The sequence below is a fragment of the Schistocerca gregaria genome, chromosome 1, assembly GCF_023897955.1.
Source record: "Schistocerca gregaria isolate iqSchGreg1 chromosome 1, iqSchGreg1.2, whole genome shotgun sequence".
Lineage (NCBI taxonomy): Eukaryota > Metazoa > Arthropoda > Insecta > Orthoptera > Acrididae > Schistocerca > Schistocerca gregaria.
In genome coordinates, this window is record NC_064920.1 from 422,262,315 (window position 1) to 422,334,403 (window position 72,089).

The 72,089-nt window shown below is 40.8% G+C and overlaps 1 protein-coding gene across 1 annotated transcript; it reads right to left on the reverse strand.

Moving 5' to 3' along the window:
- Nucleotides 1-9,667: 9,667 nt before the first annotated feature.
- Nucleotides 9,668-35,746, reverse strand: LOC126349798 (uncharacterized). Its single transcript, XM_050002463.1, has 2 exons — nt 35,346-35,746; nt 9,668-9,904 (listed from the first exon to the last, which is right to left on the reverse strand). Exons 1-2 carry the CDS (start codon nt 35,698-35,700, stop codon nt 9,780-9,782), a joined length of 480 nt encoding a protein of 159 aa, XP_049858420.1. The 5' UTR covers nt 35,701-35,746; the 3' UTR covers nt 9,668-9,779.
- Between the last annotated feature and the right edge of the window lie 36,343 nt (nt 35,747-72,089).

The following is a 72,089-nucleotide window of genomic DNA, read 5'->3' on the forward strand; positions in this document are numbered from 1 at the left end:
ATCATGTCTGACGGTATATCTACTTGATACATTAGAATCATATCTAGGTCTTTACTTCTTTGAATATATGCAGCACTAATCGAAGTACTAGCTTTTGGCCAAATGCAGCATTTCACTATTTTGGCTTGTTGCTGCTTGTTTTAATGCAGATTTTCAACGCTTTCACATGGTAGCATTTTGTAGACGGTATCATCCCGCAGTTAGTATCACAAAATCTCGATCTCAGAGATTTTCCGTTTCTTACTTACGATAAATTTTGTTTTATGAAAAATGCTGGTATCTCAGTACTGTTTTGGACTCTCTCTCTCTTCTGTCGTAGCCATCTCAGTGAATGTATGGAATAAAAGGTTATGTCTTATGACGCTGAGGTAGATAAGGTGTATTGAAATGATAAAAACATTTATTTGTATTATTTAATTTACTCCTTGTCCTAATTTAATAATTTTTAATGCTTTCCAGCAAATATTCGTTGTTGGTCGTTTTAATACGATGATGCTATAGATCGGCTGCCATTGCCGCAGTCTTAAGTGCTCACAGCACATTCAAGAAGAGGAACCTACCTTCATTTAAATACATGAGAATGAAGTCCGATGCCGATTTATAAGCGTCAGTTTACTTCAAAGTTAACTCTGACGCACAAAACTGGTTACTCATCTTTCCACGGTTACATATCATCGTGTTGAAGACAGGCCTACAACAGAGGCTTCGTCGATTTTCGTCATTCATCATTATAATCGCCCTTTTGTCTCTTCTGACTTTTATATACGCAGCAACAAACGTTAACAGCTAACTAAACGGAAGAGCGATCATAATTGACGTGACCGCGACAGGGCTTATAAGTTATCTGAAGTTGTTAGTTTTTCTATTTTGTGTGTACCATATCTCAATGGATAACCGGCATTAAAAAGAAAAACAGAGATAAAAATAGAGGGAAAAAAAGAGAATTCCATTCACCAAATCCAGGAAACATTTTGAGAACGTCGATGCATCACTATTTTGGATAAAAGCAATCTGCAGTTTTAGCCTCTCATGTTGCGTAAAACATGTAGTATTGAAATTGTCTTCCATGTCACTCATTAACAACATTTTCCTTGTTGAATTTTGGCGTTGTGAATGTAAATTACAAGATAGCTAACTCTATAGCGTTTTATCAGTAACGGCGTGTGCCACATTGCATTGTTGTATGAGCGTATCTCAGTAGGAGATTGTTATCTAATTGGTTTTTTTTTCAGATCTCATTCATTCAAAACTGTTGCAAGAAAAACATTTAATTTGTATGAATGCTATGGAAAAAATAGACAAGATTTTCAAAATGACTATGAGGGAAGATAATAACGTAGAGCCTAAAGTTGAACGGAATGAGTTTGCCTAACATGCAGGTTGAAAATGCACAAGCTTCAGAACCCGATATTGAATGCGCTCTGAAACTGAAGCACATATTATGCCCGATAACGTATTGTGCCAAAATGATGCTAAATTATCAATCTGATATCAATGTTTCACACGAAATAAATGTTCCTATGGGAGATATTCCGAGTGAAATGAACATACAAATAGCCGGTCAACCAAATGACCTCATGGTCCTATTGTTACAATATCTTAAGGCAATTATGGACGACACGATCATGCAATTTGAGAACCAATCCAAAAATTACGGAGCCTATCCAAAGGCTTAAAAAATAATCTAGTAACATAGAGAAATGGACTGCTAACTTTTACACACTGTCATGACAATATGATACTCTAGAAAGTGATTTTTCACAATCAAAGGATAGCAATACTAGCATGCAGTTCACTCGTGGTAGCAGTCAAGTCATTTCCTTTGTGCTACGGTCCCGCACACCGTTAGGCCGTCTTCCGCTCACGCCCCAACATCGTGCAGCCCGCCTCCAGTGGTGTCGCGACAGGCGTGAATGGAGGGACGATGAGAGTCGCTTCTGCCTTGGTGACAATGATGGTCGTATGCGTGTTTGGCGCCGTGCAGGTGAGCGCCACAATCAGGACTGCATACGACCGAGGCACACAGGGCCAACACCCGGCATCATGGTGTGGGGAGCGATCTCCTACACTGGCCGTACACCTCTGGTGATCGTCGAGGGGACACTGAATAGTGCACGGTACATCCAAACCGTCATCGAACCCATCGTTCTACCATTCCTAGACCGGCAAGGGAACTTGCTGTTCCAACAGGGCAATGCACGTCCGCATGTATCCCGTGCCACCCAACGTGCTCTAGAAGGTGTAAGTCAACTACCCTGGCCAGCAAGATCTCCGGATCTGTCCCCCATTGAGCATGTTTGGGACTGGATGAAGCGTCGTCTCACGCGGTCTGCACGTCCAGCACGAACGCTGGTCCAACTGAGGCGCCAGGTGGAAATGGCATGGCAAGCCGTTCCACAGGACTACATCCAGCATCTCTACGATCGTCTTCATGGGAGAATAGCAGCCTGCAGTGCTGCGAAAGGTGGATATACACTGTACTAGTGCCGACATTGTGCATGCTCTGTTGCCTGTGTCTATGTGCCTGTGGTTCTGTCAGTGTGATCATGTGATGTATCTGACCCCAGGAATGTGTCAATAAAGTTACCCCTTCCTGGGATAATGAATTCACGGTGTTCTTATTTCAATTTCCAGCAGTGTAGTTTAAGGCTACCAATCGCTGTTAATGAAGTATCCGATTATTACGCCAGTCTTACTGCAGCAAATCATACAGCATACCGGGACGACACAAATTCTAGTAACCTATCGCCAGCTCGTATACCATATAAAGTAGCATCACTATCTCCGGTTTTGCCCGAGAAAAGTCTCCTCAAGCGTAGAAAACTCCAAGTTTTTGTACCAGAGAAAAATACCCCACATCCAGTAGTGTTTATACGAGCATTCAGAGGGGTATTTGCATAGTCTTGGACTGAGCAGCAAAAGATCCGTTTCATCACAGGGCAAACAGAAAGTGATGGAGCCGTTTGGGCTACAGACGCACTGAACTCTGTCAAACTTATGAGCAGATTGAAAGAGCATTTCTATCAGGGTATTGAGAGAGACTGCGAAAACATGTTTTCAACCCAGAGCGTTTCCACACTGAACAAGGCAGTCTCAGAGGTACTTGGAGGAATACGGTTCGAATCCTGCCTCTGGCTTGGATGTGTGTGATGTCCTTAGGTTAGTTAAGTTTAAGCAGTTTTAAGTTCTAGGAGACTGATGACCTCAGATGTTAAGTCCCGTAGTGCTCAGGTTCATTTGAACCAATTCGGATAATAGTAATCGAAAAGGTTTAATAATAACTGATGTCACCTTGGGTATCAGGGAACGGGGGCGGACAAAGTTTCGGAGGTAATAATAACGGTTAGTGGAATTCAAATAATGAAACCCAGAATGCACAGACAATACTTATCCACAAAATAGCTGAATAGACCATGGTGCGCCTGCCAGTACTTGGCAAATTCAAGGTCATTCAGTAAGCATTGTGAAAGTCACTAAGGAAACTTCATGAAACTAATTTCGACCTGATTAGGCCCTCCGGTGGCTGTCGTAAAACGGGGTGGGGGCAGTCAAGGCAATCATGTCAGTCTTTCAAGATATAATGACGGAACTGATATCAGAGATCAGTCGACTATGGATCAGCCTTTGCACACTAAACATAACGGGTTTTAGTGCAGGTCTCTGTACATGCCATAGTGGGAGAAATTCATATGAAAATAGCATTGGAGGGAGGTGCCTCTATTAATGTTTTATCGCAGAATATGTTTAAAAGGATTAAAGAAGTAAACAAAATACCTACCTATCCGGTACAGAATTATCGTATTATTGGAGCCTTAGATACTAAGTTACAACCCGTCAAGTGACAGAAACAAGTAAACATTATCATTGGAAATGGAGTGGCATTTGAGCTGAAGGATCACGATGCATTTAGCAGCGAGAACGCCGAGTGGCTGAAGACAGTCTCCATCGACTAATTATATTATTTTACACACAAATTACCTGTGCCATCTAGCGAGTGCACCGTAGACTGCTACAGATCTAAACCAAAAGCATTTTAGATTTGTTTTTCAAAATTAACTAAAATGATTCCACGAAATTTAATTACAAGATTGAGTTTTACTATTCAATTTGATTTCAGAGATTTATGTACTTCATTTCAAACAGATTAACTTCCATTTCAGAGGTTACCTTCTTCAAAAGCTATTAAAAGAACCTTCAGCTTAATTTCTCCTTGTAACGATTTAGTGTTACTAAACGACTGCGTATGAAGAAAGACCCTTTGTTTATCATAAATTTACAAAAGTCTATTGTTCTTCTGAAAGCATTCTTCAATGGATTATAATTGATTTTTTATGAATTTTCTTCTCGCAGTTCCTCATATTTTGGCTCTTTACATTCTTTGGAGTTTCGTTGTCTTTATTTGGCTGTAATATGCCACTTTTTCCACGCCGTCAAATGCAACCTCCATTGAAGCAATGCTCCTCATTGTAGTTTCGCATGCCCATGTATTTCGGTAGCCAGCGATTTTGAAGGGCTTAATCTACAAATACGCCTTTTGGAAGAGAAGGATTCTTGAGGAGGGGTGGGGGGGCGTGGGGGACCTACAGAATACGGCTAAACGTGTTTGCACCTAAATGAACGTTTTTTTATCCTTTTTATTAGTTCCTTAAGCGTTTGCTGTACTTCTACGTTTATCGCTTCCCACTTATGGCTATGGCTGAGTATAATTACTCGGTGCATATTTTGCACATGAAGGGGAAGCATCACGAACACAGATAACAGGTAGCAACAAAGGCATGTGAAGACTGACTGACGTTTGACACAATACTCTCGAACGGAGGTGTGCGCAATTTGCACAGCGTACGTCACCAGTGGCGATAACATATCTCCTTGAAATATTTTCTTTACTGTAACGGCGAATGCCAGTCACTGCAGAGTGGCTTGTATATTTGCTATAGCAAACCTGAGGCAAGTACTAACAGAAACACATCACATCTACATATACTGCTGATAATGAATATTCTGTTGTTCAAATGATGCTAGTACTTCGACCTGTGCGTCCCTAACCTACTCCTGGCATGTCAAACACGTGTCTTTCCTTACAAATACGCAAATAGCTTCAACGGTCTCCAAAAGAGCTCCTTCATAGTGTTTAAATCAAATTTAACGTCATTTCACATGTACCTTAGCACCGTATACTTTCGTAGCATTCAATAAACATGCTGGGAGGAAGATTCGGCAGCTGAGTCTGTTCCTGTCAGCCAAAACTGTATACATTCGCTGGATTCGTACTTATTCCATGACTATTTTATGTCAATATATTGATTTATTATGTATCTGTGTTTCCTGTACCTTCGCCACACTTAATTATAGCGTATTTATGCTCTGACGCTATGCTTCCTACCCAATCCTACAATTTTAAAATGACAGAGTGAGTGAATGCGATGTATATTGAATTTTTATTGTGTCTGGCGGCGGGTAAACTCTTTGTGTGCTACTGTGCCAGTTTAGCCAACTTTGGTTAAGGTTAGAGAATGCCCAATAGGTCTCCTTTCCTTATGGGCGACTAGCTATTGTGCTTAAGTTATCAGGATGGTGTAAGGATGTTCTCTGACCACTTACGTGTGTGGACTCCGATTTGTTCAGGATGGTGGTCGCTCGCACCTGGAAATTTGGTGATTGAGATTGCTGTTAGGATTTGGTCTATAGTAGCTGCGTGTAGTAGTTGAAATTGTGTGAGTTTCAATCTAGCTGAAGTCTTAACTGATTTCTCTCCCAGCTACAGGCAATTAATAGTAGTTCAGAGCATTGTATCCGCAATAGTGAACAATAGTTTTTGTAATAGTTGAGTTTCATGAACAGTGATTGTTCACTCAGCAGTGTGGGTGCGTGGTGTGAGAACTATGTCTGATTACAGTTAGGACTCGTGTATATCCACTTGAATGTGCGTGCCTTTGCCTTCCTTATGTTGGTTTGTTCTTCCCTTTGTTAATTTGCATCTGTGTTCAGCATTTTCATCAGTTTAGTGTTCTTCTTTAGGTTCCATGCGTTCAATATCAGCTTTAGCTTGCAAGGATTTAATGATAATTTACTTGAGAGTGAAGTTCCTTTCGTGCATAACCGACTTCCGGGAATTTTGTGGCTCGGACCACATCGTTCCGTTGCTGATCAGTGTTAGCTTCATAAGTATTCCTGTAAGTAACTGAATCTCTATTGTCGACCCGAATTACATTTTGGATCTTAGGTTCTATTTAATTAATTTTCCGAGTTGCGATAGGGTGGTGGAAAGAACCTCTGCGGTCTCTCTGTTTGTCATATTCTTAAAGATTGTTTTCTTCCCTCTGTGTCGTGTTTAGTGTGTATTTGGAGACTGCGGGTGTTTCCTTTAATGCGATGATCCCGTCCCTTGTCATATTCAGTGATTTAGAAGCCCACCACGTAAGAAATTTAAGTAATTTTTCTGCTTTCTTAAGCGTTCATGCCAGGCACCAGCAATCTTTATCTTTCACGTAAATGTGTTAGGTTTCCTTTAAATTTCAGTACGTGAATTAAATTTCACTGTTAAGCGTTTATCCCAAGCATCCCAATCTTTGCTTCATTGGATACATCGTACAGCGTCTGCAATTCGTGCAAGCCTATTTATTTAATCTCCTGTTAAGTAAAGTTTCAATTTTAGAAAGTACAGTGTCCATCAACAGACAGATTGTCTGATTGAGAACCGATTGCAAACTCTTGTTTTCCAAAAGAGGTTTTTCCTCCTTGTGCTAAATTAAAATCATTTATTTTTGAATCATTTATCTTATTATTCTTGCAAAAGTTTGATCAGTCTATTGTGCGATTAATGTTATGCACGACAACGATCAGTTTTTAATGGCGACCCAACAGCTTGCTCAGAGAGACAAAATTTAATCTTAATTTTAACAGATACCATTCACAGAATTTTGGTAGATACCGTTTACACTGGGGGGTAAAGGCTAGTTTAAAAGCAGATTGCAGTATTCTGTAATCCGACCGGGATTCTATCTCTCAATATTTCGGTTTTCAGGCACGCGCCTTATCACTAGAATCACTAGATCACTAGGCCTGCCAAATAACAATTCCAGCTACCAGATAGACGGCGTACTGTAAGCTTACTCGGTGAATGTTAATAGAGGCATTGGACAGCAGGAAGACATATAGGAATCACGTTACCTTAGAGTAATTACAGATCTGTTTGAGACGAGTGAGAGACGCTGTCAAATTGACATGCCTGCAGTAATTGTCGCAAGTGTTCAAGCCAGAGGAGGGAAAGCTGTGGGCCCGCATCTCGTGGTCGTGCGGTAGCGTTCTCGCTTCCCACGCCCGGGTTCCCGAGTTCGATTCCCGGCGGGATTAGGGATTTTCCCTGCCTCCTGATGGCTGGGTGTTGTGTGATGTCCTTAGGTTAGTTAGGTTTAAGTAGTTCTAACTCCTAGGGGACTGATGACAATATATGTTAAGTCCCATAGTGCTCAGAGCCTTTTTTTTTTTTTTTTTTTTTTGAGAGCTTTGGTATGAGGAATGTTTTCGTGGCTTTTCCTGGGCATCTGTCGCTCTGTAAGGCTCAATAGATCAAGTATGCATCTATCCTTGGGGACCATCTCCAACTCTACTTGCAGTTTGTTTTTCCCTTGGCATCCACCAACAGGACAATACAACGTGTCACACAGATTGCTGTGTAAGTGCGTGGTTCGAAGAGCACCAGTGTGAGTTTACCGTAATCCCCTGCGTACCGAACTCCCCGGATTTAAACACTGTCAAGAATCTATGGGACCAACTCTATTAGACTGTTTGCGCCATGGATCGTCAACCGGGAACAGTGCAGTTGGTCAAGCTGTTGGGCTGGCAAGGATCCACATTCCTCCAGATCCCTTCCAGAACCTCAGTGACTTTTTCTCCATGTCCCGCAACGGCACGCGCTGCAAAATGTGGCTGTTCAGGTTTTTGACGCGTTGTCACATTAAGGTGACTGGACTGTGTAGAATCGCGTTTCAGTGATGACATTCAGTTACTAGAAGAATACTGGATAGAACTCATTGGCATAAAAGGTAAATACATTCTGACAAAAAGTCTGTTATTACTACACCGAGAACTTTTCTTCCCTTTTTCTTTTCACTCACATGTCAGCAGGCTGGTTGCGATACATTGTTGCTCCTCTTCAGCCGACAGCGGTAACAATATTGTTGAACATGCGGTTGTGCGTTGAAGATTTCAAGTAGAATATTGATACTTTCATTATAAACTGAAGCGCCAATGAAACTTGTATAGACATGCATATTCAAATACAGAGGCAGAATACGGCGCTGCGGTCGGCAACACCAAGATGAGACTACAAGTGCCCAGTGCAGTTGTTAGATCGGTTATCGCTGCTACAGTGGCAGATTATCAAGATGTAAGTGAGGTTGAACGTAGTGTTGTAGTCGGCACTCGAGCGATGGGACACAGCATATCCGAGGTAGCTATGATATGGGAATTTTCCCTTTCGACCATTTCTGCGTGTACCGTGAATGTCAGGAATCCGGTAAAACGTCGGCAAAATCTCCGACATCGCTGAGGCAGGAAAACGATCCTGCAAGAACTGGACCAGAGACGACTGAAGAGAACTTTTCAACGTTATAGAAGTGCAACCCTCCCGCTAATTGCTGCAGATTTCAATATTGGGCCATCAACAAGTGTCAGCGTGCGAACCATTCAGCGGAACATGATCGATATGGCCTTTTTGAGCCGAAGGCCCACTCGTGTAGCCTTGATATCCGCACGACACAAAGCCTTACGTCTCGGCTGGGCCCTTCAACAACGACGTTGGATTGTTGGTGACTGGAAGCATGTTGTCCTGTCGGACGAGTCTCGTTTCAAATTGTATCGAGCGAATGGACGTGTACGGGTATGAAGACAACCTCATGAATCCAAAGACCCTGCAAGTCAGCAGGGGACTGGTCAAGCTAGTGGGGCGTGCGCAGTTGGTGTGATATGGGACCCCTGATACATCTAGATACGACTCTGACAGATGACACGTACGTAAGCATCCTGTCTGGTCACCTGCATCCACTCATGTCCATTCTGCATTCCGACAGACTTGGGCAATTCCAGCAGGACCATGCGACACCCCACACGTCCAGAATTGCAACATAGTGGCTCCAGGAACACTCTCATAAGTTGAAACACTTCCGCTTGCCACCGGACATGAAAATTACTGAGCATATCTGGGATGCCTTCCAACGTGCTGTTCAGAAGAGATCTCCATCCCCTCGTACTTTTAGGGACTCAGGATTCATGGTGTCAATTCCGTCCAGCACTTCCTCAGATGTTAGTCGAGTCCATGCCACGTCGTGTTGCGGCACCTCTGCGTGCGCGCGGGGGCCCTACTCGATATTAGGCAGGTGTACCAGTTTCTTTGGTTCTTCAGTGGAAATAAAGAGGATTTCACTTTATTCAGGATACAGGAACCCTAGGCGAAGATGGCTGTTGGAGGAAGAATGTTCTTAATCGATATAAGAAGGAAGAGCTGGAGACAAGGTGAGGAAGGGGGAGGGGGAGGAAATGATGGAGGAGGAATGCGAAAAGGAGGTCACCTGACATGGAAAGGTGTATAATTTATCTGCCAAATATGAGAGTTTTGTTTGCCTAGTCGTGATAAAGAATGCCCTCAAGAAATTTGGATTACTGAAAGAAGTAAGCAATCCTTTATTCAAAAATCGTAAGCAAAAGTATGAATTTGGTTACAATGAGCCATCTTCCAGTCCATTTCGCTCGAGAAGTTGTTCCCAATGGAGTGCAGTGGCTCATCCTCTGCGCCCCCTGGCGCGCTTGACGGACTTCCTGCCTTTGGCTGCTCCGCCGTGGGCCGCTGTCGGAGAGCTGCCCCTGTGTCTGGAGTCAGCAAGTCGAGTTTCGCCTGCTCGGGAGCCTGGAACAAGTTGATGGACAAGTTGTTGTTGTTGTCGTCTTCAGTCCTGAGACTGGTTTGATGCAGCTCTCCATGCTACTCTATCCTGTGCAAACTGCTTCATCTCCCAGTACCTACTGCAACCTACATCCTTCTGAATCTGCTTAGTGTATTCATCTCTTGGTCTCACTCTACGATTTTTACCCTCCATGCTTCCCTCCAATACTAAATTGGTGATCCCTTGATGCCTCAGAACATGTCCTACCAACCGATCCCTTCTTCTGGTCAAGTTGTGCCACAAACTTCTCTTCTCGCCAATCCTATTCAATACTTCCTCATTAATTATGTGATCTACCCATCTAATCTTCAGCATTCTTCTGTAGCGCCACATTTCGAAAGATTCTATTCTCTTCTTGTCTAAACTATTTATCGTCCATGTTTCACTTCCATACATGACTACACTCCACACAAATACTTTCATAAATGACTTCCTGACACTTAAATCTATACTCGATGTTAACAAATTTCTCTTCTTCAGAAACGCTTTCCTTGCCATTGCCAGTCTACATTTTATATCCTCTCTACTTCGACCATCATCAGTTATTTTGCTCCCTAAATAGCAAAACTCATTTACTACTTTAAGTGTCTCATTTCCTAATCTAGTTCCCTCAGCATCACCCGACTTAATTCGACTACATTCCATTATCCTCATTTTGCTTTTGCTGGTGTTCATCTTATATCCTTATTTCAAGACACTGTCCATTCTATTCAACTGCTCTTCCAAGTCCTTTGCTGTCTCTGACAGAATTACAATGTCATCGGCGAACCTCAAAGTTTTTATTTTTTCTCCATGGATTTTAGTTCCTACTCCGAATTTTTCTTTCGTTTCCTTTACTGCTTGCTCAATATACAGATTGAATAACATCGGGGAGAGGCTACAACCCTGTCTTACTCCCTTCCCAACCACTGCTTCCCTTTCATGTCCCTCGACTCTTATAACTGCCATCTGGTTTCTGTACAAATTGTAAATAGCCTTTCGCTCCCTGTATTTTACCCCTGCCACCTTTAGAATTTGAAAGAGAGTATTCCAGTCAGCATTGTCAAAAGCTTCCTCTAAGTCTACAAATGCTAGAATCGTAGGTTTGCCTTTCCTTAATCTTTCTTCTAAGATAAGTCGTAAGGTCAGTACTGCCTCACGTGTTCCAGTATTTGTACGGAATCCAAACTGATCTTCCCCGAGGTCGGCTTCTATTAGTTTTTCCATTCGTCTGTAAAGAATTCGTGTTAGTATTTTGCAGCTGTGGCTTATTAATCTGATTGTTTGGTAATTTTCACATCTGTCAACACTTGCTTTCTTTGGGATTGGAATTATTATACTCTTCTTGAAGTATGAGGGTATTTCGCCTGTCTCATACAAATTGCTCACCAGATGGTAGAGTTTTGTCAGGACTGGCTCTCCCAAGGCCGTCAGTAGTTCTAATGGAATGTTGTCTACTCCCGGAGCCTTGTTTCGACTCAGGTCTTTCAGTGCTCTGTCGAACTCTTCACGCAGTATCGTATCTACCATTACGGACAAGTAAATTTACTATAGGACCAGCACATTTCCCTCTGCAGTAACTTCCTTATCACCAAGATTATATCAAGAATTGTAAGTAAGTCCCTTAGTGCAGATATATGACATACGAGACATATGAAGTATTCACTCTCAAGCTTACTGTGCGACATTTTGAACCTTTATGAGATATTAAAACGGTATTCTAGATCGGGAATTGAACCTGGGGCATTTGCCATTCGTGGGCGAGTGCTGTAATAAGTGAGCTATCCCGAACATGCCATAGTGGGAGAGCCAACCTCGCAGCTTTACATCCGCACTATCTGTCTCCTACATTCCAAATTTCACAAAAGATCCCCTGCATAGCTTGCGGCACCAGCACTCCTGGTAGAAAGGATACTGTGGAGAAATGTCTTCGCCATAGACTAGCTGACTGTTTCCAGAATGAATCTTTCACACTGGTACTGAGTGGGCACTGTTTTGAACGCCTTTACAACCTTCATAGTTTTCATCAGTCCGGTAGACTGTGGGTAGGTCGTTTCTAAGCAACATCCCTTCTTCCAGGAGTGCTAGCCCCACAAGGCATAGAGGACCACTTCTGTGTTCTCTGATATGTAAGAGACACGTGCTACTGAAGTAAGGCTGCGAGCACGGACCCCTACAGAGTCGCGCCTGGTGCGGTCAGAGGGAAAGAATATTACCCCTGAAAGGTAAAGTTACCGATTTGAGTCCCGATAAGGGACCCAGTTTAATTCTATCTGAAAGATTCGTTCTCATATAAATCTGAATTCGGTATGATGAGAGTTAACATTTCCAGTCATACATCCCGATTAAGGTTCCATATCACTTGCAGTTATGCTGAAATTATTTGTTCAGTAAGGCCTCGTTCAATCGTTCCAGTCAGCTAACGTTGCTTCTTTAACGGCCTCCATTTGGAGGAGAAAATAACATCCAACCTATAACCCTGTAGTTTTCTCACTATAGCGGAAGATTGAGGGGTCTATTCGATAAGGTCGCTGAAGATTCCTCCCTCCCCCCCCCCCCCCACTCCCATCGCGCTTCCAAACGATGATGATTACACGCCAGAAATGTCTTGCTGCAAACGCGTCTCATCCGTCCCTCGGCGTACCTAAAGAAGCCAAGCGCCGTCTGCTGGTCCTTTCGAACCATTCAGTGCCGACCGACTGCCATGTCATCCTCTGCCATGTCATTTCCAGTCTTCTGTGTATTATCCTTCTCAGCAGCTTGGATGCATGAGCTGTTAAGCTGATTGTGCGATAGTTCTGAACTGACCTACAATTCCTGTCTTCGGAATTGTGTGGTACGTCACCAGTTCCATAGATTCTACACCACAACTTGAATAGTCGTTTGGTTGTCACTTCCCTCAGTGATTTTAGACATTTCATCGGAATGTTATCTATCCTTCTGCCTTATTTAAAAGTAGGTCTTCGAAAGCTCCTCTAAATTCTGATTCCTTGCCATCATGTAGGTTTTATATGTACGTTTTCCACATATCTGCTCTCTTAACAGTTCTGCCTCGTGATGACTGGGTGTTGTGTGATGTTCTTATGTTAGTTAGGTTTAAGTAGTTCTAAGTTATAGGGGACTGATGACCGTAGATGTTAAGTCCCGTAGTGCTCAGAGACATTTGAACCATTTAACAGTTGAAATCTTATTTCTCTTTAAACGGTACCGTTCTTAATTTTAAGCACACACAAAGTTGTTTGGCTTTTCTGTATGCTGAGTCAGTCCTTCCGACAATCATTTCTTTTGCTGTACTCATCTTTTCTGCAGCCATTTCACCTTCGCCTCCCTGTGCTTCCTATTTATTTCATTCCTTAATGACTTATACTGCTGTATTTTCTTTCCCCGAACATATTTGTACTTCCATCTTTCTTCCATTGATTGAAATATTTCTTCTGTTGCCGAACGTTCTTCTCAGTCACCTACCTAATACCTATATTTGTTTTGCCAATTCCCGTGATTGGTCTGATTAGGGATGTTCACTTCTCTTGAACAGAACAGCCGAGCGTGGTACTCCTTACCACAGTATCTACATCTTTAGCGAGCTTCAGTCACGTCTCATCCTTGCCCAGTACTTCAGTATCCAAGCCAGCCTGTGTGGCCGAGCGGTTCTAGGCGCTTCAGCCTGGATACGCGCGACCGTTACGGTCGCACGTTCGAATCCTGCCTCGGGCATGGCTGAGAGTGATGTGCTTAGCTTAGTTAGGTTTCAGTAGTTCTAACTTACCCGTGGTCTTGGGGTAGCGTCTTTGAGTCATAGTCAAAACGTTTTCGGACCCGGGTTCGATCCCTGCCACTGCCTAAATTTTGATAAATAATCAGCATTTGCGGCCGAAAGACTTCCGGCATAAGAAGTCAGCATCTTTCTACCAACGGCCTTGTCAAAGAGGGCGGAAGAGCGGATAGAGGTTCAGGGCACTCTCTTGTCCTAGTGGTGGGAAATTGCCCTTAAAGGCGGAATAATCAGCAATGATCAACGACATGAGGATGCAGAAGGCAATGGAAACCACTGCATTAAAGACACGTAACGTGTATCCACAGGACATGTGGCCTGTCATTGAAGAAGTGTCATGATGATCTCTCCATTGGCAAAAGATTCCGGAATAGTCCCCCATTCGGACCTCCGAGAGGGGACTGCCAAGGGAGAGATTACCAAGAGAAAAAGAATCAACGAAAGCATAATGTTCTACGAGTCGGGGCGTGGTAGGGAAACTAGAAAATCTGAAAAGGGAAATGCAAAGGCTCAATCTAGATATAGTAGGGGTCAGAGAAGTGAAGTGGAAGGAAGACAAGAATTTTTGGTCAGATGAGTATGGGGTAATATCAACAGCAGCAGAATATGGTATAACAGGTGTAGGATTCGTTATGAATAGGAAGGTTGGGCAGAGGGTCTGTTACTGTGAACAGTTCAGTAACCGGGTTGTTCTAATCAGAATCGACAGCAGACCAACACCGACAACGATAGTTCAGGTATACATGCCGACTTCGCAAGTTGAAGATGAACAGATAGAGAAAGTGTATGAGGATATTGAAAGGGTAATGCAGTATGTAAAGGGGGACGAAAATCTAATAGTCATGGGCGACTGGAATGCAGTTGTAGGGGAAGGAGTAGAAGAAAAGGTTACAGGAGAACATCGGCTTTGGACAAGGAATGAAAGAGGAGAAAGTCTAATTCAGTTCTGTAACAAGTTTCAGCTAGTAATAGCGAATACCCTGTTCAAGAATCACAAGAGGAGGAGGTATACCTGGAAAAGGCCGGGAGATACGGGGAGACTTCAATTAGATTACATCATGGTGAGACAGAGATTCCGAAATCAGATACTGGACTGTAAAACGTACCCAGAAGCAGATATAGACTCAGATCACAATATAGTAGTGATGAAGAGTAGGCTGAAGTTCAAGACATTAGTCAGGAAGAATCAATAAGCAAAGAAGTGGGATACGGGAGTTCTAAGGACTGACGAGATACGTTTGAAGTTCTCTAACTCTATAGATACAGCAATAAGGAATAGCGCAGAAGGCAACACAGTTGAAGAGGAATGGACGTCTCTAAAAAGGGCCATCACAGAAGTTGGGAAGGAAAACATAGTGTAAGTAGGCTGTTTAGGTTCTCTTATTGGTAACGCCGCTTAGCGCTCTGTATGAAAAATCACTGGCTGTGCTGTGCGCAGTGTGTGTTTAGTTTGCATTGTTGTCTGCCATTGTAGTGTTGAGCAGAGGCAGCTGGATACTAACAGAGCGTAGCGTTGCGCAGTTGGAGGTGAACCACCAGCAGTGGTGGACGTGGGGAGAGAGATGGCGCAGTTTTGAAATTTGTAAGAATTGGTGTCATGAACTGCTATATGTATTATGACTAGTGAGGTAAATACATTGTTTGTTCTCTATTAAAATCTTTCATTTGCCAACTGTGCCTATCAGTGGTTAGTGACTTCCGTAGTTTGAATCTTTTAGTTAACTGGCAGTAGTGGCGCTCGCTGTATTGCAGTAGTTCGAGTAACGAAGATTTTTGTGAGGTAAGTGATTTGTGAAACATATAGGTTAATGTTAGTTAGGGCCATTCTTTCGTAGGGATTTTTGAAAGTCAGATTGTGTTGCGCTAAAAACTATTGTGTGTCAGTTTAAGCACAGTCATGTATAAATTTTTCTAAGGGGACGTTTCATATGTCGACCCTTAGCCGAGGATACCTCACTGGAATCTTCTGATTTTTTCTTGTAGTTTGTGTAATTAATGTAGATCTTTTTTTATTGCTAGCGCGTAATTATAGAGAGAATTTCCTTTGTAGTTGCAGTCTTTCATTGTTGTGCAGTAAAATAGTTGTGGCATGCATGTAGTTTTGCACGAAGTATTTCGCAGCTGTGCTTGCAATTAACTAGATATTATTTTCAGTGCTATGTTAATGTGTTCTCTTATTTTTGTTCTTCAAATTGTGTTTTTCTGTGTTGTCGTGTGAAAAATTGTGACAATAACGGCGTGTGAAAAACGTAATATTAGGCTCCAAAGTAAACTGAGAAATGACAGTGAAGACGAAAGCAGTGTGTTAGCGCCACCATGTAATGAATTAACTAATGTTCAAAGTAGTAATTTGGTAATTGTGCATAGGGAAATGGAGCGGGTTGCAAATAATGGTGTAGGCAGTGAAACAATTAGTGAACAGGGAAGCGTTATCGATCAATCGGTCGGCAACAGCTCGCCTCAGGATTCCGAACTGACAGGACACAATCTTGCAAATACTGTAGATTCAGATTTTGCGTCCTCACCGTTTTCTCAAATAAATCAAGACATATTTTCTGCTTTTCAAAATGCGAATATTGCCGAAAAGCACTGAGGAACATGTTTCAGACACCAGTGCACTGTTATTACAGTTAATACAACAAATGGGACAAAGGCTACAAAAGTTAGACACAACGCTTGAACAAAATCAGAAACAAATGGGACAAAATCTTCAAAAGTTAGACACAATGGAACAAAATCAGAGACAAACACAGCAAAAGCTTCAAAAGTTAGACACAATGGAACAAAATCAGAGACAAACACTGCAAAAGCTTCTAAAGTTAGACACAATGGAACAAAATCTTCAAAAGTTAGACACATTGGAATAAAATCAGAGACAAACACAGCAAAAGTGAGACGCAATGGAGTAAAAGCTTCAAAAGTTAGACTCAGTGGAACATACGCTTGAACAAACACGTGAAGATTTAACTACTGAATTACATAAAATCGAATCGAAATGTCAAAAAGTCTGTAATAACGTAAAAACACAAATTTGTGAGCATTTCCAACCTTTTTTTTTCGCGGCATGAAAATGCATTACAGAATCACGAAGCAGCCATAAAAGAACTGCAAACAATTGTTCATGAAAATCATGAGACTTTGCAAGCTAAAATTGACTCAGTTGCATCTACCGATTCGGTTACGCAACTTGCAAAAACTCAAGAAAACTTAAAGGACACAGTAGATACTCTGAAAATTGGTTCAGAAAGACACATGGAGGACACAATGGAACAAAATCAGAGACAAACACAGCAAAAGCTTCAAAAGTTAGACACAATGGAACAAAATCAGAGACAAACACTGCAAAAGCTTCTAAAGTTAGACACAATGGAACAAAATCTTCAAAAGTTAGACAAAATGGAACAAAATCAGAGACAAACACAGCAAAAGTGAGACAAAACCGGTAGTCTTTAATGACACAGAAGAGTTCGAACAAATTACGAAATTCAAACAAAATCAGAGTCAAATTAATACGCAACACCAAAGAGAAATCCGGGAAGTACAAGATCAGTTGACACAGGTAATACAAGAATTACGTATTTCAGAGGACACTCGCACTCCAATACGGGAAGAGGGACATAAAAATACGGAACTGCCACAAAATAACAACACAGGGCACTTTGGAGATTATGAAAGAAATTGGCAAAGTACACCGAATTTTGAGATGGAACCGCCGAAACGACGTAACAATGACCGATATGCGACCCGCCAACACGATGATTTTGACTATAAGCTGTTCATTACTACACGTAAATTCAAAACATTTAAGAATTCTGGCAACGACATTCATCCACAAGCGTGGCTCCATCAATTCTCTCATTGTTTTCCTCCCAACTGGTCATTAGAGCACAGATTAGAATTTATGTGTGGCTACTTGGAGAATGAACCAGCTGTAAGAATGCTATCGGTCATTCACGATTGTCCCAGTGAAGGAGAATTTTATCATGCCTTCCTCTCAGCATATTGGTCTCAAGCTACACAAACCCGAGTAAAACATAGCATCATAAAGATGAAACATTTCGAACAATCTGAATTTTCAAGTCTTGTCAAATATTTTGAAGACATGTTACATAAGAATCAGTATCTTTCAAACCCATACAGCCCGTCAGAACTCATCCGCATTTGCTTAATCAAATTACCTGAACATTTACGACAGATTATTTTAGCAGGACGATGCAAAGACGACATTGAAGCTTTTCAGGGACTGTTACAAGAACTGGAAATTGACACAGACAGTTGCGGGATGCGAAAACAGGAAAACAATCACTACAGGTCACATCCTTCGCAATTCCGCTATGAAAGAAACAATAACTGGACACGACAAGGCCATTCTCACAGCACAAATCATGACCAAAACAGACACCACCCATATGACAACCACTGGCAGAGTAATAGTTACAGAGAAAGATCGCATTTCCGTAGTAATGAATATCACAGAGACATTCAGAGAAACAGACAATACGGGAACCAAAATAATTATTATCAAGGGAGACGGAATAACTTCAGACGCAACGGTCCAGTGCGCAGTTACGATTCAGGGAGAAATTCTCCACCACGTGACCGACAAGAAATTAATTGCAGAAATTACCGACATGACGACAGACGATTTGATCGTAACGACAGACCTGAATTGCATCAGAACTGGCGGGATTCAAACAGAGCAGGGCCCTATCGGCAAGGTGAATTTGTGGAAGTTAGGTCTCCTAATCCCAATAACGACGCGCGCCAACAAAGAAACAGACAATGACTCGCACCGCAGGCAGTCGCGTGCGCCGGCTGCCTCAGAGAAAAATAGCATAGACGCTAAGATTGAGAAAAATTTTAGCATTCCTTACCGTCGTATACAACATGATAATCACTTTGAAGTTAAACTCTGCGCCCTAGAAAGCGTAAAGGATTGCACCACATTTCACATGTAAAACCGTTTATTTAGAGATAATCTGTTTTTTTAACTTAGTCCTTGCTATAAAACTTTTCACTTTACATTACTAGTATGCTTTGTCAGACTTAGAAACTGTTAACATGCAACAATGTTTGAAGTTAAATATCCAGTCTAGAACCTAGGGAATATTTTTAAACAGAAATTACGAATGCATGGTTATAATGAACAGACGTCACAGTTTTATTGTGTGTGTACATTCTTGCTTGTTAATTGCACGATTACGTAACGACCATAAGGCTCACATACTTAGAACATTTACCAGTACTGCTAATGAGATTTTAATGCAACATTTTGGTTTACTTGAAAATACGTTCTGGATTTAAAGTACTTTCTGTGAGATACCAGATGATACAGTGGTTAGTTTATGTGACAGCTACACAATTTTATCACGGCGCTACTAATGAGTGACAATTTACAATGTTGCTTTTGCAGTTTATCTGTTTTATATCTGCACAGTTTTTCTGAATTTTTCTGGAAAGTAAAACATGTTTTAGTAGTAACGTTTGTGGTATAGCTACAATGAGACAGCCTTTTCTGTAGCACAACAATACGTACAGTACAGTACTTACTTGATCACGGCAATAAGCGTAATAACTAAGATATCTATACGCAAAGCATTTCAATTTCGTTTATCATGAGGTAAGTACATTGACTTCTGCAGAACTTAGCTTTCGGAGGACAATAACTACGACACTTACACAGAGATTGTCTTACAGCAAGACGCACATTTAGCGCTACAGGACACACATTAAACTATTTATTTTTCAACGTATTTGAATTACAAAGAAAGTTTTCCGTGATACATTTCATTCCATTGCTGTGATCTGTAACATCTGAGGATATAATTACATTATTCCTCAGGGGGGTACACGCTTACTTTGTGTACCATGTGTTTGGCAAGCACAAGGAGCCCTAGCTAATATGGTATTTGTTTATACAACTTTACACATCGGTACCATATTTCTCTAACACATAAATTACACAGCTATCTGATCATTTAACTGAGAGACAAACATTTTTTTTTACTACATCAGTGACACATGTTTACGTAATTACACTGTTGGATAACTTCACACTTACGAAATTGTATTTTGTCTGTACTTTGTGAACTGTTCGTATTTTTTCAGAACCATTGTGATACTATGAGAGTTTTGAATGATGTATTTGGTATGGGGTCATTATTTTTAAAGTACGTTTGAGGTAGATGACACTTTTGACATGAGCACAGATTTTTTTTTAGGTTTTGAAATAGTAAGCCACAACGATTTTGAGATTTGGCTGAGGTTTTATGATGTTATGATGACGATGTGTATTACGCTATTGTGGTATGTTTATGATCAGTAGGCTGATGCTATGTTAGGAATTTGATTATGCTATGTATTTCTTATGATTAAATATTGAAGAAGTGTCGACAAATATGCATATGTGTAATAAAGCAAGGAATAATGAGTAGTGGTTAGGGACTCTGGTTTGTGCAAAAGGTTGTTGGAAACCAAGAATCGTACTTTAAGAGTTATGAAATGTATGTAAATGCGTGAATGTATTACAATGCCGATGAAAATTTTTTGGACACTATTATATTTAAAGCATTTTGTTTCTACAGATTTGTAACGCAAATTCTCAACCTGTGAAAATATTTTTATATGTGACTGTCACTGTAGTGGAAACTGATGTCGTAAATTTTTCAGTAAGAAAGGTAAGTGACCACCTGCACGTAATGCGTCGTGGGCACCCAGCTGCGCGACAGGCGCCTGGAAAAAAAGCCATTAGTGTGTGCCTGTCAGAGGCACAGGTGGAGAAAAAAAAAGGAGGCCATTATCCTCGCTATTGACATTCCTTTGTAGAAAGCATCGTAAATACGACACCCTCAAACTTGAAAACATGATTACACTGTAGAGTTCTTAATTTATGATATTTACTGAAATGGAATGATGAGAAACGTTTCATGTCTATTGTCTTGCTAGCTGGAAGATTGTTTACTGCATTATGAAATGCCTATTTTGTTTAATATCTAGTTTCTTGTTGCAACGCAGCATTGTTTAAATTAAAATTTAATACATGTACTAATATAACTACTTTCTGTCTACAGACCCAGTAAAGAATCATTTTATGATGTACTTCCTTAGAAAAGAGGGCACAAGTAGACATTTCCCTTCACAGGACTTGCAAAAATATTTTTTTTTACGATTTGGTAACTTATCTGCTAGCGTATGTTCTAGTGATGCATCACTCTAGTGTTAAGGTGTGACATAGGTATTAAACATTTTTACTGTAATATTTTTTTCTGCTTCAGCTTTGTCATGTTTAGATATAAATTATTACATTTATTGCTGCACGCTATGCTTACTTGCATTTTTTTTTTGTCATTGCTGTTTGTATTAACTGTTTTGTGCTGCTGCATTGCCTCATCCATTAGTTTAGCATCTGAGCTCATTAGGTTTAAGTTAGCTTAAGAGGGGGTAGACTATATAAGAAACTAACTATGATGAATTGGAAGAAAAGCATTGAGAAGCTATAAGAAAATGGTTTGGCCAAAAAAGTAGCGTACAGTGGTGGAAAACTATTTTTGAAAGAGGGTGCAGAAAGCATGCTTGGATAGGATTTTTTTTGGCTGGAGCAAATGTCGAAATAAGAGGGGTGATCTATGGAATGACGTTTTCGGTTGGACTCCAGTACCAAATGTTACCCTGAAAACAAACCCTGTCCTTTCCTTTTGTGTATCCCACTATGTGTTTGTGTACCCTTGTGTATTTATTTTCTTCCTGTCTCTGTGTACTGTTTCATAGAATTTTTTCTGTTCTAATACTAAGCTACATTCGCTATGATGAGGAAAACTGTTATCCTCAAATATAATTTGCATCAATAATATGTTATTTACTTTGTAAAGATGTTTAGACATTATTTATTCTATTTTGTTCTAATGCTCATGTGTGAAGTTGATGTTTCAAAAGTTATTCTGATCTTTTATGTATGTACTTATGTCGTAATTTTTGTAACACTGATGTATTTGCTATTTCGATTCTTTTGTAAAGCCTGTACTACTGCAAATGTTATCTGTAGTATTATGTTCTTTAAAGATGTATTTTGTACCTTTGTTATTGCATTCTTATGTTATAAAATTATAACTGACACCAGTTCATCAAATTAAGTAACTTGTAAATTACATTTCACTGCACACGTTTCTGTTGGTCATAGTATATGGACAATATGTGAGAAGTAGGGACTGATAGTGTTTGCACATGTGTTAATAACTTCGTAAGGGACTGGATAACAGCATTGCTGGTTCTAAGGACATTTCAAAAACAATTTTTCTGAGTGCACAAGTGGTGGTTATGGACTTGTTATATTATCCGCAAGACTCTTCAATGGTGATTGTGCATCTGTACAGTCAAACAGATGGCTGCTGGCCATCTCTACAAGGACTACAGTGGGTCTACACCTTTGATGACCCACCAATACCATTATTTCTACAAGGACTGCAATGGGTCTACACCTCTGGTGGCCCACCAATACCGTAATCTCTACCAGGACTACAGTGGGTCTGCTCTGTGATGACCTACCTACCAATAGTCTTCAACATCGACTGACTCTGTTGTGGCCCATTACCTGTCTGCATGTCAAGAGTCAGCACTGTCTTTCGTTGGAAGGACAACACTACTTCTTCAAGACTGCATGGAAATCCACTACTTCTGTGTGCATTTTCTTTTATTGCTCAGTCTTTGAGAAAAACACTACTATTTTACTGTGATGAATGATCAGGACTGTCTATATGGACTGTGAGAAAATTTTAGATTTTGACCAACATTCTATGAATAAGTGTGTGCATTTGATATCTTTGTTATAGTAATTATGAAAAATTTTATCAAATCATTATTGGCCACTGCCCAAAACAATTTGTAAAAATTTTTTGTGGGGAGCATGGGGGCTATGTAAGTAGGCTGTTTAGGTTTTCTTATTGGTAACGCCGCTTAGCGCTTGGTATGAAAAATCACTGGCTGTGCTGTGCGCAGTGTGTGTTTAGTTTGCATTGTTGTCTGCCATTGTAGTGTTGAGCAGAGGCAGCTGGATACTAACAGAGCGTAGCGTTGTGCAGTTGGAGGTGAGCTCCCAGCAGTGGTGGACGTGGGGAGAGAGATGGCGCAGTTTTGAAATTTGTAAGAATTGGTGTCATGAACTGCTATATATATTATGACTAGTGAGGTAAATACATTGTTTGTTCTCTATTAAAATCTTTCATTTGCTAACTGTGCCTATCAGTAGTTAGTGACTTCCGTAGTTTGAATCTTTTAGTTAACTGGCAGTAGTGGCGCTCGCTGTATTGCAGTAGGTCGAGTAACGAAGATTTTTGTGAGGTAAGTGATTTGTGAAACATATAGGTTAATGTTAGTCAGGGCCATTCTTTCGTGGGGATTTTTGAAATTCAAATTGCGTTGCGCTAAAAACTATTGTGTGTCAGTTTAAGCACAGTCGTGTATAAATTTTTCTAAGGGGACGTTTCAATAGGTACAAAGAAGGTAGCTGCGAAGAAACCATGGGTAACAGAAGAAATACTTCAGTTGATTGATGAAAGGAGGAAGTACAAACATGTTCCGGGAAAATTAGGAATACAGAAATACAAGTCGCTGAGGAATGAAATAAATAGGAAGTGCATGGAAGCTAAGACGAAATGGCTGCAGGAAAAATGTGAAGACATCGAAAATGATATGATTGTCGGAAGCACAGACTCAGCATACAGGAAAGTCAAAACAACCTTTGGTGACATTAAAAGCAACGGTGGTACCATTAAGAGTGCAACAGGAATTCCGCTAAATACAGAGGAGAGAGCAGATTTGTGTAAAGAATACATTGAAAATCTCTGTGAGGGTGAAGATTTGTTTGATGTGATAGAAGAAGAAACAGGAGTCGATTTAGAAGAGATAGGGGACCCAGTAGCAGAATCGGAATTTAAAAGAGCTTTGGAGGACTTACGGTCAAATAAGGCAGAAGGGATAGATAACATTCCATCAGAATTTCTAAAATCATTAGGGGAAGTGGCAACAAAACGACTATTCACATTGGTGTGTAGAATATATGAGTCTGGCGACATACCATCTGACTTTCGGAAAAGCATCATCCACACAATTCGGAAGACGGCAAGAGCTGACAAGTGCGAGAATTATCGCACAATCAGCTTAACAGCTCATGCATCGAAGGTGCTTACATGAATAACATACAGAAGAATGGAAAAGAAAATTGAGAATGCGCTAGGTGACGATAAGTTTTTCTTTAGGAAAAGTAAAGGCACGAGAGAGGCAATTCTGACGTTACGGCTAATAATGGAAGCAAGGCTGAAGAAAAATCAAGACACGTTCATAGGATCTGTCGACCTGGAAAAAGCGTTCAACAATATAAAATATTGCAAGCTGTTCAAGATTCTGAAAAAAGTAGGGGTAAGCTGTAGGGAGAGACGTGTCATATACAATATGTACAACAACCAAGAGGGAATAATAAGAGTGGACGATCAAGAACGAAGTTCTCGTATTAAGAAGGGAGTAAGACAAGGCTGTAGCCTTTCGCCCCTACTCTTCAATCTGTACATTGAGGAAGCAATGATGGAAATAAAAGAAAGGTTCAGGATTGGAATTAAAATACAAGTTGAAAGGATATCAATGATTCGATTTGCTGATGACATTGGTATCCTGAGTGAAAGTGAAGAAGAATTAAATGATCTGCTGAACGGAATGAACAGTCTAATGAGTACACAGTATAGTTTGAGAGTAAATCAGAGAAAGACGAAGGTAATGAGAAGTAGTAGAAATGAGAACAGCGAGAAACTTAACATCAGGATTGTCGGTCACGAAGTCATTGAAGTTAAGGAATTCTGCTACCTAGGCAGCATTTGAGATGTGGTGCTATAGACGACTGTTGAAAATTAGGAGGACTGATAAGGTAAGGAATGAGGAGGTTCTACGCAGAATCGGAGAGGAAAGGAATATGTGGGAAACACTGATAAGGAGAAGGGACAGGATGATAGGACATCTTCTAAGACATGAGGGAATGACTTCCATGGTACTAGAGGGAAAAAAATTTCAGTATCCAATTTTCTTCTACACCTATTCTACTGTATGATTCTTTCAAAATTTCGTCTGCTATTCGTCATTACTAAATTGTGATCTGAGTCTACATCTGCTCCTGGGTATACCTTAAAATCCAATATCCATTTTCGGAATCTATGTCTGACCATGCTAGCTAGCAAATCGTGCAACTTATTCATGGAGTGTTTGACGAACGAATAATTTGCTCGATAACTAATTATTTGTCTTCTTCTGTCATAGTGATAATTGTTATTAACTATTTTTGATAATGGGATCTAAAACTGCTTTTACATCTAGCGTACTTTTTGCACCACCCTCACTTCTCCGCTTTACTCTTCCAGTCACGAATGGTTCGTGAGGAGAGCGATTGTTGGACAGCCTCTGTATGGGCTTTAATCCCTCTTATTTTACTTTAATCATCATTTCGCGAGACGTACGTAGGAAGACGCAGTATGTTGGCTGACTCTTCCACAAAATTTACTTTCTTTTAACAATAAACCATACAATGGTGCAGAACGCCTCCTCTACAGTGTCTACTACTAGCGTTTGACAACTATCTCCTAGACGTTTCACCACTTACAAAATGAGCTTGTAACGAAACACGGCGCTCTTCTTTGGATCTTCTCTCTTTTCTGCATCAATCCCATCTTGCACGGGTCCCAGATTGACGAGCAATATTCAGGTACTGCTCGAACTAGGATTGTGGACGTACTACGTCTCTTAAGGATTCTTGCAAGAATATGTCTGGCATCTGCCTTATCCGCGATTAGTTTTTTGTAATCGTTCCGCTGTAAGTCATTCTTTACGCAAGCTCCCGGAAGTGGTAGCTGCCAGCTACAATTCTACATTCGTGTAATTATATATTTCTCTCTGCTTGAGGGCAAGACGTTGTAATTTATCAGTCGTGAATCCTTTGGAGTGATGGAGAAATGAAAAGAGCATGTGGCATTGTTGGTCGGGAGGACACAATACGGGGAAATTCGGCCCCGCCGAGTGCAAGTCCTGTTTCAGGCGACGCTACTTTGTTCAAGTTGCTGACCGGTGATGAGGACAACACAACACCCAGTCCACGAGCTGAGAAAATCTCCAACCCAGCCGGGAATCGAACCCGGGTCACTGCATGGGAAGCAAGCAAGTTAGCACTCAGCTAGGCAGGCGGACCCTTTTCAGTAATGACCACTTGTTATTGTTGATCCCTATTTTTGATACTGTATTGTTTCCCACATCTTACACAGCAAAACAGTAGTAGTTGTAGTTCCTCTATCACGCTCTCATCACAACAATTCCCGAAATGTGTACAGGGCGTTAAGCGGACGACAGCCCTTGTCAGATCATTTGCAAAGGTGATCGTTGAGCAACTCTGTCTTGGTTTACGTTAAGGAGAAAATGTAGCTTAAGTCACGACATGTACGTAATGTCATTACGCCTCATGTATCACACAAACTTGACACCTAAAATTTGCGTAACTTTGGATCAGAGACTACAAGTCAAGACACAGTATATGTTGATAAATTAAGGAAAGTGTTATCTGTTGTTTCATGGATTTCGAAGCACTTAGTTATAATTACGATCTTCATCCTTTTTACTTTCGTACAAATGTGTAAAAAAGTTATAACGCGATATTCGTGAAAAATAAATACAGTTCAATACCGTTTCCTTATAACTGATAACGTTTCTGAATCTAGTAATTCTGAAAGTATCTTAAATTAGTTGCTTGTGATTATGCTGTATTACAGAAAATTTCTTGCCAGACGTAGATTTACTATTCATATAAATAAAGTTTTGCTTCAGTTACTGTGGAACAGTTTAGATAATTTCTTGCGCGTGGAGTTGTTTATCGTGGTAAATGTAGGTACTGACTCGTTGAAGTACTGTGGAGTTTCCATTAAAGAAGCCGACACTGCTTCAGACAAAGTCTAAAAACATCACATGTTCACACATTTTGTACAGAAACAAATCCAAAGCCTTATGCCACTTGGACGTTGAGAATATTTTAATAATTTTGTAGATACTGTAATGTTATGTATGTTTTATTTAAATGAATAAAGGGAAATACCCTCCCATCATAAAATATTTTGTAGTGGATGCTTCATTCCTCGGAATTCGTCCAAAGTTGAGGATGAAATATAAAGAGCCAAAGGGTCTGCTGCACAATTTTCTACTGCTAGGAAATGGGAAGCTCGAATCAAGAGTGGTCTTACTTCTTTCGAAGGTGATCCATGTGAAAGAACGTCCTAAACAGCAATCACAGACGAAAGTGGACCATGTCTTCATCTACATCAGTAATCTTGAAGCCACTTGACTGTGTATGTCGAAGGGCACTTCTGGTACCACTAACTGACACCCCCACCCCCTCTTTACCAGTTCCAATTGCAAATGGTTAGCGGGAACAAATAAATTTCTGTATTGTAAGGTCTCGAATTTTCATCTTTGTAGTCATATAGCGAGACGTATGTGGAAGGAAGTAATACGTCGGTCGTTGTGGCCGAGCAGTTCTAGGCGCTACAGTCCGGAACCGCGCTGCTACTACGGTAGCAGGTTCGAATGCTGCCTCGGGCATGGATGTGTGTGACGTCCATAGGTTAGTTAGGTTTAAGTCGTTCTAAATCTAGGGGACTGATGACCTCAGATGTTAAGTCCCATAGTGCTTAGAGCCATGGCTATGGAAGTAATATGTTGTCCGACTCTTCTTGGACAGTATTCTCTCAAACTTTCAACGCTAAACCGCTCCAGGATGCAAAACGCCTCTCTTTTAGTATCTACTAAAGTAGTTTGTTGAGCACATCTGTAACGCTCTCGCCTAGACTAGACGATCCCCTGTCAAAACGCGCCGGTCTTCGTTGGATCTTCTCTATGTCCCCATCAGTCCTACCACCTAAGAGTGCCTCATTGACAAACGATACACAAGAATCGGTAGAACTAGCACCTGGTAAACCATTACTTTCGTGGATGAGCTACATTTCCTTAAGATTTTCCCAATGAATCTCCGTCTCGCGTCTGCCTTTCCTAATATTTGTTTTATGTGGTCATTCAACTTATGCAGATCCGGATAAATACTCCCAGATAGTTTACAATAGTTACTGTTTCCCGCAATTTGTCATCAGTACTATAGATATACGGCAGTGGATTTCTTTTCCTATGGTATGCGCAATATGTTACATTTATGTAAGTTCAGGGCCAGCTGTCAGTCCCCGACCCGTTAATCAATCCTCAGTGGGTCCTTCTGGACATGTTGTTAAGAGGATTGTTCCAATAATTATGTGGAGACCATGGAACCTTGTTGCAACAAAGAATGTTGATCCATATACTGCGTCTGCAATAGTGAAAGGTTATTCTCAATACAAACCTTTACTGTCTTCTGGCGTTGCTGCCTTCTTAAAGATAACCGCATCGTCTGAGGATAGCCTTAGCTTCCGAAGCATTCTTCTAGCTCATTTATATACACTGTATACAGTAACAGTCTCAATACACTTCCTGGTAGTGCTCCCGAAATTACATCTGTCGATCTTGTGGCGTTAAGAGCGACATGTTGAGTTCTTTTTCAAGAAAGTCTTAATACAGTCGCAAATCACGTCCAATAGTCGGTAAGTTCGTATTATTTTGACTAATCGGCAGTGCGGGATGATGTTACACTACTGGCCATTAAAATTGATACACCACGAAGATGACGTGCTACAGGCGCAAAGTTTAACCGACAGGAAGAAGATGCTGTGCAATGCAAATTATTAGCTTTTCAGAGCATTCACACAAGGTTGGCGCCGGTGGCGACACCTACAACGTGCTGACATGAGGAAAGTTTTCAACCGATTTCTCATACACAAACAGCAGTTGACCGGCGTTGCCTGGTGAAACGTTGTTTTGATGCCTCGCGTAAGGAGGAGAAATGCGTCTCACCACGTTTCCGACTTTGATAAAGGTCGGATTGTAGCCTATCGCGATTGCGGTTTATCGTATTGCGACATTGCTGTTCGCGTTGGTCGAGATCCAATGACAGCATAATATGGAATCGGTGGGTTCAGGAGGGTAATACGGAACGCCGTGCTGGATCCCAACGGCCTCGTATCAGTCGAGATCACAGGCATCTTATCCGATCGTGCAGCCACGTCTCGATCCCTGAGTCAACAGATGGGGACGTTTGCAAGACAACAAACATCTGCACGAACAGTTCGACAACGTTTTCAGCAGCAAGGACTATCAGCTCGGAGACCATGGCTGCAGTTACCCTTGACGCTGCGTCACAGACAGGAGCGCCTGCGATGGTGTACTCAACGACGAACCTGGGTGCATGAATGGCAAAACGTCATTTTTTCAGATGAATCCAGGTTCTGTTTACAGCATCATGATGGTCGCATCCATGTTTGGCGATATCGCGGTGAACGCACATTAGAAGCGGGTATTCGTCATCGCCATGCTGGCGTATCACCCGGCGTGATGGTATGGGATGCCATTGATTACACGTCTCGGTCACCTCTTGTTCGCATTGACGGCGCTTTGAACAATGGACGTTACATTTCAGATGTGTTACAACCGATGGCACTACCCTTCACTCGATTCCTGCGAAACACTACATTTCAGCAAGATAATGCACGACCGCATGTTGCAGGTCCTGTACGGGCCTTTCTGGATACAGAAAATGTTCAACTGCTGCCCTGGCCAAAACATTCTCCAGATATCTCACCAATTGAAAACGTCTGGTGAATGGTGGGCGAGCAACTGGCTCGTCACAATGCGCCAGTCACTACTCTTGATGAACTGTGGTATCGTGTTGAAACTGCATGGGCAGCTGTACCTGTACACGCCATCCACGCTCTGTTTTACTCAATGACCAGGCGTATCAAGGTCGTTATTACGGCCAGAGGTGGTTGTTGTGGGTACTGATTTCTCAGGATCTATGCACCCAAATTGCGTGAAAATGTAATCACATGTCAGTTCTAGTATAATGTATTTGTCCAATGAATACCCGTTACTCATTAGCATTTCTTCTTGGTGTAGCTATTTTAATGCCCAGCAGTGTAAATGCCTTCCTGAAGTCGAGGACATTACATCAGCCTGGTGGCCGATGATTACAGGGCTGTGTATCTCACGGAAGAACAGAGCGAACTGTTTTGCATGGCCTCTGTTTGCGGAATCCATGTTGGTATTTACAGAGAAGATTCTCGTCTTCCAAAAACGTCGTAATACGTGGGCACATTTTCCATAATTCTACAACAGATTAACGTCAACGAAATAGGTCTATAACTATGTTCATCTGTCCTACGAGTGTTCTTAGAAATGGGAATGGTCTGCGGTTTTTTGCAGTGGCTAGGTATCCTTCCTTTCTCCGACGACGTACGATAAACTGCTGGCAGCAGAGGAGCAACTTCTTGCGTATAATCTCAGTGAAATCTTCCGCGTATTTGATTTAGTCCTGATGCTTTTTCACTAAAAACCGATCGTAGTTGTTTTTCTATGACCAGTTATCGCCATATCTACCATTTCAAAGTTTGTACGATGATTGAAAGGAGTGATCGTATTACTACTTTCCGCGGTCAAACTACACTCCTTGAAATGGAAAAAAGAACACATTGACACCGGTGTGTCAGACCCACCATACTTGATCCGGACACTGCGAGAGGGCTGTACAAGCAATGATCACACGCACGGCACAGCGGACACACCAGGAACCGCGGTGTTGGCCGTCGAATGGCGCTAGCTGCGCAGCATTTGTGCACCGCCGCCGTCAGTGTCAGCCAGTTTGCCGTGGCATACGGAGCTCCATCGCAGTCTTTAACACTGGTAGCATGCCGCGACAGCGTGGACGTGAACCGTATGTGCAGTTGACGGACTTTGGGCGAGGGCGTATAGTGGGCATGCGGGAGGCCTGGTGGACGTACCGCCGAATTGCTCAACTCGTGGGACGTGAGGTCTCCACAGTACATCGATGTTGTCGCCAGTGGTCAGCGGAAGGTGCACGTGCCCGTCGACCTGGGACCGGACCGCAACGACGCACGGATGCACGCCAAGACCGTAGGATCCTACGCAGTGCCGTAGGGAACCGCACCGCCACTTCCCACCAAATTAGGGACACTGTTGCTCCTGGGGTATCGGCGAGGACCATTCGCAACCGTCTCCATGAAGCTGGGCTACGGTACCGCACACCGTTAGGCCGTCTTCCGCTTACGCCCCAACATCGTGCAGCCCGCCTCCAGTGGTGTCGCGACAGGCGTGAATGGAGGGACGAATGGAGAAGTGTCGTCTTCAGCGATGAGAGTCGCTTCTGCCTTGGTGCCAATGATGGTCGTATGCGTGTTTGGCGCCGTGCAGGTGAGCGCCACAATCAGGACTGCATACGACCGAGGCACACAGGGCCAACACCCGTCATCATGGTGTGGGGAGCGATCTCCTACACTGGCCGTACACCTCTGGTGATCGTCGAGGGGACACTGAATAGTGCACGGTACATCCAAACCGTCATCGAACCCATCGTTCTACCATTCCTAGACTGGCAAGGGAACTTGCTGTTCCAACAGGACAATGCACGCCCCCTGTATCCCGTGCCACCCAACGTGCTCTAGAAGGTGTAAGTCAACTACCCTGGCCAGCAAGATCTCCTGATCTGTCCCCCATTGAGCATGTTTGGGACTGGATGAAGCGTCGCCTCACGTGGTCTGCACGTCCAGCACGAACGCTGGTCCAGTTGAGGCGCCAGGTGGAAATGGCATGGCAAGCCGTTCCACAGGACTACATCCAGCATCTCTACGATCGTCTCCATGGGAGAATAGCACTCTGTATTGCTGCGAAAGGTGGATATACACTGTACTAGTGCCGACATTGTGCATGCTCTGTTGCCTGTGTCTATGTGCCTGTGGTTCTGTCAGTGTGATCATGTGATGTATCTGACCCCAGGAATGTGTCAATAAAGTTTCCCCTTCCTGGGACAATGAATTCACGGTGTTCTTATTTCAATTTCCAGGAGTGTATTTCTGAAGACGCATTTCGGTCTTTCTGTAATTTTCCGTTTCGTTGCCATTATGGTCACCAAGTGAATGAATAGATTACTTCGAACCGATTACTAAAGACAAAACCTTCTGAGGGTTTTTAGTCAGATACTTTGACAAAATTTTACTTTCAGACTCATGGAACGCTTCTCTCATAGATCTCCTTACGTTCATTTTCATTTCGTTCAGTTTTTGTTCGTAACTAGGTTTGGACTTTTCCTGAATCTGCCATGAAGCTATCTTTGTTTAAGTAGCAGTTTTTGACACGGCTATTACACCACGGTGAGTTTTTCTTATCCCTTAAGATCTTGCACGGAAAACACTTATCTAAGGCTTGAACGATTATTTTTAATTTTTTCCATTTGTGTTCTTCTTCTTCACTCTCGATGCTGAATATTTCACGTTAACCACTCATATACTCTTCAATTTCTCACCTTTCACACTTGTTAAGCAAAAATAGTTTCTTGCCTGTCTTAACATTTCTTCAAATACCCGTTATCATAGTATGCTACACACAGCCATAAGATCGCTCATACTATCTTCTTCGTTAACGATTCGAAGAGGACAGGTGTGTGTTTTGCTAGGCGGCCTCAGACGTTAAATAAGTTGGTTATCTGCTGGATAACGGACAAGATATTCAGAATAATGCCACATGAATCCCTATCCTTGGCACCAGTTTTGATAGCATGACTCTCCCAATCTATACCTGGCAAGTTGAAACCACCCCCATTACAACAGCGGGATCAGGGAATTTATTGACGAAATTCTGCAAGTTTTTTCTGAAGCACTCTGCCACTGCAGCTCCTGGCGTAGGTAACTTATAAAAGCATCCGATTTGCCAATTTTTGACTGACTTTTGATTCTTAACTTCACCCAGATTAATTCACAATCTGATCCTTGCTATCCTCGCTAGATATTCTCTGGTTCTCTAATAAATAAATAAGCCACCATCATTGACGACTAACCTATCCTTGCGACAAATTTTCGACTCATAATTTAAGATAGCGTTGTTATTCACTTCCAGTTTCAGCTTTGCTGTTCACTTTCAACCAGCTGTCTGTTCCTAATACTACCTGAGCGTTAATCTTCAATTAATGATACTAATTATTAGTATTCTGGGACCTTAACACACGCAGTTGATACTATACAGATAGGAACAAAAAGAGTACTACATTAAGTAAATAAAACATACTGCAAGATGAATGACTCATTTCTTATGTTGAACAGAAGCACATGCAGAAACGAATTTCTGTGTTATACAGGGTGGCCCAAAAGTCACGACGGGTTATAACTGTGATTGACTATATCTATTGTTAGTTTCCACTGATATTTCACATACTTGAAGACCAAAGATGAGGGACTGTTTACACTTATGTTTGGAATGTAATCTCAGGGAACAAAGGAGAAAAAAATACATGCATCAACTAGTTACTATGGATGAAATATGTGGACACCAATTAACGACAAAACGAAACAGTAGTCAATGTTCTGGTTGAAATTCTTGTAGCCTGATCCAAAGCAACGTGGAGTCCGCTACAAACGCCAACGTTTTGTGAGGTCATGGGTGAAAAAGTGACTGGCAAACAGACTAAATGAAAAAAATGAATTGCAAAGGAAAAAAAAATGTCATCATGACATTGGGAAGTCCTTTCATAATCTGAAAACTTAGGGAACTAAAGTACGAATTGTTGGAACAATCATTTTTCGTTTACTTGACTTAGCATCTAGCATCCTCCGACGTCCTGCATCTAGTCATACGTAGAAAGGACCGACTCAGCGTATCCAGAAATCAAAACAGCCTTCAGTGCAATTAAAATCAAAAGATGCAACATTAAGACTGCAATAGGAATTCCTCTGTTAAATGCAGTGGAGCGAGCTGATGCGTGGAAAGAGTACACTAAAGTCCTATATGAGGGAGAGGACATACCTGATTACATGATAGAGGAAGAAGCAGCAGTCGATAGGGGGAAAGACAGGGAATGCAGTATTAGAATCAGTATTTAACAGAGCTTTAGAAGACTTAAAATCAAATAAGACAGAAGCGATAGGTAACGTCCAGTCGGAATATCTAAAATTAGTAAGAGATTTGGCAACAGAACGACTATTCACGTTTGTACGTAGAATGCGCGAGACTGACGATATACCATCCGACTTTCGTAAAAATATCATCATTTCGAAAACTGCAAGAAGCGAGAAGTGCGAGAATTATTGCGCAGTCAACATTCCAAGCATCCATCTTGCTGACAAGACTAATATAAGTGTCACGAAACCGGCAGTGATCCAACAATAAAGAGGTAAATACAGCTGAAGCGTTTTATTAATACCCAACATAACTACTCAGCTGTGATAGCCGTACCTACAAGGTACTCAAGAGCTCAGTACAGCTGAAAGAGTTTATTAACACCCAAGATAATACAAAAAAAATGATAATAAAATTGAGAATCTGTTAGGTGACCATCATTTGGGCTTTAGAAAAGGTAAAGACACCAGATAGGCAGTTCTGACGTTGGGGTCGGTAATGGAAGCAAGATTGGAGAAAAATCAAGACACGTTTATAGGATTTGTCGAGCCGCAAATAGCATTCAACACTGTAAAATAGTACAACATGTTCGAAATGCCGAGGAAAATAGGCAAAGACGAGTGATATACAATCCATATAAGAAATAAGCGGAAACAAAAGAGTGGAAGATGAAGTACGAAGCGTTCGGATTAAAAGGGGTATAAGACAGAAATGTACTCTTTTACCCCTACCATTCAATCTCTACACCGAAGAAACAATAACGGAAATAAAAGATATGTTCAGGACTGGAATTATTATTCAAGACAAAAGGATGTCAGTGATAGGATTTGCTGACGACATAGCTATCCTCAGTGAGAGCGACGATCTGTCGAATGGAATGATCAGCGTAATGCGCACAGAAAATTGACTGAGAGTAAATTGAAGAAACATTTGGTTGATCACGAAGTAGAGGAATTTTGCCACCTAGGCAACAAAATAACCTATGGCAGAAGGAGGGCATAAAAAGCATACTAGCACTGCAAAAAGGGCATTCTTGGCCAAGAGCAGTCTGCTATGGCAGAAGGAGGGCATAAAAAGCATACTAGCACTGCAAAAAGGGCATTCTTGGCCAAGAGCAATCTGCTGCTATGAAACGTAGACCTTAATTTGAGGAGGAAATTTCTAAGAAAATACGTCTGGCGAACAGCATGCTATGGTAGTAAAACATGGACTGTGGGAAAACAGAATCTGAAGCAAATAGAAGCATTCGAGAATTGGCGATGTAGAAGAATGTTGAAAATTAAGTGAACTAATAAGATAAGGAATGAGGCTCTCCGCGGAATCAGCGAGGAAACGAATATGTGGTAAACACGGACAAAAAGAAGAGACACGAAGATAGAGTGTCTGTTAAGAATAATTTACATGGCAGAGAATAAATTCCATGGCACGGGAGGCAGCTGTGAAGCATACAAATGTCGAACATACTCATCGAAAAAACGTTGGACGACTTATTGTCTGAAAAGGACTGTCCATTATTGTCCCGTTCACTGCCAGTCAAAGGTTTATCGTTATCCACCGTCAGATTGCTTAATGATAACAGAACTGGTGATGTGAAAACATACTTGACGCTGTCGCTGCTTCCGCAGTATCTGTGCCGCTGGTCGATTCGCTTGTTGGCCATCCTGGAAGAACACCGCCTCCGTTCATTGGCTCGCCTATTGATATCCGTGGCCTCATGCCGCCACCTATAGGTCTCAGCGGTCCAAAGCCGCCTCCAAATATAGGCAGGCCCGACACAAGCCCGCCAAAATCTATTGGCCTTGCTGGAATGCTGCCGTCCAATGGTGATGTCTGACCTTGGTCAGCAGTCATAGTCGTCGTCTCTGCTTCAGCGTCCTGTCTGTCTTGAGCAGTAGCATTAGTTGGGCATAAAATCAGCAGACAGGCACCTGCGATCAGAGTTGAAAAGTGTGCCATCTCGGCAGTATTTGGTTGAGGCCGATACTACTGGAACCTATAGAACTAAGGCCAGTGGAACACCAGTTCCTTTTGTAGTAAGGAAGGCATTGCAATCAGCAACGTTATCACGAGGACAACTTCGGCAGTGACATAGAAATTCCTAAGCTAAGTGGTAAGCAAGCTTTTTCCTCTATCTCCTATTGTCACTGCTGACGGAAATTGTTCTTTCTTACAAAGCAACCACCTGATGTGAGTCACCTGACAACTCTTTGTTCAAGGTTAGAAGCAGTTTTTCGCGAAAGTCATCGTCACAGATAAATATAACCATTACACTATTCAGAAGTCATTTTGTGATAAGGACAGTTGTGTGATACTTTCAGTGTGCAACTGCCGTCAGCCAAAATATAAAAAGCATTTCGTCATCGTTGTTTATTTCTCGCTTCCAAGTACGCATCATTTCAGTCTTTTTTGCCATGTTTTTGTCTTACGAACATTGTTTTGTATGGCTATACAGTCTGATGAGGCAACATACCGTCCACTAATTGGTAGAAGACGTTCGTGGCAGTGTTTACTAATTGGTTATTAAATGAAATTAAATTCCATTTTGTCTTTTCAGTGCGACGTTTCTCCGCAAAGCGTATAACCAACGAAAGAACAACTCAGCATCAAACATGACGAACTTTTACAAGTTTTTTTCCAGATAGATGGACTAATATTGCTCATATTCATTCTGTGGCTAAGTTGGTCCATGTAACCTAATATTTTGTTACAGTGAATAGGTTATTTGGGCAGGCTTCATTGGATTCAAGTAGTGAAATGAGAGACTGAAAAAAAAATGAAATTAGAAGTATATATTAATACCTTCAGCTGCTGACAGGCGTTGATAAATATCAACTGGGACAGGTGAAAATGTGTGCCTCGACCGGGACTGGAACCCGGGATCTCCTGCTTACGTGGCAGACGCTCTATCCATCTTATTCTTTTTTTTTTTCGATATTGTTCGTTGCGTTTGATCTGGGCGGACGTCACAAGACATCCGCTGAAGTTGATCGTTGATTCCTTTACTCAGGTTTTTTTTTTTATTACAGAGGGCGAGCAAGCCTCTGACCGAACACGCTCAGCTACCATCCCGGTTATCCATCTCAGCCACCGAGGGCACAGACGATAGCGCGACTGCAGGGACTATCTCGCGCACGCCTCCCGCGAGACCCACATTCTCACCTTACATGTCCACACAACATTCGTAGTGTCCCTGCCAAACACACTCATTACTCGTAGAAGACATTCTTACCCAGTCCCGTCGGGTAATATGTGTGCATCCGCACAGAAGAGGAAGGTCATGGCCGGTATTGCCACAACTATATACTTATATGGGTATGGTGTCTGTCCTTTCTGACATGTCCATATAAGAAAAAAATGAGGTTTGTTTACTTGTTAAGACACACAAAATGTTGTGAATGCAGAGATTGTGCGATCTCCATTCAAACTAGAATGAACAGTGGAAACGTAATTCCGAATTGTTCGTCTACGTGAATGGGTACTTGTGAAGCCCATAACAGTTACCATGATTATGCCTTAAACAAAGGCGTCTCTGGAGATGCTAATACCACATCGGGAAGTGAATCAAAACTGTTCGTCCAAACCCATAGGAATTACACTGTTATCTGAACAAAAAAAGTACTAGTATTGAAAGATGCTTTTAAAAAGCATTCAAAACTACTCCTGTCGTGCCGCCGGCTGACTGCTGCAAACCATAGAAGATTGAAGATGCACTATCAGACCGAAAGTATCCGGACGTCTATCAGTCGACGGTTGAAACTGTGCTGGGGACACTTAAAACGCGGTGTGTGAATGTCTGTGGACGAATGGCAATCCATTCTTCCTCCAGAGCCGAAACTGGAGAAGGCAGTGCTGTTGGACGATGGGGTCTAGATCGAAGTGGACGTTCTGACTCATCCTTAAGGTGTTCTGTAGGGTACAGATCGGGAATCTGAGCTGGCCGGCCCATTTCAGGAATGTTATTCTTCACAACCTATTGACTCACAGCTGCTCACTTATGAAAGAGTGAATTATCATTCTGACACAGTCATCGACTTCGAATTGTTCCTCTACTGTACACAGTATACATTGTTGTAAAATGTGTTCATATCTTTCTGAATTTAGTATCGTCTTCAGAGCACAGTAAGGGAATAACACCCTCACAACGGAAGATATCCCAATATCGTAACAGCACCCCCTCAACTTTGACTGTTGGCAATGCACATGACGACAAGTAACTTTCTCCAGGCATTCGCCAAACCCAGACTCTTCCGGCAGAATGCTAAAGGATAAAGCGTGATTCATCACCCCAAATCACTCGCCTCAAGTCATTTACTGTCCAGTGTCGTCGCTCTTTACTCCACCTCGGCTAATAGTGACTACAGACACGTGTGGCTTATGAGGAACTCTCGCCCATGGTACGCCATTCTTTTTAACACACTACGCACGATAGTTGTGCTTGCTGGTCTACTGGTACCACGTTATAACTCCCGAGTGATTCCTTCCTCTCATTTCACGTGATTTTTTTTACAATCACTCATCGCAGTGTTCGACGGTCCCTTCTGTCAGTACAGTATTTTTTTATTATTATTATTTTTTAGCTGTGGTTGTTCCTTCGCGTTCCCACTTCATACTCACATCACCAACAACCAACTTGCGCAGCTTTAGAAGGGCTCACATGTCCTTGATGCACTTGTTACTTCACCGACATCCAATGATTAGTGCACCCTCGAAGTCATTGAACTTACCTGAACGATCCTTTCTTTTCTACCGACAACAGCGGTCTCCTTTCATACTGGCAGGTTCACCACTCGTCTTATCTTATAGCCAGATTCGCATTACATATGAGTGTGTGGATGCTTTTCATCGGATAGTGTATTTAAATAAGCGGTACCATATTGAGAAGTTATCGAAAGTAATCAGAGGGAAGAAAGTGCAACACCAATGAATGTGCTGTGGAGACGGCTTCTTTCCTAGCTCACATTCATCAAGAAACCATCTGGCAGCGAACAGTCCCAAGTGACTGGAAAAGAGTGAACGACACTCCTGTTGTTTCTAACGTCTAGCATCGGAATCCCGCAAAGTTTCGAAACATAATTTAAGTTCGGAAATTTTGAGACTCTGAGGAGAAACAGTTTCTCTCGAAAACTGAACCCAGATTCAGGAAACACTCCTCTCATGAAACGCTGCTCGCCTATCTCTCTCTCTTTATCCGGCAAACAACAAACACAGGCGAACAAAAGATGCTGCTTCCTAGAGTGCCAAATAAGCTTTCGGTACTGAACGTGCTGTCAAAGAATTCAGGACACGTGATTGTCGTGGCTAACTGCTCCAACTGACAACTGACTAAGAATTTTGACTAGTTAGCGAGCGCTCAAAAAAGAGAAGGTAATACGGTTGAAAAGCAACTCATGATTGACCAACGAACAAACACAATATGCACTATGTGATCGAAAGTATCCGGAACCACCAAAAACATACGTTTATCGTATTAGGTGCATTGTGCTGCCACCCACTGCTAGGTACTCCATAGCAGAGAGCTCAGTAGTCATTAGACATCGTTAGAGAGCAGAATGGGGCGCTCCGCGGAACTCACGGACTTCGAACGTGGTCAGATGATTGCGTGTCACTTGTGTCATACATCTGTACGCGAGATTGCTATACTCCTAAATATCCCTAGGTCCACTGTTTCCGATGTTATACTGAAGTGGAAACGTGAAGGAACACGTACAGCACAAAAGCATACAGGCCGACCTCGTCTGTTGACTGTCAGAAACCGCCGACAGTTCAAGAGGGTCTAATGTGTAATAGGCAGAGATATCTATTCAGACCATCACACAGGAATTCCAAACTGCATCAGGATCCACTCCAAGTACTATGACAGGCGGGACGTGAGAAAACTAGGATTTCATGCTCTAGCGGCTGCTCATAAGCCACGCATCATGCCGGTAAATGCCAAACGACGCCTCACCTGATTTAAGGAACGTAAAAAGCGAACGATTGAACAGTGAAAAACGTTGTACGGAGTGACGAATTACGGAATTCACATTGTGGTGATCCGATGGCAGGGTGTGGTTATGACGAATTCCTGTTGAACGTCATCTGCCAGCGTGTGTAGTGCCAACAGTAAAATTCGGAGGCGGTGGTGTTATGGTGTGGTCGTGTTTTTCATGCAGAGGGCTTACACCCCTCTTTGTTTTGCGTGGCATTATCACAGAACAGCCTTACACTGATATTTAATGCACCTTCTTGCTTCCCACTGTTGAAGAGCAATTCGGGGACGGCGATTGCATCTTTCAACACGATCGAACACCTGTTCATAAAGCACGGCCTGTGGCGGAGTGGTTACACCACGATAACACTCCTGTAATGGACCGGCCTGCACAGAGTCCTGACTTGAGCCCTATAGAAAAGCTTTGGGATGTTTTGTAATGTCGACTTCGTGCCAGCCTCATCGATCGACATCGATACCTCTCCTCCGTGCAGGACTCCATGAAGAATGGGCTGCCATTCCCCAAGAAACCTTCCAGCACCTGGCTGAACGAACTTTTAATCATTTTCAGCCAGGTGTCCGGATACTTTTGAGCACATAGTGTAGGTAAATAATTTATCAGAGAAGATAATCAGTTGTCTCAGCTTATATATTGATGACTCACTTGTATATGAGAGAGAAGCGTCACTGAGTGATTGTTAGCAAATACATAACGAGTTGAATAGTATGTAAATGTAGATAAATGCAAGACAGTGAGCATGAACAATGGAAACAAACTGATTAAGAGCTTACTGGATAATTTCTGCAGTCGTTTAAATAGCCAGAGGCAATACAACAACGAAATAAGAGTAGCACGCGAAATGAATAGGGAAGTCTAATGGAAGACTTAAATTCATTGGAAATATTATGTGAAAGTGATCTGTTAATAAAAGGACCAGGATAATCCCCTTGTAGCCTTATTTGTGACGTCAGTCGGTGTACGTCGAGGCCCACGAGAAAGACAGGCCGCGGCGCGTACGTCACGAAGGTAGTCCTGAACTCGCTCGCTCGCTCACCTCAGCAGACCAAATGCGTTTCTAAACCTGTGAACTCGCAGCTGGGCGTGTAAGTAGTAACGAGAATTGCATCTTCCACTGGAATTTACTATTATGAAGCCTTAATGATTAACAGTACTACAGCAAAATTTAAGATAGATACTCGAAATAAATCGTTGAAACGTACCCTTAGAAAAATTAATGAATTACTGTGCTTAAACTGACACACAATATTTTTTAGCGCAACGCAATCTGACTTTCAATAATCCCTACAAAAGAATGGCCCTGACTAACATTAACCTATACGTTTCACAAATCACTTACCTCACAAAAATCTTGGTTACTCGAACTGCTGCAATACAGCGAGCGCCACTAGTGCCAGCTAAATAAAAGATTCAAACTACGGAAGGCACTAACTACTGATAGGCATAGTTAGCAAATGAAAGATTTTGATAGAGAACAAACAATGTATTTACCTTAATATCATCAACAGTCATAATATATATATATATATATATATATATATATATATATATATATATATATATATAGCAGTTCATGACATCCAGTCTTACAAATTTCAAAACTCCGCCATCTCTCTCCCCACATCCACTACTCCTGGCGGCTCACCTCCAACTGCGCAACGCTACGCGCTGTTAACAGCCAACTACCCAACACAACAATGGCGAGTATTTTTTGTCACAGCGAGTCTGCTTTTGATGTCCTCCTTGCTCCGTCCGTCATTGGTTATTTTACTGCCTAGGTAGCAGAATTCCTTAACTTCATTGACTTCGTGGCCATCAATCCTGATGTTAAGTTTCTCGCTGTTCTCATTTCTACTACTTCTCATTACCTTCGTCTTTCTCCGATTTACTCTCAAACCATACTGTGTACTCATTAGACTGTTCATTCCGTTCAGCAGATCATTTAATTCTTCTTCACTTTCACTCAGGATACCAATGTCATCAGCGAATCGTATCAATGATATCCTTTCACCTTGTATTTTAATTTCACTCCTGAACCTTTCTTTTATTTCCATCATTGCTTCCTCGATGTACAGATTGAAGAGGGGCGAAAGGCTACAGCCTGGTCTTACACCCTTCTTAATACGAGCACTTCGTTCTTGATAATTCACTCTTATTATTCCCTCTTGATTGTTGTACATATTGTATTTGACCCGTCTCTCCCTATAGCTTACCCCTACTTTTTTCAGTATCTCGAACAGCTTGCACCATTTTATATTGTCGAACGCTTTTTCCAGGTCGACAAATCCTATGAACGTGTCTTGATTTTTCTTTAGCCTTGCTTCCATTATTAGCTGTAACATCAGAATTGCCTCTCTCGTGCCTTTACTTTCCCTAAAGCCAAACTGATCGTCACCTAGCGCATTCTCAATTTTCTTTTCCATTCTTCTGTATATTATTCTTGTAAGCAGCTTCGATGCATGAGCTGTTAAGCTGATTGTGCGATAATTCTCGCACTTGTCAGCTCTTGCCGTCTTCGGAATTGTGTGGGTGATGCTTTTCCGAAAGTCAGATGGTATGTCGCCAGACTCATATATTCTACACACCAACGTGAGTAGTCGTTTTGTTGCCACTTCCCCTAATGATTTTAGAAACTCTGATGGAATGTTATCTATCCCTTCTGCCTTATTTGACCGTAAGTCCTCCAAAACTGATTTAAATTCCGATTCTAATACTGGATCCCCTATATCTTCTAAATACTGTTTCTTGTTCTATCACTTCAGACAAATCTTCACCCTCATAGAGGCATTCAATGTATTCTTTCCACTTATCTGCTCTCTCCTCTGTATTTAACAGTGGAATTCCCGTTGCACTCTTAATGTTACCACCGTTGCTTTTAATGTCACCAAAGGTTGTTTCGACTTTCCTGTACGCTCAGTCTGTCCTTCCGACAATCATATCATTTTCGATGTCTTCACATTTTTCCTACAGCCATTTCGTCTTAGCTTCCATGCACTTCCTGTTTATTTCATTCCTCAGCGACTTGTATTTCTGTATTCCTGATTCTCCCGGAACATGTTTGTACTTCCTCCTTTCATCAATCAACTGAAGTATTTCTTCTGTTACCTATGGTTTCTTTGCAGCTACCTTCTTTGTACCTATGTTTTCCTTCCCAACTTCTGTGATGGCCCTTTTTAGAGATGTCCATACCTCTTCAACTGTACTGCCTACTGCGCTATTCCTTATTGCTGTATCTATAGCGTTAAAGAACTTCAAACGTATCTCGCCATTCCTTAGAACTTTCGTATCCCACTTCTTTGCGTATTGATTTTTCCTGACTAATGTCTTGAACTTCAGCCTACTCTTCATCACTACTGTATTGTGATCTGAGTCTGTATCTGCTCCTGGGTATGCCTTTCAATCCAGTATCTGATTTCGGAATCTCTGTCTGACCATGATGTAATCTACTTGAAATCTTCCCGTATCTATCGGCCTTTTCCAAGTATACCTCCTCCTCTTGTGATTCTTGAACAGGGTATTGGCTATTACTAGCTGAAACTTGTTACAGAGCTCAATTAGTCTTTCTCCTCTTTCATTCCTTGTCCCAAGCCCATATTCTCCTGTAACCTTTTCTTCTACTCCTTCCCCTACAACTGCATTCCAGTCGCCCATGACTATTAGATTTTCGTCCCCCTTTACATACTGCATTACCCTTTCAATATCCTCATACACTTTCTCTATCTGTTCATCTTCAGCTTGCGACGTCGGCATGTATACCTGAACTATCGTTGTCAGTGTTGGTCTGCTGTCGATTCTGATTAAAACAACCCGGTCACAGAACTGTTCACAGTAACACTCCCTCTGCCCTACCTTCCTATTCATAACGAATCCTACACCTGTTATACCATTTTCTGCTGCTGTTGATATTACCCGATACTCATCTGACCAGAAATCCTTGTCTTCCTTCCACTTCACCCCTACTATATCTAGGTTGAGCCTTTGCATTTCCCTTTCCAGATTTTCTAGTTTCCCTACCACGTTCAAGCTTCTGACATTCCACGTCCCGACTCGCAGAACGTTATCCTTTCGTTGATTATTCAATCTTTTTCTCATGGTAGCTTCCCCCTTGGCAGTCCCCTCCCGGAGATCCGAATGGGGGACTATTCCGGAATCTTTTGCTAATGGAGAGATCATGACACTTCTTCAACTACAGGCCACATCTCCTGTGGATACACGTTACGTGTCTTTAATGCAGTTGTTTCCATTGCCTTCTGCATCCTCATGTCGTTGATCATTGCTGATTCTTCCGCCTTTAGGGGCAATTTCCCACCCCTAGGACAAGAGAATGTCCTGAACCTCTATCCGCTCCTCCGCCCTCTTTGACAAGGCCATTGGCAGAATGAGACTGACTTCTTATGACGGAAGTCTTCGGCCGCCAATGCTGATTATTTATCAAAATCTAGGCAGTGGCGGGGATCGAACCCAGGACCGAAGACGTTTTGATTATGAAAAACGAAATACCATCAACTACTTACCCTTATCTCGGTGACAGTTAAATTAATGGAGATAGTATAATACAATGGTTTTTGAGTCGTAATCAGAGCTGGAAGTTCTCGTTATCTGTCAGCAAACGATGGCCTTTAAGAAAAAAATTTTAGACGTTAACTTACTACTCCCACTATGACAGTAATTTGGAATTAGATCTTCCTTGAAAAGCTGGATAATATCAAACAAAGGGGAATAAAATACGGTCCTCAGATTAATGTTAGTCTACGATTCTTCCGGAAGAGTAATCGTGCACATTGATCGAAAGAGAAATGCTCTGGGTCAAAAGACTACGTTTCAGACGTACATACAGGGATGGATAATAATGTGACCGTGGATCAGCTTTATGTGCAGATGGGTAGAGGTAACAACACACAACCTATTATTTGGACTGGTTATGCAAAAGGATTTATAAACACAGCAGTCCTGGTGAAAACGTCGTATATTGACTTTCAGTGCACAAGCTCTGGTGAGAATAAAATACAAAACTCTGCTTAGTTGGGTGCAATGAGAAGAACAGTTGTGCTAAGGTGTTGCTACACACGGTGAGTTAATCTCCAAACTACAGCATTTATTTATTTATTTATTTATTTATTTGCAGATACAGTGACTTCAATGGCACAAGGACATGGCGTCAGAAGCAGACGCTCATCAGAAGCAGAGCGGAGGCGGGCGTACGACGCATCTCTCTCTTAACAATGCCTGTCTAGAAGTGATCTATTGTTCGCCCACGAAAACCGTTGGCCCTTCTTCGGCGGGTGGCTGCAGAAAGTTTCTTCACTGGCTCGTCAAATGTAGTCAAACCAACTCGTGTCGTAGGCACGCTTCTCCCAGAAAAACGAAAGAATTTGTCCCTGTTGAATTTCTTAGCAAGATGGATTTTCCACAAAGATCTGAGACTGATATCTCCGTTACTTATAATCCGTCTTGATTGAAAAGATGTTTATTCACATGACGGTTTCGGTTCCTCTAGAATCATCTTCAGGTCTGCAATGTCGGTTACAGAAGTAACCCTTCCACACACTTCTGTAACCGAAATTGCAGATCTGAAGATGGTTCTAGAGGAACCGAAACCGGTCATGTGAATAAACATTTTTTCAATCAAGGTGTACTATAAGTAACGTTGTATAACCAGTGATTGCGTAATGCCATTACACATTATGTCTGTTTCTGCAAACTGTTATCTCCGTCTTCTTCGCCGAGTTAGAACTTAACGACCTCGTTCTAACTTCCTGTCTCACGAAGCGGCCATTGTGCAAAATTCCTCCCAAAACGCAGCAATGAACCACCCGTCGACAAATGTGTGTTGCGCTGCTCCTCATCTCACACGCTCACAACACTGACAGCTTTTAAAAAAATGCATCTCATTATAGGTCCAGAGTTTTGGCGACGATCATAGCAGTATACATCGATATATCGATCAGCGGTATATCGTAGGATTTATCTGTGTGTGTCGATATATATCGGCGCCATTTCCCCACGATATATCGATATCAAAAATACATATCGAATGCCGATACTTTTATATTATATGTGCTTCACAATTTTCGGAAAATATTTGAAGTTGTTTTGAAATTATGGAAGGGCATAATTTTACTTTTAATTTGTGAACGAGTCTTACACTTTTTTAGCTTTTATCACGTCCAATCTTTCTCTTTGAGTGTGTGAAACAAGTATGTGTGCCACAAAAGCGGAACACCGATTGTAGTGGGTTTGGCGGTGTGAAGGGAATAACAGGATTTCCGATTTGAGGACACAGCAAAACAGTTGTGTTAAAAAGAAAAAAAAACAGATTTTAACGCTACTAGTGTGCTATTTCTTCACATCGACATTCTTCAAATACAGTCGCTGAAAATGATGAAGAGAAATGTAAATTACAAGATTGGTCGTTGCGGTGGGCGGAGACGTGTGAGGGAAAATGCTGACGTAATCGGCGCTCGGCGCTACCAACAGAAACTGCAACATTTAGCTTCACCATGCAATTTTGGCACTACAACTGCTAGGTCGCTGGTGTTTGCAGAAATGAAAAAAACAGGGAGGTCTACATGAAGAGTTCCGGACAAATCCAATATGTGACGAAACCGAACGATGGACCCATCGGACACCTTTTATTGTACCATTTACACGCAATTGCAACTTGGTTATCGCCAAGTGTGAACGTCCATCGTTTTCCTTTCAATCCTTGCTCTAATGGGGACAAGCAGGCTGCTAGCTTGTTGATTTACAGAACATCTAATAATAAATCAATACTTAAATATACAGCTCTAAAACCGGCAGTTTATTTACAATGTCAAACCGATACTTTTATAGGCAGGTACGTCGATACTTTTTCCTCCGACGTAACGATACGTGGATACTTTAATCTATATATCGTGAGTCGACGATGATATTTTTTATATATCGATATATGGTATTCCCGGTATTTTTAAAAATGTCAACAATCCCATTCAGTACAGCTGTAGTCTGTTAAATGCTCCAACGTGAACGACTAGATCTTCGGTTACATGCGACATAAATGTATCCAAAAGTACAGAAGTCTCAAGAAAAATGGAAAAAAATTAATCTTCACTATCAGAAACCTGTGAAAAGACTACTCCGCCGATTTAACCCAGTAACTGCAGCAAAAAGACGTCCCACTCGCTATACGTTATGCGCTATACGACGCCTTTGGAACGAAAAGTAGATGTAGTGGCGAAACATCATGGGTTTTCCAAACAGTTATCTACATACTGTTGTATATGCTATCTTACCATTCAATTTTTCTCATTTTGCCTGAACCTTAAAAATGTTGTCATCTCTACTGTACAAATTACATGTAACATTTTAAAAGAGTAAGAATACAGCAAAAATCTCCTATAATTCATAATATCGGAATTTATAAAGTATTTTTCAGTCATACAGACTGAAATATTTATAATTTTGCTGTGGATTATAGGAATGATACTTTGCGACAACCCTTTCCTCTCTTTCCAGTGTATTGCTATTTGAACAAGTTGTACGTTTTGTCGTTATTGCTTTGCAGTCTTCAGCCCGAAGACGGGGTTGTTCATCTCCCCACGCTGCTCTATCCTGTACAAACCTCTTAGTCTCCCGTAACTGCTGCAACTTCAACACGTTTTAAACTACTTACTGTAATAATAACCAGATCTCCCTCTACGATGTTGATCCCTACCATCCTCCACTACTCGATTCGTGATGTCTCAGAATGTGTCCCATAAATGGTACCTTCTCTTAATCAAGTTAGGCGGCACATTTCTTTTCCCCCTAATTCTATTCAGTATTTCCTCTTTAGCTATGCGACCTATATGTAACTAACTAGCCAACTCTACCCATTTAAAGTTCAGCAATTTTCTGTAGCACCATAACTCTTCTTTCGTGAACTGCTTATCGTCCACGTTTCACTTCCGTAGAAAAAATGCCTTTATGAAAGACGTCCTAACATATAAATTTATATCCGATGTTAACAAAATTTCTCATCTTTAGGGACGCTTTTCATGCTGTTGCCAGTCTACATTTTGTATTCTCCCTTCTCCGGCCTTCATCAGTTATTTTACTGCCCAAGCAGCAAAATTCAACTACTACTTCTAGTGTCTCACTTCCTAGTCGAATTCACTCAGCATAGTCTGATTTAATTCGACTGCACCCCATTACCCTTGTTTCACTTTTGTTAATTTTCGTCTTACGTCGTCCTTTCAAGACCATATCCATTTCCTTCAACTGCTCTTTCAAGCCCACTGACCTCGGAAAACACCGAACTTTTTATTCATTCTCCCAGAACTTGAATTCCTTTTCAATTTTTCTTTGGTTTCCTTTACCGCTTGCTCAGTGTACATATTAACATCGGGGATAGGCTACAGCCCTCTCTCTCCATCCTTTCTCAACCACTAGCTTACCTTTAACGTCCTTCGACTCTTATAACTGCCGACTGGTTTCTGTACAAACTGTACATAACTTTCCACTCCCTGTATTTTACACCTGCTGCCTTCATATTTCCAAATAGTGTATTCCAGTCATCAACGTCAAAAGCTTTCTCTAAGTCCACAAGTATTATTAACCTACCTTTCCCATTTCTTTAATCTTCCTTCTAAGATAACTCGTAGCATCAGTACTGCCTACATGTTCCTACAGTTCTCCGGAATCCAAATTTATCTTTCCCGACTTCGGCTTCTGCCAGTTTTCACATTCTTCTGTAAATAACTCTTGTCAGCATTTTGTAATTATGATTTCTTACACTAGTGTTACGTGACATGATCATTCAATACAGCAGAAGGTCTATAAATTTGTACTGGAGTCTTCTTGTGAAAACGTATTTACCAAAATCGGCATGCTAACACAATTACTGGATTACTAGTTACGGCAATATGACTGCCATCATCAGATCCGTAAAAACAGGCAGACGCAGTTACATCATAATTTGCTTAAACCACTTTGTCAAATTAGCTATACACCTTGCATAAGAATGCAGAGGCAATACAATGATATGGCGGGTGTGCTATCCTAATGTATAGGGTGTACATAAAGTCCGGAACACTTTCAATTATTTATTGCACAAGAACAAAACATTGTACATGTATCATACATATGTCATTCTGAAGACAGACTCTGAAAGTTTTTTTCACGTATACCGCCACAGAGTAATTTGGTAATTTGCCGATAGTCAGCGCTATCGTAAACATGGCGAGTTCAGGTGCAGAGCGTGCTTTCTGTGTGTTGGAGTTAGACAAAAACAAGTGTGCTACAGTTGTTCAACGGATGTTTAGAACCAAGTACGGTAGGAAGCCGTTTACCACTGACACAACAAATTCGTTCCGGCGGGTTGCTTGTGCCCGGCAAAGAGATGCAGACGTCCCAGTGCGAGTGAAGTGAATGTGGAGCGCGTACGAGAGACATTCACAGGGAGTCCAAGGAAATCGGTGCGTCGCCCATATCGAATGTTTGTACAAAAAACTTGCAGAGTTTATCTTCAAAATGCAATATGTACAATGTTTTGCTCTTGTGTAATACATAATTGAAAGTGTTCTCGGACTTTATGTACACCCCGTAGGTACAAATTGGAGTAGGAATGACACGAACAAGACAGAGGGATAAAACGACTGGCCTCTTGGTGGTATAATACCTTGTGGGCTGCGACAGAGTAACTCTGCATGTAACTGACTTGCTCATGCCATTCGTGCCTCAAGCTGTATGTACGTTACGATAGTATACCTGTCATGTAATTCTAATACCGTGACTTTCCTAGGCAAATAGTATAGCCCTAATGTGATAAAGTGGATGTAATTACCACTTTCCGGTGGGTGGGAACATGGCAGTACATACTGCCGAAACTAGTAATCCAGTAACTGTGTTAACGTATGGCAATATATACTGCCGAAACTAGTAATCCAGTAAGTGTGTTAACGTATGGCAATACATACTGCCGAAACTAGTAATCCAGTAACTGTGTTAACGTAGATGATGGAAAGTAAATTAGTTTTCTCAAGAAGATTACAGTACAAGCCTATTAAACCGATAGTTCAGTAATATACACACATGTCAGCACCTGCTTTCTTTGGAACTGGGCTTACTACATTCTTCTTGAAATCTGAGGGAACTTCCTCTGTCTCGTTCATCTTGAACACAATGCTGGTTCTCCGAAGAATATCAGTAGATCTGACTGAATGTCTACTCCAGGGATCTTGCTTAGACTTATCATTTCATTACTTTGTGAAATTCTTCTCGTAGTATATCTCCAGCTATCTTCATTTTGGTCCGATTTCCTTCCTGTAATACTCCCTTTAGGTCACTTCTCTTCTATGTTCGCTCTTATACGTACACTGAGTGACGAAAGTGGGCAAGATATAAAATGCTAGTGCATTGGCTGAGCTGTCATTTGTACTCAGATGATTCGTGTGAAAATGATTCCGATGTGATTATGGCCGCACGACGGGAATTAACAGACTTGGAACACAGAATGGTCTACATTTACATCTACATCTACATTTATACTCCGCAAGCCACACAACGGTGTGTGGCGGAGGGCACTTTACCTTCCACTGTCATTACCTCTCTTTTCTGTTTCAGTCGCGTATGGTTCGCGGGAAGAACGACGGCCGAAAAGCCTCCGTGAGCGCTCGAATCTCTCTAATTTTAAATTTGTGATCTCCTCGGGAGGTATAATTAGGGGGAAGCAATATATTCGATACCTCAGCCAGAACCGCACCCTCTCGAAACCTGGACAGCAAGCTTCAACGGGATGCTGAGCGCCTTTCTTGCACAGTCTGCCATTTGAGTTTGCTAAACATCTCCGTAAAGCTACCATGCTTACCAAATAACCCTGTGACGAAACGCGCCGCTCTTCTTTGGATCTTCCTCTGTCAATCCTACCTGGTACGGATCCCACACTGATGAGCAACACTCAAGTATAGGTCGAACGAGTGTTTTGTAAGCCACCTCCTTTGTTGATGGACTACATTTTCTAAGGATTCTCCCATTGAATATCAACCTGGCACCCGCCTTACAAACAATTAATTTTATATGGTCATTCCACTTCAAATCGTTCCATACACATACCCCCAAATATTTTACAGAAGTAACTGCTACCACTATTTGTTCTTCTATCATATAATCATACAATAATGGATCTTTCTTTCTATGTATTCACAATACATTACATTTGTCTATTTTAAGGGTCAGTTGCCACTCCCTGCACCAACTGCCTATCCGCAGCAGATCTTCCTGCATTTCGCTGCAATTTTCTGTATACTACAGCATCATCCGCGAAAAGCAGCATGGAACTTCCGACACTATCTACTAGGTCATTCATATATATGTATATAAAGCAATGGTCACATAACACTCCCATGTGGCACGCCAGAGGTTACTTTAACGTCTGTAGACGTCTCTCCATTGAGAACAAGATGCTATGTTATGTTTGCTAAGAACTCTTCAATGCAGCCACACACCTGGTCTGATATTCCATAGCTTCTTACTTTGTTTATCAGGCGACAGTGCGGAACTGTATCGAACGCCTTTCGGAAGTCAAGGAAAATGACATCTACCTCTGAGCCTGTATCTAATATTTTCTGGGTCTCACGTACAAATAAAGCGAGTTGGGTCTCACACGATCGCTGTTTCCGGAATCCATTTTCATTCCTACAGAGTTGATTCTGGGTTTCCAGAAATGACATGATACGCGAGCAGAAAATTCTACAACAGAACGATGTCAGAGATATAGGCCTATAGTTTTGCGCATCTGGTCGACGACCCTTCTTGAAAACTGGAACTACCTGTACTCTTTTTCCAACCATTTGGAACCTTTCGTTCCTCTAGACACTTTCGGTACACGGCTGCTAGAAGGGGGGCAATATTTTTCGCGCACTCTATGTAGAATCGAATTGGTATCCCGTCAGGTCCAGTGGACTTTCCTCTGTTGAGTGATTTCAGTTGCTTTTCTATTCCTTGGACACTTATTTCGATGTCAGCCATTTTTTCGTTTCTCTGTGAAACAGCTTTGGAGAAAGGTGTTTAGTATTTCAGCTTTACGCGTGTCATTCTCTGTTTCAATGCCATTATCGTCCCAGGGTGTCCGGGTATGCCGTTTCGATCCATTTACTGATTTAACGTAAAACCAGAACTTCCTAGGATTTTCTGTCAAGTCGGTACATAGAATTTTACTTTCGATTTCACTGAACGCTTCACGCATAGCCCTCCTTACACTAACTTTGATATCGTTTAGCTTCTGTTTGTCTGAGAGGTTTTGGCTGCGTTTAAACTTGCAATGAAGCTCTCTTTGCTTTCGCAGTACTTTCCTAACTTTGTTGTTGAACCACGGTGGGTTTTTTTCCCGTCCCTCACAGTTTTACTCGGCACGTACCTGTCTAAAACGCATTTCACGATTGCCTTGAACCTTTTCCATAAACACTCAACATTGTCAGTGGCGGAACAGAAATTTTCGTTTTGATCTGTTAGGTAGTCTGAAATTTGCCTCCTATTACTCTTGCTAAACAGATAAACCTTCCTCCCTTTTTTTATATTCCTGTTTACTTCCATATTCAGGGATGCTGCAACGGCCTTATGATCACTGATTCCCTGATATGCGCTTACAGAGTCGAAAATTTCGGGTCTGTTTGTTATCAGTAGGTAGTCGAAGCTAGAGGCACAGGACATTCCATTTCAGAAATCGTTAGGGACTTCATTATTCCGTGATCCACAGTGTCAAGAGTGTGCCAAGAATAACAAATTTCAGGTGTTACATCTCACCAAGGACAACACAGTGGTCGACAACCTTCACTTAACGACCGAGGACAGCGGCGTTTTCCTACAGTTGTCTGTGCTAACAGACAAACAACACTGCGTGAAATAAGCGCAGAAATCCATCTAGAACATGTACGAAAGTATTCGTTAGGACAGGGCGGCGAAATTTGGAGTTAATGTGCTATGACAGCAGACAAGCGACGATAGTGCCTTTGTTAACAGCACGACATCGCCTGCAGTGCCTCTTCTGGCATCGTGACCAGGTCGGTTGGAACATAGACGACCGGAAAACCGCGGACTGGTTAGGTGAGTCCCGATTTCAGTTGGTAGCAGCTGGTGGGAGTATTCGAGTGTAGTGCATACCCCACGAAGCCATGAACCCAGCTAGTCACCAAGGCGTTATGCAAACTGATGGTAGCTCCATAATGGTGTGGGATGTGTGTACATGGAATGGACTAGGTCCCTGCTTATGTTCGGCTTCTTGGAAACCATTTGGAGCAATTCACGTACTTCATTTTCCCAAACAAGGACGATATTTCTATGGTGGACAATGCACCGTGTCTTCGGGCCACAATTGTTCGCGATTGTTCTGAAGAACATTCTGGACAGTTCGAGCGAATGATTTGGCCACCAGATCGCCCGGCGTGAAACCCATAGAGCAGTTATTGGACATAATCGAGAGGTCAGTTCGCGGAAAATCCTACACCGGCAACACTTTCGCAAATACGGATGGCTATAGAGGTACCGTGGCTCATTATTTCTGCAGGGGACTTCCAACGACTTGTGTCCACGCCACTTTGAATTACTGTACTACGCTGGGAAGAAGGAGGTCCGGCATGATATTAGCAGGTATACCTTGACTTTTGCCTCTTCAGTGTACGAGCAGTCTGAAAAATGCTGAATAAGTCGCCGAGGAAAAAATTATTGACTGGATGCAAGCTCATTTCATTATTCATATATTAAGCCTTTCGGACAATGTCATCATCAGATATAGGAAAGAAATTGAGTTCCATAACTATATATAAAACACAGCCGAGATAATCGGACACACAAACAAAATACACTCCATCAGAAGCCACATAACTTGAAACATCATGCTGCACATAGATACAAAAGTTGCATGTTATAGTCTTAACGAACACTGGCGGACTGATTGAAGATTGATGGTTGCCATATTAAGGTACAAATTTTCAACACCAGACGGCTTTGATAAGGCCCAGTATAGTACTAAAGTACAAACTACATATATTTTACAAAAAGCAATAAAAGTAAAACGATACATTCAATCGAATATAAACTGTAGCAAAAGCGATCAAGGACTACAGACAAAAAGTGTAATACAAAGTAACACGAAAAGTACAATTCTTAACCTACTCCAGGTGGAACGTAGTGTGAATAAGTGCTGTTGCGACGGCATTAGCTAACAGGCAGAAAATAATGAAAATATTTAGCTCCATAATTATGTAATTATTACATATGAACACTACGGGCATTGCAGCGCAGTCAGTACAAATCGGTAATGACATGCATATATATAAAACATACAAAAAGTCAGGGAATTAGGATGGAAAACAGGAGCTTCATAAAGGGGAAATTTTTTTTCGTGAAAGTGTATTGCCGAAATTTTGGGACATTATAATAAAATGAAAGCAGTAAGCGCTGCAGCGCTGCCCAGTAGAATTAGCGTATGTGTATCATAAAAATATGTGTACAATGTGAGTGACGCTAAAAGTCAGAAACGAGTCCCGGTACGATCAAACGAGTTATATGGCATGGTAGCCCTCCAACCCCTATCCATGAAAAAGGTTCCGGAAGGGAGTGCTTTTGAAGATATTAGAGCTAGGAAGATCCGCCCTTTAGAAATTTCCAGTAAATTCCAGAAAACCCGAGAGTATTTGAGAACATTCCAGAATCTTCGAGAATATTCGAGAGCATTTCACAATATTCCAGAATGTTCCACCATGATCCGGGATGTTCTGGAATGTTTGGGAATAGTTTGGAAAATTCTGGAAGATTCTAGAATGTTCGGAAACATTACGGAACATCCCGGATCATTGTGCAACATTACAGGACGCTCTCGAATGTTATGGAATGTTCAGGAACATTGTAGACCATTCGAAGTTTTTTTTGTATGTTCTGGTATTCGCCACTTATGAGACTACCCATTGGTAGGGATATACAAAGTAAGACCCGTCGTAAGTTCGAACGTTACTTTCTTATCAGCGACGAAGGGAGGTACTGGTAAAGTAGTGCAGTGAGTGAATAAAAATAAACAGCGATACAGTGACAGAATATAAGTCGCATATAAAGTGTGAAAGTGTGTAAAATTTGCTTAGTGTATTTTTTAATTAAAAGTTGATTTGATTCATATTTTAGACAATGACCAAACGTGAAAGAGGAGGAGATCTTGCCAGTTCTGAAGCAAAACGGCGAAAACAAAAAGAACAGCGAAACACCTGAAGAGCACGAAGGATGCTTAAGTTCGCAACGAATGTCAATGAGCACAGTGAGAAGCAGAACAACCGAAGAACAACGAAATGAACGGACTGAAGAATCAAGAGTAGCAACACAATCTTGTAATAAAAGATTGCGAACTCAAGCCAGCCATGAAAATATCACCCTACAAGAAGCGCGGACGAGGTCAATTAACATACAGCCTAACGAATGGTTCAAAAATGGTTCAAATGGCTCTGAGCACTATGCGACTTAACTTCTGAGGTCATCAGTCGCCTAGAACTTAGAACTAATTAAACCTAACTAACCGCAGTATATCACACACATCCATGCCCGATGTAGGATTCGAACCTGCGACCGTAGCGATCACTCGGCTCCAGACTGTAGCGCCTAGAACGGCACGGCCACTCCGGCCGGCCTTAACGAATGAAGCAATCCACTACGATCCAACGAAAGACTATAACATACACAAACACTTCGTAATCTGAAAATTGACTAACATCTGCTACTTTTGAAACGCAAAAAGTACAGTAGAGAGACATCAGGATTCTCTTGCATTAGAGGAAAAATTCGATTACCACCTTTGGAAGCGCCCCCGCAGGAATTTTTACATTACGTGACCAGGGAATCTCCAGAATCAAAACTCTTTCATTGAAATACAAAAGCGTACAAAGCTTCCAAATGACTTGTTTCCGTGTCACTTCGCTCAACACTAATGCAGATTGTGGTGCGCGTACTGTAAGACCTATGGTACACACACAATCAGATTATTTGACTTGTCGCTCTAACGAAGTAGGCGAGTGTCAGCAATATATCTCGTGGTCCTACCGTGATGTGTTTATCTTCTGCTGTTATGTCAGACAATAGAAATGCCACTTGCATACTTAGAGTAGCAGATTGACGGTGACCAACTTTAAACAGAACTTGATTAATTTTCACTCACATTTATTAAAATAATAAAAATCATTGATATTACATAACTTGATTCTGGATGCTGTTTACAGTTGAGAATCTCAAGTTCCTTTGGTCTTGGTACATTAATCTTATTCTCATATATCTCTGATACTTGACAAATTGTCTATTCATTTATCTTCATGGCTACGTACAGGAATATGGTAATCTTATTAGGTGCAGACTGAAACTTGACTACAGACAAATGCAGACTGACTAATCGGAGGTCTGTATAATACCTCGAGCGTTCAGGTATCACAGCGCGAGTGTGACCCGCGAGGAGAAAAGGTTCTACGTTAGCAGCAATCTCATTGGCTGCGTTACATATTAATACGCGGATCGGCGGAAGCAGAATTTGGTCCGTCTCTATGACAGCGCCATCTCGTAGTGCGGAGACGGACGAGCGCTGCGCCTGCGCTGTTGTCCTTAGCGGGGCGCGCTCTAGTGGGCAAGTTGTGTACGCGCTGACTACGCGGAACTATGTACACAACACAGATGAAATCGATTATGTTTTGTCCATCCGAGGTCAAATCTATCAACTTGGGATCATTACGTAGCCTGGAGTACACAATCGAATGGCAGAAACGAGGACTGCCTGACTCACATAATCTCATATGTCTACACGACAGAATTCATTCCACAGATATCGACAAAATCATCGAAGCTGAATTTCCCAATCCACAAGATGATCCGCAACTGTACTACACAGTACTGAAAAACATGAGTCACAGAAAATGCGGGGCATTAAACCCCAACTCCTGACTTATAAGTGATGGAAAATGTACAAAGAATACCCAAAATCATAACTGGACGACACACAAACCGGAGATGATTAGTATCTCAAATACAGAATACGATCACCCCAAAACGGTAGTTTCAGAGCAAATACGGATACGAGAATGCGGCAAAATGGAAAAAGAGAAGCAATGAATACTGTAATTCAGTGAAATCCATCAAATATGTCTGTAAGTGTGTAACAAAGGCAGTGTTTCAAATAGCCGTAGACAGCGAACAACAAAACAGAAGGGATCCTCATATGCCAAATGGGAAGATACAACAACAGTAACGAAGCAGCGTGCCCGATTTTCTGTTTTCGCCATACGCTCAACGTAACCAACTATACAACATCTAGCAGTACGTTTGGCGAGTGGGCAGACGGATTACATCACAAAACTCGCAGCCAGAAAATCGCAAGTGAACCACTGCAGAACATAACATTGTGCCAAGCGGATCCATTAGCGAAAACATTACTATGTATCGACGTCCCTACCTATTACACAACAAGAAAAAGCTTTCTACGACGAAAACAAGGAATTGAAATAGCAGATCATCCAGGAATCATGAAAACGGAGCATTAGGTCGAATATAGAACGTATATCCGAACAACGCCGAATGTTTCTATCTCCGGTTGCTGCTACATGAAATACGGAGCCAACAAGTTTCAAAGATCTCAAGAATGTTGACGGTTACCTACGCCAGACGTACAGAGAAGCATGCCAACGTATAGCATTACTGGAAAACGACAATCACTGGAAATTAACACTACAAGAGGCCTCACTTACAGCTTCAGATGAGAAAATGAGAAACAGCTATGGAACTTGTAATGATTCTTTATTTACGTGACCATTACGGCACTCCAACCCCAGTTCTCGATACCAGTAATATCGTACTACTTTTCTGCGAAGTAACAGGCATATTTTTGTGACAATATTCACATTTGGTTTTATTAATGTATAGGTACTCCGATGTATCGATATATTACAGTGATATGGTTCTTGTGTGTATTCATTTCTATGAGACTGTCATAATCTTTAACTTACTTGTAACCGTTTTGGCGCGAATGCGCACAGAGCAGTCTTTGTTTCACTTTGCAGAAGTTAAGTTGTTATTTCGCTTTGTAAAACAACAGTCAAGTCTTGTGTTTGGTTAAAGTGGAAATTAAATATATGAATAGTGATACAAAACTGCTTTCTTGATGATATGACAATTAAGAAGAAGTATATGTGAATTTACAAGAAGTTTAATAAAAATGTGGATCGTGAACACCAAGTCAAAAAATTCTTTTGATCTGGGATTGTTTGATCATTAAGAATTTCCTTAAAAACGCATTTGATAGGTCTTCAAATAGTGCTAAAATACAGGTCTGGACATTCTAGCAGTCAAAGTGGAATTACCCTAGAATCAACATGATGAGCCATAACAACTTCGACAAAATCTACGTGGGAATTCATTCAAGATAAGTGCCAAAATTAGTGACTTCTTTACAGTGACTTCATTTCCATTCTGACGATACCATCCACAGTCCATAACTTTGTTGTTGCCCCATAAAGCGAATATATGCTGCGTGAGCAACATTATTAATCTAATTTCTAACCTATTTTGCTAGTGGTGGTGTTGTTAGAGACTCCTTCAAACAGAGTATGAGTGATGACATACTGTACCAAACCGACAAGCTCATCCTGAACTGAACATCGAATTCAATGACGACAACTTCAATGAAACACTCATTCACCTATTAGATAAATGTTTAGCAATAAACAACCAGACCTTCGTCCAATTTGGGGTGAAAGCACCATGAAAAGGTGCTGTCAGTAGGCTAAACTTCACAATTACAAAGGAAAACAAGCTACAACATCAACGAATTACTTCAATACATTGCTCACAACGAACCACTCCTCAATGACAGTCTAAAGGAAATTTACGTTATATGGACGGGATCGACAATAACACTGACTGAATTATTTACTTGGACGCACCAGGCGACACCGGGAAATTGTTTCTAAGAAATCTATTGTTGGAGGAAATACGTGCTAAACACACGTCGCACTTGGACTTGTATCATCCGGCATTGCAGCCACACTTATGGAAGAATGACGTACTGCCCATTCCGCCCTACAACTACCGTTGAATATAGAAGAACAATGCTCAGTATGAAAATCTCAAGGAGCATCCGGACGGGGTGAACTTCTAAAGCAAGTTAAAATTATCTTATGGGACGAATGCAAAGTGAAACAAAAAGATCACTCGAAGCCATGGACAGACCATTACAAGACTTGCGAGGAGACCCTGAGGTGATGGGAGGAGTTCCACTCATGCTCTCAGGAGATTTTCGACAAACAATTCCAGTTGTCTCCAGGTCAAGACCAGTAGACGAGATCAATGTATGCGTTAAAAAACCACACCTCTGGCCACACATATGCAAATATTGCAACTAACAAAAAATATGAGAGTTAAGCTATTGAAATAGTAAACAACAGCACATTTTGCTCCGCAACTTTTACAGATAGGCAAAGGCACATATCCCACTGTGCAGACGACCTTCCTCATTAAGCAAACAGTGATTTCTGCAACGTAGTCACTGTTGAAAACGAACTCATTGAACATATTTGTCCATACAACTATATCAGACCGGACTGGCTACTTGAATGGGCAATTTTCGCAACCTAAAATAATATTGTTGACGATATCAACTTTAATATTCAAAAGAAAATTCCCGGTGAAGAGAGAATATACAAATCGATCGACACGATGGTATGCGTTGAAGAAAGTGTGAATTTCGCTACAGAATAGCAGCGCGGGATTAGCCGAGCGGTCTATGGCGATACAGTCACAGACTGTGCGGCTGGTCGCGGCGGAGGTTCGAGTCCTCCCTCGGGCGTGGGCGTGTGTGTTTGTCCTTAGGATAATTTAGGTTAAGTAGTGTGTAAGCTTAGGGACTGATCACCTTAGCAGTTAAGTCCCATAAGATTTCACACACATATTTTTTTTTAACCCTACAAAATTTATAAACTCTTTGCAAGTACCACAAATGCCGTCAGACTGCCTTTGACTCAAAATTGGATCTCCGATCAGTTCCTCACATATCTCTACTCACCAAAACTATGTAGTGGAATAACGCTGATAGTCAAACAGCTGTCGAATAACATCATCGAGGCCGAACTTACGAGTGGAAAGTACACACGCTATTTATCCCCAGCATACCACTGATCTCTACTGAATAGCCAGTTCAGTTTAAAAGACTCCAATTTCTAGTAAAATTAGCCTACACTGTTACAATTACCAACACGGAAGGATAAACTTAAAAATATTGCGACATCGACCTAACAGACTTCTGCTTCTCTCACGGTCAACTATACGTAGTTTGCTGTAGACTAGGAAATTTGAAAGATTTGTTCATATATACCCCGGATAAGAAAATGAAAACTGTTGATTATAAACAAGTACTGTATGAGCATTGCCCAGAAAGTAATGCACCTCATTTTCTCAGCCGAAAACGATGCTACGAATGCGAAACGTCACTTATGTATTATTTGAAGTCTCCTGAGTGAGCGCGCCAAGTTTCCGTCACTTCCGACTGATAGCGTAGCTGCACGACAGTTTCAAAATGGCGTCTGTAGGTGATGTACGTTACAAGCAACGTGCAGTCATTGACTATCTCACTGCAGAGAAAGAAACTGTGGGGAATATTCACAAATGCTTGTGCAAAGTCTATGGAGCATCTGCTGTCAAAGAAGTGCAGTTAGTCGCTGGGCACGGAGAGTGAGGTCATCAGAAGGAAATTCGGCGGAAATCCACCATTTGCTGCAGTCGGGGAGACCATCTAGAGCTGTCGCACTTGACATGTTGCAGTGAGCTAATGTTGCCATTCGCGGGGACAGACGCATTACCAGTCGGCAGTTGGCACTGCATCATTCAATCAGCACTCTTGGATATTGAAAAGTGTGTGCAAAATGGGTCCCGCGGTGTATAACAGTCAATCACAAATCGCACAGAGAAAAACGTTTGTCTTGATTTGTTGCAACGTTTTGAAGCTGATTGAGACACGTGATGAAACGTGGATTCACCATTTTGAGCCCGAAACAAAACAGTCGATGGAATGGCGCCATTTCCACTCCCCACAGAAGAAAAAATACAAAGCAGCTGCTTCCGCCGGTAAAGTCATGACCAACGTGTTCTGGGGCTGTGAAGGGTTGATTCTCATTGATGTGACGCCGAGAGATGGTACCATTAATTCAGAAGCATGTGTCAATACATTAACAAGACTCAAGATATGCTTCTGGCGACTTCGGCGCCACAGCAACCCAGGAGCAGTTATGCTAAAACACGATAACTCTCGGTCCCACACAAGTCTGAGGACTGTTGAACACATCACAAAACAGGATTGGGCAGTGTTAGCGCATCCACCCTACAGCCCTGACCTAGCCCCTCGAACTTCCACTTGTATGGGCTATTGAAGGATAGTATTCGTGGAAGACATTTTGAGGACATTGAGGAGGTGATTCACACAGTGAAGCACTGGCTCCGCCGCCAGGACAAGGATTGGCACCGACAGGGCATACAGGCCTGTGTTTCCCTCTGGAGGAAGGCCATAGAACGGGATGGAGGTTATGTGGAAAAATGGTGTGCGTAGATAAAACACTATTCTTTCGTGTGAGTAATTCTCATTATGTTAAATAAAAAAATGCCGTGCATTACTTTCTGGGCAACCATCATAGCTATTTAGATAATGTTTTTAATAAAAAAATTCCCTCTTATATTGTAACAAGTATTGTAAATATTTAGAATACGTTTTCAATTATTTTTTTCTACCTCTTACACTTCAAAGTGTATACTTTTATTCCAACACCACACAATCGCTTTTCAACTCCCTGAGCGAAGCCACGTACCTCAGCTAATGGCTTATATGTCTTTGCTTCTTTCAGTTCTATCCACCTTCTTACGGCACTGTTAAGGAGGTGACAGGCGATAAACAGTCTCCTATGGCCGTCCACTGTTTTGAGAGGCACAAAGCTAACGCCAAGAATGAATGCGCTATTTAAGTTTATCTGTGAGCTCAAACTTTCTTTCGGAAATCTGAAATTAACGACGTAGTAGTCTTGTTTACGAAATGAAATGAATTCTTCTACACTGCGCAAAAAAGAAACCTATCACTTTTTCGAAAAGTCGTAATTGTCTCCCACTTCGACGAGTAAGTTTGAAATTTGGCTCAAATTTCCTACGGCCTATCTTTGTAATGGTGCAAAAGCGTGGTGCACTGCGACGCCACCCTCACGCTCGAAGATGCTTTAAACAACGAGAAAAAGGTCACAGCTCAGACGTTCATGTGAGGTATAAGTTGGCTTAATTATGTCACATTCGTAATAAATTGTATCACAATTTCGCCCACCGCCATTGTGGACGTGTCACACGATGAAAAATGTTCAAATGTGTGTGAATTCCTAAGGGACCAAACTGCTGAGTTCATCGGTCCCTAGACTTACTCACAACCTGAACTAACTTACGCTAAGGACAACACACACACCCATGCCCAACGGAGGACTCTAACCTGTGGCGGGAGAAGCCGCGCAATCCGGGACATGGCGCCTAGACCGCGCGGCCCCACTTCGCGGTTCGCACGATGAAAAGGTCGTCACATTGTAGTATCACGTCGAGAGAATTTGATATTTCATTCTATTCTCTGTCTTAGGACGCTTGTGCGAAAGTGGTGACAGTGTCAATACGGAGGAAATGTCTTTTTTTTTACTATTGTTAAAAGCTGGTAGTGGCCAAATGTTTACTTCCGATCTGGACAGGTCAAAAAAAAGTATGCATTGGTTTATATGTGAAAAACTACGACGGTAATATTAACACTGAAAGATATAGCGGCAGCTAGTGGCAGCAGCGATGCTAAAAAGAGACTGTTGTACATTCTGTCTCTAGCTTCGTTTGCTGACTTGGATATAATTTGTAATTTCTTTTTGCGTTGTCTTCCTGGCAGAAGAGCAGAGAGGTATATATTGTTGTATGAAAGGGATAGCCCGCCATTGCAATCAGAATTGTGACTTTAAAGTCGGGTGAGTATCTAGAAGAGACAGGAGGATTAAAAACCATTGTAATTCGGAAGAGCTCATCTTGATGAATAAACGGCGAATATAATCATCAAAGATAACAAAACAGGAAACGGTAATTCATTGTTTTAAAAGCCCAACACTTCACTTTGGACTTATGTATGTTTAAGTCTTACATACAAGATTTACATCCTGTGGCCAAAATAATTTCAAGAGTCTATATAGAATTTGTAATAACACCGATCCTAACCAGCTTCGAGTGACATTGTTGTCTTTTCTCAAAAGTAACATTCAATAGCTCGGACGTGGATTTCTTCTCGTTACACTGTTAAGGATCTGCTGCTATTTCTTCCTTTTTTATGTTGTCCAGAACCATCAATACTAAATCGTCGATCGCTGAAGCTGTGGAGACCTGGGATCGACATCGCCGACATAAGAAGAATTCTTCCTCCAGGGAATCACTATTGCTGGAGATAGCAAAATAATAATAATTATTGTTATTTTCAGAGAATCTTCAAGAATTCTGTTAAGAAAAGTCCTGTCATTGTCGCCAGTTCTTATAATATTCCTTCCCCAAATTAACTTCAATAATGTACTAATTCTCTCTTGAATGTATGTCTACTGTAACACCAATCTTACGCACATTTCACCGCTTCTTTAGTTTTCTGTGTGATGGGGGTGAGAACCGCGTCAGTCAGCACTAAAATCATGCGGTTTTCTTATGGGTGGCCAAGGAAAATATTTCAGGCACACTTCCGCTTAGAATCGATAAGAAAAAACCTGAGGAGATCGTATAAAGGGCGTCAAGAAAACCACGCCTTCCCTCGGGGCTTTACTAACAAATTTCGCACTGAAAAGTGACAGCTCGCAGTGCAATGAACAACACAACGACATTCTTGACTGAATTCAACTGTTGACACCGCACACCTCTCGACGGTTGAACCCTACCCTAACGACATCGTGGGGTGCAACCCCATTGACGTGATCTGACCTTCTGGATCAAGTGTGTCCGCAGTTCCTGCCTTAGTATACAGAGCGGAGCCACTAGTGACTCTTCAAAGCCATTCGACGAAATCTGAATCTGATCTGAGATAGCAAAGGGATTTAATGCTTTACTTTCATCCCTCTTGTTTTGCCCTTTCCATTTTACTGAGAATTTGTAAAATGTAAATTTTACTTGGTAAGGCATCATATAGTTGTATATACAGATCAAAAATCATTAAGCTACTTACAAGAGTGTCAACTAAGTCAAAGCTGATTGTCAACTCTCTTTAGGCAAGACTTTATGAACTGTAATATATTAAAGATTCATAAAATATGGTGGCTGATGTCCTGTCTAGATTACCTCTGCTTGATGTTAAAGCAGCTCAGCGTGCAGCAGATGAGAGGGAATTTAAAATGGTGTCAATACGAAGAGGAATGGATGAGAACATTCATAAGAACGTTATAATTTCAATGTCAATTATTTATTATTGTAACAAAATCAATCACAACACCAAGTAACAGTCTCTTTGACTTTAAACTAACTTCATATCATGTAAATTCCATTTTTTATAGAGAAGACATGCATAGCAGCAACAGCACACCATTGCTGATTGATGGATAATATCATAGGCACCATAAACACTTCCGAAATTCTGTTTTATGAATGGTGTAAGAACTCCATTTTTAAAATGTTGAAAGGAATTAAATTCATCACACTAAATGTTCCTGCCATGTAGTGTCTATAAGAACTCTTAGCTACAGGCATCAGTTGACTTATTATTATAGAAATATGAATCATAATATAACTATCTCCCTAAGTACAAAAATATTGAATAATAAAAGCAAGCCCTCCAGTCTTGATTGAATACCAGTCAGGTTCCTTTCAGAGTATACCGATACAATACCGCCATATTTAGCAATGATATGCAATCGATCGGTCGCTTAAAAATATACCTAAAGACTGGAAAGTTTCACGAGTCACACCAGTACTCAAGAAAGGAAATAGGAGTAATCCAGTACATTACAGACCCACATAGCAAACGTTTCTTTGCAGTAGATTTTGGAACATACGCTGTGTTCAAACATTATGAGTTACCTCGAAGAAAAGGATATATTGACAAACAGCCAATACGAATTAGGAAAATATTTTTATAGTGAAACACAACTAGCTCTTTGTTCTGATGAAGTACTGAAGGTTACTGACAGGCGTCCTGAGAGCTTTTGACACCGTTATTGATGACCGACTTCTAATCGAATTGCGTGCCTGTGTAGTATCGTATCAGTCGTGCAACTGGATTCACAATTTCCTGTCAGAAAGGGCACAGTTCATGGTAACTGACCGAAAGTCATCGAGTAAAAGAGAAGTAATATCAGGCGTTCCCAAAGAAAGTGTTATAGGCCCTCTACTGTTCCTGATCTACATCAAGTTTTTAGCAGAAAATATGAGTAGCCATCTTAGATTGTCTGTAGATGATGCTGTCATCTAACGTTTTATAAAGTCATCAGATGACTAAAACAAATAGAAAAATGATTAATACATGATGGGCTAGCTGTACTGCGCGAAGTTTGAAGTCATCAATCCGAGTACCAAAAGGAATCCGCCCAATTTGGATTATACGCTAAATCACACAAATGTAAAAGCTGTAAATTCAACTAGATACTTAGGGATTACAATTACGAATAACTTAAGGTGGAAACATCACATAGATAATGTTGTGGGGAAATCATACCAAAGACTGCGATTTATTGGCAGAACACTAATAAATGCAACAGGTCTGCTAAAGATACTGCCTATATTATGTTCGTACGACATTTTCTGGATTACTGCTGTGCAGTGTAGTATCCACACCAGATAGGATCGATGAAGAACATCGAAAAAATTCAAGGATGGGCAGTTCGTTTTGTACTATCGCGAAACAGCGCATAAAGCGCCATGAACATGATATGTGAACTGGGGTGGCAACCATTAAGATGAAGGCAGTTTTCCTTGTGGCAGGATCTTCTCATGAAATTTCAATTACCAGTGTTCTCCTCAGACTTCGAAAATATATTGTTTGCGCCTATCGACATAGGTAGGAATGGTCATCATAATAAAGTAAGGGAAAAAAGAGCTCACAAAGAAAAATTTAAGGATTTGTTTTTCCCGAGTGCAGTTCGAGAGTACAGTGGTAGAGAAATAGCTAGAAGAAGGTTAGATGAACCCTCTGCTAGGCACTTAATTGTGAATTGCAGAGTAATGATGTGCTTGTAGATATGTAGATTAATCAGCATAAAAGTTTCTTTAAGATGAGACAGTTTACACTTCTCAGTCGTCCCAACTTCCATTAAAAGTAGATTTCTTTTATTTTACTAAAATGGCAGAAGGCATTGTAGAAAGAATAGTGGACTGAAGTGAGCTTATTCCCATATTAATATGAATTTCGACAAAGCAAAAGAAAATTTTTTATTTTAATAGTCCAATATTATCTTCATAAAATTCTTCAACATTTTTTTAAATCACACATTCACTGCACTGCCTTAACTGTGGATTGGTGCTGTCTATTTAAAAATTACAAAATTTAATAGGAAAATAAAATCACTTAATGAATTCAGGTCGTGAAATTCAACACTTTCAGTCTTAAGTTTCTTCATCCCTTGATATCTCATTTTGAACTATCTTCAAAAAATGGAATATTTTATTCAGTATTTTTTAGAATATCTATCTTGTAAAAAATTTTAAGGTGTTATTAAGCTCTGTACAACACTTTCCCCCATATTTAATTTTTAAATGTTCACATCCAGTGGCATTATATGAAAAGTTTACCTCTAGTTCAGTTAGATTTTTAATCTCTTTTTGGTACTTATATCGTTGAGCTTTTTGATAAAGAGTTTCCTTTTATATAGAAAAAAAATTATTTAAATTTTTTCTAACATGTAATGTCCATGGGGTAAAGTATCTATTTTATTTTCAAAACATATCTTTTATTACCATGAGGGCTGTAACTTCCCCTTTTTTATTGATTGATTATTAATGAATGATGCTCAGGCTCTGGGTAGCTCACGGTAGAATGTTTGCAAGGAAAGCCACAAAAATAATTGTCTTTATGATTGCACACAGTGTTGCACAGGCACACAAATAATGGTACAAGGATTTCGGTGTTGCAACACAATGAATAAACTTTTGAGTAGTACTTACTAAGCTGAGTTGTTCAGTTGTACAGTCAGCTTTGGCAGCAACAGTGCCTCCCCACTCCTCACAGCGCCCGAAGTCGGCGCTCTCAGCAGTCGGCGACCTCCATGTAGATGAAGTCGGCGCGTCGTCGTAGCTCGGCCAGCACTGCGTCCTCCGACGTCGACTCTAAGTTTTGCGTTGTCGTATTATGGCGCAAATGTGGCGCCTACGCTTCTCTTGCTACTTAAAGTGCTATATTCTTAATCTCAGCGTCGTGCTTCATTGTTTCGAGCCCCGCGTTATGGACGCCAGTTTTTTGTAACTTCCCCTTTTTTGTTGATTGATTGTTGATGAGTATTGCTCAGGCTCTGGCTAGCTCACGGTATAATGTTGGCAAGGAAAGTCACAAAAAAGAATTGTCTTGCTGTATTGTATTTACGTTGAGTGTTTGTTAGTTGTAGTGGCTTGCTCAGATGAATGTTTGCTCCCCGACTTGTGCGAACCTACACGTAAATGCATACAAACTCAGATTATACAAATGCATACAAACATAGATTATTTATCTATGAAAGTTTACAATTGGCGTCAGCTAAATAGTCTGAATCAGTACGATAACTTTCTAGAGCGCCAAAGAATATCTATGAATGCTGCGCTCTGTTGATAATATGTGTTGTCGCACAGATAAATGTTTCATGAGCACATAATATTAAATGGATAGAATGAAATGTCAAACACTGTAAATTCAATTTACGTTGGTTTATTCTAGTCTATGCACATCCTATCATTGTCTTAAAGAAGCAACCTTTCTTTCAGATGGGTGGAATTAGTTACGTAAATTAAGCCAAAGAGTTTACAGCAAGATCCAGATTACGCTATTTACTTTAACGCAGTTTAGTTATATTCCTCGCAGTTTACACGACTCATCATTTCCTATCAGTTGAACTATTAATTGTCTATCGCATTGGGTCTAAATTTAGTCTTTCATTGATAATAATCAAATTAAGACAATATATTCGGTTATTTTCCTAGCCTGAATTACTTCAAAGATATTGTCAAATTTGCTGATTTACCTCTTTCAGTTTTTAATCATTTCTAGCAGATTGCAAATCTTGAAAATGTAACAAACGATCTTGTATCACCTACTAGTATTACGTGCAGGCGCACAAGTTCAACGACGAAACGACAAGGCAAGCACCAGAAGCACATTAAAATGTACAACTTAAGCTTCTGTGTTTCGCAGTGTTCTCAAAGAGTATTCACAAGGAGTTTTCTTTGAGGGCACTTGTTACACTGCGTGATCTACAAGTCTACTACTTTGAGACCTACTATTATTTTATCTTGAAATTAATGGATTCTATTTCTTTTTTAATCTTTTCAAAACATTAAATTAATTTGCTACCTAGATTTCTTTATTTTTCTTTTTATATTACTTTCTTTCCACTCTACTAGCTACTAGTCATGCAATGTTAGTACAGAGGGATGTTGTTTTACTGTTTATGAAATTTGGATCTTGGGCTTGGGTCTTGTATTGCGGTGTGAGAACTAGATTTATACTTTTAATTTTTGCGTCCAAAGGGTAGGGGTGTTACAGGGCTCAATGCTTTCTTGTTTACTTCAACTCTGCATACTTCATGTATTTTATTTCAAATGATATTAATTCTTCTGTCCTATTCTCTATTATTAAACAAACACTCCTTGTAATCTTCTAAGCCTATTCTGTTTTTAACAATACATTTCTTAACTCCTTTAAAATTTTCCCCAATTTTATCACAAACTTTATAGGCATATATATGTTTGCTCTTAAACCACAGTATTGTTCTATTGTTTCTCCATTTTATTTATCTTTCATTGTTCCTAAAATTTTCTTGTTTACTTATGAATTGGAGAAATATTTTCTACTGTATAATCACTTATATCAATGTAATCAATCATCGATTTCATGTCTTCATAAAAATCTTAAGTCTGTGCATTGTAAATATAATGTGCATTCTGACACAGGCAGGCTTATTAATTGTGATTTTTGCTTTTCCATATGAATGGCCACAAGATTTTCATTTAAAATAGTTCTTTCCTTAAGTTTTGGCTTTGCTATCAATTTCTGGCATTTTTCTCCAACTGAAACTAATTTTATGTCAGCTCTGTTTTTTATATTTTCCATCGTCTTACCAAACACACAATTGTTCATCAATTTGTAGAAATTCTTTCCAAAATCATTTTTGGCTTTACTTCTCATTTGTGCACTCAAGTCTATATATTTATTCAACCAATCAGATTGCTTAAATTTTAAGACTCTGTGTATTATTGTAAGTTTCATTCCAAGAGACAGGTGATGTTTGTGGTTTCTATAATGTACTATGTATTTATGCTTGTAAAGCAGAGTTGTCATTAACTTGCTTTCGTTAGTGTTATGTACAATTTTATTTTCAGGTGCAAGTGATAAATCTTTATGCAAATCATGTAATTCTTTTGGATATTCTAAATCTACTTCAAGTGTTTCCCACATTTTAGCAAGTAGAAGAGAATAAATAGGAGCCTTCTCAAAATATTTGCTGTTATAGCTATTAGTTCTACACAATCTGTTAATGAATAGAATTCCTGTTCTCTTTGGGAATCTGGATTAATGTAATTATAAACTGTTGCTTCCAGTCTTGTAATTCCATTTTCTTTAGCTAATCGGAACAAAACATTCCACTTAATCTACTGTCTGGACAATTTAAAAAATCTGTAATGTGATTGCCAAGTTGTTTATTTATTCTAGGGATTGTTAACTGCCAATTAAATTTATTGCATATTTTTACTCTAGAATTAAAATTAATCCAAGTTAGGCAGCCTTTTTCGACAGAATTGCTGTAGTTAACTGTAACATTACATTCTTATTTACATTTTCCTTGTTTCTAAAAGTAAAATTATTTATTAAGTAATCAAACATTTCTTCTTTGTTAAAAATTCCGGCAAAATCTTGTGTTACATCTAAATCCAATAAATAATAGTGCTCCTTTTTAAGTCTTTGTAAAATTTCTGCTAATTCTCTTGAAAGAGTTTCGAGTTTAACATCTGCTAATTCTATTTTGTAAGGAATAACAACAGGATTTTTATATTTTTGTTGTGTAATTTTTAAATCTTTGCTAATAATTTGTTTAGAACATTTAATTGCTTGTGTATTGGAATTTAAGAACTATGCTATTTTTGCTTTAACTCCATGTCTTGCCAAATTAAATTTAGAAAGTCTAGATCTTAAAATGCTATTAAAACTACCACAGGCTTCATTCTTTAGAAAAAAATTCCATTTTTCAATTCTCCTTCGCAATCTATAAATCTGTTATTTTAACTACCATAAGGCAATTCCAAAATGGTTGGGTAATTGGTTTAAACACTTCTGATTTTTTTGTTCTTTTGTGTAAATAATATCCCCAACATTTGTAAGAAGATTATTATTATTTAAATTTTCTGTAAGTAACCATAATTCGTATCTTTCTTTCGTTGGTTTTACTTTATTTCCAAGCAGTTGTGTTATAGAATAATTTTTGTTTGTAGTACATATTTTATTCGCAGCTCCCATTGATAGAGGAAAAAAATTATTAGTTTTTCGAAAAAGTAGTTACAATTAAAAATGATTAAAAATAGAAAAAATAAAAACTAGCTGAAACTGGGTAACTAAAAGTAAAGTGAAGTAACTTTCTCACCTATATGAAGGTTGCGCTTTCGCACTCATGAGTAGCCCTTACTCTGTCACTGCGAAGGTTGCACTCACTTATCGTGGCTCTGAGCCAACTCTCTCTGCCACAGGTACGTGTTACCTTCTTAGACATTCTATTGGTTAGTACAGCGACTCACTTCTAAGTTATTAAAATGAATTGACGTTTCAAAAGTTTTGTGATTGTATGATAGATTGTGTTGATTCAAGATCCATTACAATGTACAGGGGGACACGTTTGGACGTTTGGTTCGAACGTAAATAATACTTTTTTTGAAGTTCATTTTTACGATTACACCAACATTTGTGTATTTTCACGTGAGTTGTCTATTTAAAAAAATATAGTAAACTGAAAAATATTATTTATTTTCATGAAAATTCGTTCATAAAAGTAGAACTTTTTAGATGGTACTTTGTAAGGTGAGTACCAACTATATATACACTTGCTAGCGCTATTGTTTTTCCCTGCAGGGACAAAAGCTGAATTGCTATAGAACTGGTTCGGCTGGCCAGTAGTGTTGTAATTTACAATCGTCGGCCACCACTACAGCCCATCAAGAAGAAGACGCTAACATCTTCCGTCACCAGTGATAGATGACAAGACGCTGCCAGAAGAAGATGATGGGAAGGCGACGAGAAGCAATGAAAGTCGCAAAACAACAGAAACGATCAGTAAAAAAACGGGAGAGAGTAAAATGAAAATCAAAAGAGTACCATCAAGAAAAAACCGTCAGAGATTCCTTCAAATGGCACCAAAGGTTTTTCACTTTTTGTCAGTCGCTATATTAATTAACCAATTCATTTATTTATTTTTTATGTGCACGTTTGATAAAATTATATTAACTTTATTTTATTACAAAACATTAAAATTCATTTTTCTTACTTGCACCTTTGTAAAAAATATATTCTTTTGAATAAAAGTGGGGTGAGTTAGACCTGCACTAGTTGGTTTATAGTAGATGAATTTGGCGGATTCTGGATAACTGTATCTATTCCTGCTGGAGGCGCCAAATTCATTTACTGAAGCATATCTATAAATAGATTTAAAGAGACGCTAAAAGACAGCTCAGAGTGATTTGATGTTGAGGAATGTTGTGTAGACTTACAGTATTTTTATTTCTAGGAATACTGTAAGTCTGTAGGTTGGCAATAGTGCAAAAACATTGTTGTTATGTGTTGCTACTGTGAAATTTTTGTTTACAGCTTTTAAATAATAAGGCAGTCATCAATTCGAAGGTTGTTTTGAATACCACAGTGCTTTACTAGACATGGTCCTGTTGGAGGTAGTGTGCTGTTGCCTTCCTCCAACTTCATAGCTGACTCACCCAGCTAGTCGTAGCTGCACCTATAATCTAGCGTAGATTCCGAACTACGGCGCAACTCGGCATTTTTGACATGAACAAACACTCCCAGAGGTGAAGCAAGTGGTAAGTGACGGAATAAAATCTCAGGCCTGAGTAGGGATGGAAACCAAAACCTTTGGATTTGTAGTCTGGGATTCTATTCTCTTAATGTGTTTATGAAACAAATCTTGCGCTAAC

What these genes read in the sequence shown, in the direction of transcription:
- LOC126349798 (XM_050002463.1), bottom strand. Translation starts at nt 35,700, where the DNA reads ATGGCACACTTTTCAACTCTGATCGCAGGTGCCTGTCTGCTGATTTTA. An exon ending in GGAAGCAGCGACAGCGTCAA is followed by an intron (nt 9,905 to 35,345) that starts GTATGTTTTCAC and finishes AACTTGTTCCAG; the next exon opens with GCTCCCGAGCAGGCGAAACT.